Source organism: Stegodyphus dumicola, chromosome 3, assembly GCF_044657685.1.
Source record: "Stegodyphus dumicola isolate Sdum_Otavi_A_Nest chromosome 3, ASM4465768v1".
Taxonomy (NCBI): Eukaryota; Metazoa; Arthropoda; class Arachnida; order Araneae; family Eresidae; genus Stegodyphus; species Stegodyphus dumicola.
Window position 1 is genome coordinate 105,696,588 of NC_140770.1, and position 72,089 is coordinate 105,768,676.

Genomic DNA, 72,089 nt, shown 5'->3' on the forward strand with positions numbered 1-72,089 from the left:
CGGTCTAAAAGTTAATGTCGAAAAGTGCAAATTTGCAGCCCCTGAATTAAAATATTTAGGTTACAAAATATCTCAGAAGGGAATCGAGACAGACGAATCAAAAATAATCGCTGTACAGAAGTATCCGACTCCGAACACGGCGAAGAAGCTCTCTTCTTTTCTAGGACTTTGTTCATATTATAGGTCCTTTATAAAAAATTTTGCAGCTATTGCTGAGCCATTGTTAAAATTAAAAAGGAAAAAGGCAAGATTCTCGTGGAAGGCCGAAGCCAATAGTGCTTTCGAAAAATTAAAACAAGCATTAACGCAAGCCCCTGTGTTGAAATTTCCTGAAAAGGATGAGAATTTAGAGATTTCAGCGGATGCTTCGGATTATGCGGTAGGAGCGGTACTTTCGCAAAATCAGCAGCCCGTGGCATTTTTTAGCCGAACTTTAAATCAAACACAAAGAAACTATTCCGCGACCGAGAGAGAGGCACTTGCAGTTCTGTTAGCAGTGCAAAAGTTCCGAGTCTATTTTGGAAAGGCGCCAATAACAGTGTACTCTGATCATGCGGCAGTAACTAGATTGTACTCAGGGAAAAACTTATCCCCAAGGTTAATAAGATGGGCACTCAAGCTACAAGAATATAATCTGGTAATCAAGCATACCCCCGGAAAGGAAAATATCGTAGCAGATGCCCTATCCAGAATTAAAATAGATGAAGAAGGTAATACCGTAAAGGTGGCAATGCTCACAGTATGTACAATAAATTCCCGAGAAACTGTAATAACCGAACTGGGTAAGGATCCTGAGTTTGGAAGCATTTATGAGTATTTAAAGGATCCTGAAAATTTTAGCCACCAAGATATTGTGGCGATAAGAAATAGGGCGGCCCATTACGAACTAATAGATGGTCTATTATTTTATACAAAAATTACGAATTCCAACAACGAATTTCGACCTGTTATCCCAGCTAGTCTTAGATTAAATATCCTGCAGGAGCTCCATGACAGCCCTTTAGCTTCTCATGCTGGTATTCGAAAAACTATCCAACGCGTACGCGAGGCAGTCTATTTTCCTGAACTGCAAAAGTTAACAAGGGCGTATGTCCAGTCCTGCCCAACATGTCAAGCAGTTAATTATATTAATTTCCGCCCGGCCGGGTTTCTAAATAGTATTAAATCCGAATTTCCAAATGAAATAATTGGCATCGATTTATTGGGCCCTTTCCCAAAAAGTCAGTTAAATAAAAGTCGCTATCTCCTTGTTATGGTTGATCATTTTAGTAAGTGGACCGAAATTGTTCCCTTAAAACGAGCCTTCGCGAAATTAGTTACTGATTCTATTTTAAATAAATATATTTTAAAATACGGGGCGCCCCTAAAAGTTATATCGGATAATGGTCCTCAATTTGTAAGTAATGTATTTGAAGACATGTGCCAAAAACTGGGCATACGTCATTTAAAAATGGTCCCGTATCGGCCGCAATCAAATATAGCGGAACGGGTCAATAGAAATATAGTGAAAATTATCCGTAGTTATGTTAAAAATTTTCATAAAAGCTGGGAAAACTATGTCAATGAATTTGCTTTCGCCCTTAGGACCGCAAAACATGATACAACGGGCAAAACTCCTGCTGAGTTATTTTTAGGCAGAAAGATTATAACGCCGTTAGATAAATTATTTTATGTGCAACAAAGAGCCCCAGAATTTAAAATGGGTGATATAGAAAAACTAATTAAAGAAGCAAAAAAGTATACGGAAGTAGCACAGAGAAAACAAAAACTGTATTGCGACTTGAAACGACGGGGAGTAACTTATAAAGTAGGGGATGAAGTATTAAAAATTAAGCATTCACTTTCTTCAGTACCAGAAGATAAAACTGCCAAATTTTTTCCACGATTTGAAGGACCATATGTCATAGAAAAAATAACTCACGCTGTACTAGTGTTAAAAGCCAGAAATGGTGAAACCTGCTCCGCAAATATTGATCAAATCAAACCCTACTATGATCGTAATAAAATGCAAATTTTCAAAGATCTTTTGCAGGATCGGGCACGGCAGACACCGCAGGCACAAGCTCCAGAGGTGGAAAAACGACAAGTACAAGGGCAAGCCATTAAGAGGTAGGAGCAAGTGAAAAGAAAGTTTCCCCGCGGGAAAAGTGAAGGTAACAAGAAAAAGAAGCCGTTCCACCGTCCAGAAAAGAGAGCTCACGAACACCCCCAGAATGAAGAAGGTAGAAGGACGACGAATGCAAAGAAAGCCTGGAGAAATGACGGCAACTATAACCCGGCTCTAAAACGGAAGATCTACTCATCCGACAGGACTCTCCGCAGCAAATGTCGCCGAACTGCGGACGGGCCACCAGAGGCGGAGGAAAAGTTACAAGGAAAATTTGAACGGCCAGCAACGAGGTCCAAGCAGGAACACGAAAGAAGTTTCCCGGTTCCGCCAAGACCAGCTGCCATCAAACGGCCAAGACCACAGGCAGAGGCGAAAAAGAAGGTATTCAAGGGTGACCGAACTGGAAAAAAAAGAAAGCTTCTAGAGGAAGGCACTGAAGGGCGAGCCCGCACACGAAGGAGGATAAATCAAACAACAATCTACGCTACTTTCCACGACTGGGCTCAGAAAAGAATGTCCGAATATCACAAAGATAAGTAAAATTTTATGTTACTTTGCAAACTTAAGTTAATCTTTCATTCTTACTGCAAGTGGCAGATTTCAAGAAGTTTTACCTCATGCGAGGTCTACCTTTATCGCCAAAAGGGCGAGAAATGAGTTGTTACCGATTTTGGTATTATGTTTTTCAATTACTCGCGTGTAAAACTAAAGTTGATGTATAATAGCGATGTGTAAAGACTTAAATATTGTAAAAGTTATTGTATAAATTTTATTTAAAACTTTCTGGCAAGAAAGAAGTTTTAGTCTGAAAGACTTTTTGAAATGTAGTATTTCAATGTAGAAAAATTGGCACTTGCTTTGAAAAGAATAGAAGTTAACAATGTACTACTAATGTATGTTGTCAAATGCGTAAAATTAACGGCATGTTAATATGTTCTTATATACAATATGAACTGTTATTTCAAATGTTAAAAAATACCGTTATATGGTAAAAGTGAAAGTAATGTTAAATTTTTTTTTTATTCGTGTGACTGTAAAAAGACTAAATCATGGTGAATATGTGTTAAAGGTTGAATGAATGTAGTTAGGCTCTCTAACGCTACACTTCAGAATAGTACCTCAGGGTTTAGAGTTGAAGTTAGGGTATGTTACGAGGTCTTGGTATGTTGAATTTTTAACACGTTAGTGCTTTGATTGTAGGAGGAAGTGTTGAACATATAGACATAAACACATTCGTGTTTGGTGTTCTTTTACAACACATGTCAGAGAGCACGGGAAGAGATAATTAAAATAGTCATGAATGAAATAAGAATGTTAAGAGAAATATAATTATACATGTTACTTGCCATTTCATTGTGTAACATTTCATTAAACTAGTTTTCCTTCCAGATCTCTGGAAGGAACCAGGTTTGAATAAAAGCTCCTGTTTAGATGCAGTACAGATGAAAAAATTGCGTGTCCTGGGAGCTGCTATTGTAAAAACAAATTTCTTTCTTTTAAATTTCTAGTTTCTAGCGAAAAATGTTTGTAAAAGATTGGCCTCGCGTTAGATTCTAGAGCTAAAAGTTTTCAATAAGGTCGTTTTAGACCTCAGTTTCAAACTAATTAACTCTGGCGGGAAGTATGTAAGGATCTTAAGTTTTACTAACGTTTATTTTATTTTAAATCTTTACTATCACTTCTTATTTTCTACTTCCGGCCAGAATTATAAGCGTTAACTTATTTATGCAAAGTTTGTCTGGCGAACGCTAAGTATTTAAGTTGTGGCTTTTTGCCTAGGTAAAATAGGTAAATTTTTGCCAAGCGAGAGAGAGGAAGCAGTTAGTCGAAGCAGGCCGCTTACCTTAGAAGTTTTACTCAGTTGCTGGTTGCCTTCCAGGCCAGAGGTTTAATCCTCTTGATAATTTTAAACGTATTGTAGTGTTCACAGTTCTCTGTACTACATACGGCTTCCTGTTAATATAAGGCCAATCTTCCACGTTTATTATTTTAAAGTAAAATTAGAGTTTAGTTTTATTTTTATATTTTTACGTTTAGACCACAAGTAGTGGGTCTTTGTATTCCGAAGTACGGAAGTTATTGTAAATAGAGAAAAATAAAGGGTTTTGTATACCCTTCTTGTGTATCCTGTCTACTTCCCACAGTTATTGAACATAGCTTTAGTAAGCTCTCTGTTCCGAGTCAGGTCCTTGCATGTTCCCGAAGAAAGTAAGACGGAACATTGAACCTGATAACATAACAACTAATTCCGGTTTTGTATCCATCAGTTCCGTTTCCGAAGCGGTCGAGGTGCCCATAGTATCTTGTTCTTCATCACAAGGTATGCTCAAGTCGGGGTGATATGCTTATCCGGCGGGATGGCAGCGCAGGATCATGGGCTGAAGCCATAGGTAAGAAAGAGCAACCTTCACCCACAAAGGCTGAAGGCAGAATAAAAAAAAAAAAAAAAAAAAGCCCAAGGATGCTGTGCCCAAGGACAGAGGTACTCCACTGAGCCCCCCCCCCGAGCTATGCACTGTTAAGCACTTTTCTTAATCAAATACTCAAAACTGAACTGAACTGAACTAAAAAAGTTGTATTCTCAATAAATTTTAAAAAATACACCATTAGAGAACACAAGAAAAAATGAAACCCCTCTCAACTTCCTCACTTGAGACGATAAGGAAAGCAATGAATTCTTGAATCACAATGATGAAACTTTGAGTCCTATTTTTATTTTTAGTCATATTTTGTTATATTTTATTTTCATATGAAAAACATGTTCCAGAACTGAACTATCAGCCTATGGAATGGATGCACTCTAGATCTATAATTCAAATCAGAAGATAACTTGTGATATATTTTGGACCAATGAGTAATTTTGTCTAGGGAATTTTTGCTTCATGATAAAACGAGGAATTCAGAAATCTTTTGTGATAATATAAAACTTGTTATGAGCACTTCGAAACAAGAGGAATATATACTCACCACAAAATGAGCTTTACGATAATGCCAATGTCTAAGCACTATCATGAACTATTTAATGACGGTTTTCTGCCACATACTGCCACTCAAACTCTTATTAAGCCAAACAGTTTGGATAAAAACAAATGAATTATCCTTTAATACATTTGAAATCATCTCCTGCTGGACAATTATTTAACAGCAAGGAAATGAAAAGAAAAACATTAATTGAATGGACATGCAGCAAATTTCTCGGAGAAAGGGATATAAAATGTGTGCTACTTTATAACAGATATTTAAGTAATGTGGAGATTACACAGAATAAAAGTTTAAAAAGTACAGAACACAAGCGTGATATTTTTAAAAACCTCATATTTAGTTTTCTTCGCAGCTAACTGGAAACGTGCACTGAATGTATTACATATAAAACTGCTAGATGAAAAAACATGCATTTTTTTTAAAAGATAAATTTTCCAAATTTTCATTATCTTTTACTCACATCCATACACACACACACACACAAATTACTTACAAATATGAATACATCTGCAAAACTGGTTTTAATGAAACCCATTGAAAAAAAGGTTACCTCAAATTGTACACCAAAAATCAGAATATTAAATCAGAAATCACTTAAAATGCCCTCTAAAATTTCAATAAAAATGAAATCTTGTTCACAAAATTTTTAAAAACACTGAAGCCAGGAAATATTTTGTTACTGATTTATAATAATTTGGTTTGGAAAATTTTCCAAATTTTCATTATCTTTTACTCACATCCATACACACACACACACACAAATTACTTACAAATATGAATACATCTGCAAAACCGGTTTTAATGAAACCCATTGAAAAAAAGGTTACCTCAAATTGTACACCAAAAATCAGAATATTAAATCAGAAATCACTTAAAATGCCCTCTAAAATTTCAATAAAAATGAAATCTTGTCCACAAAATTTTTAAAAACACTGAAGCCAGGAAATATTTTGTTACTGATTTATAATAATTTGGTTTGGAAAATGATAAAAAAAAAGCATATAATTTTAGCCTAAAATTTTAAACATTAAAATTAGTGAAGATCATATCGCATTACAATTTTGTTATTTTACAGTTTCAAAGAAGGGAGGAATACATAGTTATAAATTACAAAGTTGTCCTGAACATGTCTGCATTCATATAACACTTAATATTATACAAAATTTAACTTCAAAACTTATAAAAATTCAGACCAACTAAGAATCTTAGTTGATAACAGGAAGTTCATTTGAAATTTATACACTTTTGCTTTAAACTCTGTTAAAATGGAATTAATTTTAAGATGCAACACAGTTTAAAACCATTAATTTTAAAATGGGAATTAATTTTAAGATGCAACACAGTTTAAAACCATTTTCTCCATAAATGGAATGCTGCATACAAACACAGGTAATTAAAATACAGTAAAAGCCTGACTGTTTGGCATTCAATTAGCCAGAAAGCTTAAGTAACCAGAATATTTATGGTTTGAGAAACTTTCTGCCCCCCCCCAAGCATACAGGAAAGCTTTCATAGCTACTACAGTCAAAAGTCATTAATTCGGACACCCATAATCCGGACCTCAAAGCTAAACACTTTCTGTGCATGCGCCGCGTTTACACATGCGCACAGGCGATTACGCGTGCGCGTAAGACCTTTACAACTGCGCATATTCGTGCGCGCAGGAGCAGAATACATTTTCGCGTGCGCGTTTTATGTATAACGGACGGTATAAGCTAAAATTATCTATTTCAATTAATGTTGATGATTGCGTTGTCCCTTAATCTTCGAGTTGGATCCGGCTTATTTTTTGCAGACTGTAAGAGCAATTTTATAAAAGTAAACTTGAACTTTCGATTATGTCAAATAGAATTTCCGATGCTGGAGCTCCCAAAGGATCTACAAAACGAAAGTATATTTCGATGTCCATCAAACAAAAAGTGGAATTGCTGCAAAAAATAGATAAAGACATGAAGAAGGTGACAGAGAGGTTGGTGAAAACGAAAAAATTTCGATTGACAATCGAAAAAATTTCGATTGGTATTCTCGGCACAGCAATTACGGGACTTGAACAGCAGAACTTTGTAACTGAACAAGAAATTATGTCTGCTTATAGAATTAAAGAGAAAGTATTATCACATAAAACGAAGCAACTTAAACAACTTACATTGAAAGAAATGTTTAATAAAATAAACAAATAAATATTAAGCTTTTTTTTTTTTTTTTTGTAAATTTTGATACCCTTCAGATCATAATTGTTCTTTATTTCATAAATTACGATTTCATATTTTTAATTTTAGAATTTCTGCATGCCATCTTACGAGATTTAAACTGATGATCTATAATCCGGAAAAATCGATAATCCGGAATTGCCGAAGTCCCGACGAGTCCGGATTAACGATTTTTGACTGTATACAGCATTTTTGGCAAACTGTGTGATTTAGTGTCAAAAATGGATCAGCATGATGTCACAATACAGTCATAATATCTTTGCCTTGGCTCTATGTGGACCCACTTAATTCTCGATAGATAGGTATAGTTTTGCAAAGAATGATATAAATTAATTGCTATTTATCTGTTTTCTTCTCACATTTTGGAAAAATTATTAAAATTTGAAACCCGCCTTCTATGGAACAACACATAGTGGAGTTTGTTTCAAAGATGTGGGATCCTCGCAACAAGAAAAGTTAGAGTTAATTGGTTTGATATGCGACTTTATTCAAAAATGTATAAACAATGGAGATGCAACATGAAAATTTATGATAAGAAATTTAAGTGCAATATCAGTAATTTGTATCTGCTAATTATCTAACTAAACAAAGAATTATCAGTTCCTTTACACTTCTATTGAAATAAACTGCAAGTTTAATGACACTGCTAGTAACTTTCGAGGTAGACAGGGTTTCATAATTGAGTAAGATGTTTATTAACCTACAATGTACAATGAATGGCTTTCGTGATTGAAATGGAATTTGTTTCAAAACTTATTTTAAATGTAGGTTTTTTTGCTCTTCAAAGTGATAACAAATACTATGATTTCTTTTATAACTTTAGACTAGGAACTTTTTTCATCTGTCTGGCTTCTCTAACAAGAACTGCACTTCTTGTATGTTCAATTATCCAAAATTTTAACATATTTTGCATTCAGGATTTCCTGAGCTTTCCAGATAGTGGAAATTCTACTGTATATCACTCAGTTCTCCTGAAAACTTCAAGCTGTCTATGAAATGACATCACTATGTAAAAGATAATACAATGACTAGTTCAAAGATATTCAACAAGTTTCCCTTATAAAAATGTTAAAACTCACTTTGAACTGCTAAAATACAAGCAGAAATAATTAATATAAGAGCATGTCATTGAATCAAATAAATAATCTAATTTGGGTCTATCCATTTTAATCCAATGTCTATTTTAGTCAATTTTATCCAATTTTAATCTTAGCAAATGTGATGCAGTGTTGAAATCTGATAACATAAACGGACACAAAAAGAAAGACACAAGGGATATATTGAACACTATATCACCATATTTTAGCAATTCAAAGAATTTGAATTATGTTGATGTACTTGTTAAAATTTTAATGCTACTTTCATTTCTTTAAGATTTTTAGTAACTACTTGATTTGAAACTTGAATTATTGAATATTCTTGAACACTAGTAAGAAGAATTTTCAGTAACCAGTTTAACACTGACTGATTGTTAACAGAGATTTACAAAAATCTTAGTCACACACTCAAAACTTTGTTGACATAAATTTAACTCTAGTAAGTAAAATTTATAATTCCTTAAAATATACATTTTGCAATGAGACTGCAATATGCAGACTAGATGAATACAGAGAACAATGAACATCATTTTTTAGCTATCTAAAATATGGCATATCTCCTTGAGGAGGCATCGCAATTGGATAAGGACAAGATGTAGTAGGATATGGTGCACCAAAGTTACTGGAATATGGTGGTGTGTTTATAGGACGAGCAGCATAATTACGGCTTGCTGCTCGAGCTTGATTCAAAAGTTCAGCCATTTTTTCAGCTTTCACTCTTCTTAAATGAGTTAATTTCCTTTTGTTTAAATAAGATTCTAAAAATGCATCAACCTGAATTTCACCAGACAAGAAATTCTCAGAGATTGCCTACACAGGAAAAAAAGAGAAAAAAATACAGTTAATTACAGGTAACAAAAAGTCATATAATTTATTAAATGCATTTTAACTAACTACATTTGCAATTACTATTTAGCAAGTTTATTCCATTTTGTAAAAGCTGTTAGCATGTTTTACAGTCATTGATTTCATTCCTGTAACCCTTATATCATTAGTGAAGGAATATTTAGAATACACATATCTATTATTTGACATCATATTGTAGATGTGGCAAAAATTTAAATTAATGAAGTATTTTAAGATTTATATCAAATTTTGGATGGCATAACTTACACCTATTTAAGCTGAAAATGGGTGAAAAATTTCAATATTAATTTCTGAATAATTCACACAATTTTCTCATAAAAGAAACAGAATCACATTTTATTGGGTTATAAAATAGGTTTCTCCTTAACTAAAAGATTTCTGCCTTTTTATTGCTTTTTATAATCATATAAATGAAAAGGAACATTGATATAGGTAAAATAATTTATATAAGAGCATGTCATTGAATCAAATAAATAATCTAATTTGGGTCTATCCATTTTAATCCAATGTCTATTTTAGTCAATTTTATCCAATTTTAATCTTAGCAAATGTGATGCAGTGTTGAAATCTGATAACATAAACGGACACAAAAAGAAAGACACAAGGGATATATTGAACACTATATCACCATATTTTAGCAATTCAAAGAATTTGAATTATGTTGATGTACTTGTTAAAATTTTAATGCTACTTTCATTTCTTTAAGATTTTTAGTAACTACTTGATTTGAAACTTGAATTATTGAATATTCTTGAACACTAGTAAGAAGAATTTTCAGTAACCAGTTTAACACTGACTGATTGTTAACAGAGATTTACAAAAATCTTAGTCACACACTCAAAACTTTATTGACATCTAAGTAGTAATAATAATAAGTAGTAATAATAAAGTAGAAATCTTAAAAGCAAGAAATGAATGATGGTATTACTAGTCAAAGTTGGCATAGCAACATATCTACAAACTAAATCAAAAGGCTAGTTTGAAAAAAATTACACATAAAAAATATGGAAGGTTTTAGCTTTTAAATTACATCAAAAGGGCATTTTTCTAATATTTTGTGTGTTGCCTTTATTTATTAAATATCATGTTCTTCACATTTAAAATATAAAATTCAGTTCAACAGCAATATCTCAAAATAATTTAAAATGAGCATATCTTTAGAATTTCCAATACAGAGTCTCACACACTGGAGACAAAAATGGTTTTTTTCCCATACAGTGTTGCCATTGCATGTTTTAAAACCGTTTAGTTTGTTAATCAAAAATTCGTTGAAGTGTTACAAAATATGAAATTGATAATAAAACAAATTTCAAATTCAAATTAGGACTTCCACATGGCCCTATTCTATGGAAGATTATTTTATTCAAATTTTGATGGCTCTAGGTACCATTGATTTAGCACAATGCGAGAAACATGCATACATTCATGCAGATTCTTTATTATTTAATTTATTTAAATATAATACAGGGCAATAATATTTAGTGGCCAAAATGAAATTTATAGTCCTTCTGGGCAAATTCAATTAAAATTTTTCACTTAGGAGTATTTCAAATATTAAACTTACTTCACTTTCTTCTTCAGATTCTGCAGCAGCAGCTTGCAGCAAAGCTAGTGTTGTGTCAAGGGACATCTGTCTTGTTAGGTCATCTGAAAACCAGCATATACTAATACATTTTCAGACATTAACGTACATTGTTTGAATAATTCTTAACATAATTATTAAAATTTGGAATAAATTTTCATGAATCTGAAAAGCAAACTGATTAGCCAAAATTGGTTTTAGAAAGGAATATACTTTTTAGTTGAAAACTCTCTTTGAATTTTCTCTGTAAAAACCGCTAAAACAGTTATTAAGATTTGACAGTTGGAGAGTACAAAACAAGAATTTTCTGAATTCTACATATTGTGATTTACATGCTATAGTTATTATAATAAATTAATTTTTTCAAACATTTAATTCATAATTTCAGTATTTAAAACCTTTCTTTAGTATTTTGATATAAGAAGCAGTTCAATGGAAACTAAATAGAACCATTATGTCACGAAATCTCTGCAGGAAGGAAGAAATCTATTTTATAGTAGATAATATGCCAAAGTTACGAATGGAATTTTTATGATCCTAAGGTGTAAATTTCCAGATCCAGTCAAGAAATGCCTAGCAAATTCAGTTCAATTGCACATACTTTAAAACTTGCAGTCAAAGTCATTTTCCATTTTCACTTGAGTGCATGCAACAGGATCAAGATAGACCCTGCAGAAGGTCCTGGTCTCTAGATCTTGAAGATCCAGGAAGAATATATGTATGGTATCACTTCTTCCATATATGACTAAATAAAATGAACCTATTAGTCCATAAATCATCCACCTAAGATTCAGGATTTTGTTCAGATAATATACACTGAAAACACATGGGATTACTTCCTTTCAGTCCAAACCCAACACTACGCTAACTTTCTTTAACTACAAAGGGAATAATATTATCAAAATCCTACTGTGATGCCATAATAAATATAAAATGTTACCTAAGCAAATGAGATAAAATTTTGCTTGTCATGGTTCGTTTTGTTGTTCAGCACTATAGGACCTGGTGTTTGGCACTAAACTCAATATTATTTTTCTCCTAGCTCTGTTTGAAACACAACTATCTTCTTCCCTCCCACAACGATAAGCCCTTTAAGTATCCTGATCATTTGTCATTCAGCTGTTTCATGTATTTTATTTATTTATTACAAAAAGGAACGAAAGCATTTGGCACTATCAGAAAACTAATGTACCACTAATAAAAAAAAATACCTAAGCAGCAGCAAATAACATAAAAAATTCAGAAAAACAAACATTAACAAACGAAATTTTATTTTAGGTCAATTAATGTGGAAGTCATAAAACTGATCATTTATTTATCACTAATTATTATTTTAAAAAATAACCATATAATTTTAAAATGCTATTGTAATTACTAAAATTTTCACATATGATCAAATTAGATAGTTAATTTAATTCACTAAGAAATATTCCATATCAATGTGTATTTTCTTACTTATTCACATTTTGCACAAGACTATTCATAAGTTTTCTCGAAAAGGAAAAAAAATTACAGTGTGCATATTTCCAAAACTTTGTCCACCTCTCAGAAACAACATTCTCCAAGATAATTCCCTATTTATTTTTGCAAATTAAAATTTAAAAAAAAAATTATATATGACTTTAAATGTGCCAATATGAAAAAAAAATCATTCAAGGAATTTCACAACACTTATTAACAAAATGAAAATAGTCTTTTATATAAGTCTCACCTATGCTTATGTTTGTAGCAACATTTGAAGTTCCATTACCTTACTTATACACATATACTGGCTGATAGTTTGAAATGAGAAATCAGATGAACAAATGGGCAGAGGCTTGTAATAACAACATAAATAATACTAATCTATAAGGTTTACCACATGCAATGCAACTATAAAAGATTTATATTAGTATTGTTTGCAGCACTGCACACAGTTTACAATGAATGTAATTAATATTGTATATATATTATATTGAATGTCCAATGGAATAATATAATGTGAAAAGTTAACTCACATGAAGAAAAGATGGACGGAAAAAATATATATATATATCAGGAAGTTACAAAAACATGGATTATAAATGTCAATATATAAAATGCCTATACATAAAAAATTAAAATTAAAATTGCCAATATATAATATGCCAATACATAAAAATTAAAATTTAAAAAAATAATAAATAAAATAACAAAAAGACACAAAAAGCATCAAAAACTAGCTACAAAAACAATAATTAAATAGCGGAAAAATGGTATATTAGCCCACTAGCACTCTCAGTTGGCTTTTCAAGGGAAAGAAAACTGATTTCGAAATAGGCTAAATACCATTAATAGAACATAATAGAATAAATTAGAAGAGAAAGTACACTCTCTAGCTACAATACTCTCTTTTTCCTTTAAATGGAAGAACTCTGCAATCTGATTTGCCATCAGATTCCATTTTAAGACCAAAAGCTCACATTATATCCTCATAATGTGAAAAATGCAAATTGATCAAAAAGAAATTTTTAGAAAGAAATATCTCACATATGCAGATGACATGTAAACTAAAACTATATCTTAAAAATGTATGTAAATAGTTACTTGTACGTAATTATGATGTATAAATTAAATAGGAATTTAAAGAATTATGAATTCAATTGAATAAAATTTTGAACCAGTGAGAGATTACACAAATGTCTTGCTGGTACGTTTTGATAAACATGGCACAACATAATTGTGCACCACAAAGCTAAATATGGAAACCTATTTATTTCATCTCACAAGTAGTTAGGCCATGGCCTCATTATGACTAAGAGGAAAAAATTAACATCGATCTCATAATTTTCTCTTTCATGTTTTGATTTTTTCCCCTACTGAAGAGCCCCCTTTCCTCCCTTTTTTTTGAGAATTAGTATGGATTATGCAATTTGACATCTGCCAAATGAAGAAGAGTAGTGATTAAATTCTTCCAAGACAAAAGTATCATTTGTACTAAAAGACTTCATTCGAAAAACCATACAATGAAATTATATTGTTACGTTTTTCTTTTCTGACACCAGTTGTTAAGTTATTTTCTTCCTTCACGTTCATATGGGGTTCGTGAGGATTTGGAGTGAACAAGGACAACAGCACTTGATGAAGTATCGAAACACACTTTATTTGCCAATATCAATAAGGCCAGCTCCAGAACATTTTTACAGTCATCGAAGATCTACAATAAACACACTAGAACAATCAGCGACACAGCCCTGCCACTGTCAGGCAATAACGGTGGAGAGAGCTTCACTGCAGAGCACCAGAGTACAGCTCCCGACTCTGCTTGGTTGCTCTCGGAACTCCACGTACTCTCGAGACTCTCCACGCTGCCACTCACGATGCACTCAACACACTCAACAGTGCAGCTCCTGACTCCTCGGTTCAGTCGTTTCCGGAGCTCAACACTCTCTCTCAACAATGCACTAACCCTGATGCACTAAGAGATTCCTTTGGTGCACTCGATGACCCACATGGCAGTCTCTGGTCGGCTGTCAACTCATTCGTCTCCGCACGAACTAAGTAGATGAGACACTCGCACTCTAGACGAGACACACTCACTCGCCCTCTCGACGAGGCACTCTAACTGACTGCAGACCAGCAGGGTTTATATAGCTTTCAGCGGTACTATTCGGTTTCAACGGCTGTAAAAAATTGCCAAACTATTGTTGATGCCAGTGATGCCAAAAGTAATTGTGACAACCCTAACGCAAGAGAGGAAAGATAATAGTAAATATCTATCTAAATATTGATGTTTTAATTTAGATGAAAGGTTAATTTCATGTAATATTTTGCTACCGAGTTATCGCTAAAGCATAATGTCATCTCGTTGGTTGTTCAAACATAATTTTCTATAATGAATGATGCCTTTTCTTTGAAAACATTTTCGGTAAAGTGCAGAATCGCCCACTTATTTCTTTGCCGCTTTTTAAAAGGGTAAAAACAATTGGAATTTTGTCAATTTTCTGTTACCTTTTAAGTCACTATAGGTTGATGTGTACATAGATAAAGTCAAGGGTGTGCGCAGTGACATTTTTGTGCAATTCTGGGATTTTTTTTAAGTGAAAATAAGTCGATGTGTACATGGATACCGAGTATGTGCAATTCTTAAAAACGTGTCAAGCAGTGGGTGATTCTGCACTTTACCCAAAATTCTATCGCAGACTTTTCATCATAGGCAATTCCCAAATTGTTAAATAGATAGGATATCTAAAAAGGAATTAAAAATTAAACTAGTACTTTAATGGCATCTTAAGAAATATATAACAATATAAACTTATGCAATCTGAAATCAGCGCGTACGCGAGATTTGGCACGCTGTTAAATGGGCGTGTTTGTTAGATTTGGCGCCTTCGCGCATACATTTTCGCTGCAATTTTTTTAACAACCCTCGAAACCGAATAGTACCCTTTCGGCTTGTGTTCGAGAACAATCTGGGCTAAACCGGTGAGAATTCGCTCCAGAACATTCTCCATCCATCCATGGTATATTGCCAATTTTTTCACCAAATCGGCGATTCCTCGCCAAATGTGGCAACCCTGCCTTCTCTTGCCATTTTATGGCAACCCTAAAACTGCTTTGTGGGTAAGCCATTTTACCGCACCTGTACATTTTGTAATAATATTTTATTATTACTAGAGCACTAAAATATTATGAAAAGATTATGTCACGAAATGAAAGGTTTACAAAGTGAATGCTAGTTTGAAGGTATACACATTCCTCTCCTGTTATTATAAGCTTGCATTAATAGAATTCTGCCTACTACAGCTGTTGAATGGAATAATTATATGTGTTTTTATTCAGGAATTTCTGTATTTACCATAGCTTTTTGTATTTATTTTGGATTTAATACAATAACATTCTTTTCATGAAATTGTATATAGTGTTAGGGTTTTTGTATTGATTTATTTACTTTGCTATTTTTAATGGAATTGTTATTAAATTGTTTCATTTCCCCATGTGATGCTGCACATGACTTATTTGAAGAGAAAGAAAACTATGCAGTTTAATACGCATGTTTAATAAAGAATTGTACGCTTTTGCTTTTCGGGATAAATCGAGAAAATATCAGACTGTGCTCATGTTGATTAAAAAGTTTATAAAAGTAGGAACAAAACCTCTCAATTCAGTTTGTTTGGAAAACTGTTGTTGTTGATGGTAGCGAATTTGCGGTGAAATTGGATTAGCTTTCTCTATTTTTAATTGGTTCTGTTGAACGTTTTTGGTAGTTATCTTTTAAACACAAAAAACCAATCCTGTAATTTTGAATGTGGAAACCTTAAAAGACGGGATACAGAAGTTGCTCTTTCACCTCCTATCAACCGGCATTATAGAAGAATCCCTCACTCTTTTACAATGTCTATACAGGATTGGTTTTTTAGCGCACACCCTTGACTTTATCTATGTGCACATCAACCTATAGTGACTTAAAAGGTAACAGAAAATTGACATGTACTGTGAGATATTGCAAAATTGTATGAATATCTGAGGGAATTTAAGCATTGTGTTTTTATTTGTAGTGATAAAAATAAATTTTATTCACTTTTCATCGGACTTGTGCATTCAATTTATTATGAACCCATATGCACGCAAAAATATCATCAGAGTTATCATTCCTATTTCTAGTTAGATTTTGAAGAAATATTTATGTTTTGACACTTGTAAATATGTTTTGACTTTGTAGCATCCTGTTAATAAAAAAAAAAATCTTGCTTCTTTCCTTGAATAAAAATAATATCTATTGTTGCTATCTGATATATCAAATCTGTACTATTGCCTAAAATTAAAACTGCACTAAATGTAAATTAACTTCAAAAACTCAGATATTGCTGCCTCTCATTTAAACATAAAAAGCACGTAACACCTTTCAGCTCAAAAATTTTTCCAAGAATTTACATTGCTTTTCTAAATTCGATTGATGGTAGCATGTCATCACTTTTTTCCGTATCATTTTTGCTGTCAGAGCTTGTAGTTCTTTCAACCTATTCACAGTCAGTTTTTATGCACTTTATCTCAATATTGTTGTTATTCTAAAAATGAATTCTTATAACTTCACTCACTGATATCTGAAACACTAGCTACAGTGTGCAATTCCTCTGGGCTTCTTCTACATAAAAACTAGATTTCTGAAAATAGTTTCTAACTGATCTTAGAAGATTAACATCTGCATTGACTATAATATTCAGCAGAAATATCAACTCACTTATCTCTTTCAAAGTGCTTGCATTTTCACAAAATTCAAATTTGTTCATTACATACCAAATATCTTTTCCACAATGACATTTGACAGCTTTTATAATATTTTAAAATTAAAAGCAGAATGTTAGACTTAATGGCATAAGTCCTTTGGCTTGCCATTCAATATGTTACAAGTTATACACAATACAAATTTTTAAAATGTTTCTTCTGGTGATTTATTCAAATTTCAAAATTTACATTTCTAGCCAGAAGAAAGATTGCTCTTTTCTGTTTAATTGATGTGCCATTTCATGATTACAAGCATGACCATTGCTTTTTCTTCAGTCCATAGTTAACTATCAATTCCTTTTATTCAAAGATTCTTAACGTACAGTAATGCTCAGAAGCGTTTATGAACTTTATTATGACTTGCTCAGAAGTGTTCATGAACTTTATTATGAACTCTCTGTAAACATAATGTGTGTATTCTAAAGGGCAATTTTGAATGTGGAAACCTTAAAAGACGGGATACAGAAGTTGCTCTTTCACCTCCTATCAACCGGCATTATAGAAGAATCCCTCACTCTTTTACAATGTCTATACAGGATTGGTTTTTTTTTTAACCTTGTGAAAATTCTGCCTTTCCGAAGTTCAGTTGCAGACTAAGAACTCTAAAAAAATGTCTTATAGATACAGGAATCAGGTGGTAGGAAAATTTTGATCAAACCCATTTTACTGAAGCACTGAATACCTGAACGATAAAGCCACAGTCCACAATACATTAAGTAGATGAGCTATGAAAAGCTCTGATAAGTAAGATATTCTGGTACTGAAGAATCAGTCTTTTGCCAATCTGACTTTAATAAGTTGCAAAGATGAGTTTAATAAACAGCAGTTTTCTATTAATTAATATGTAAATATTTTGATTCCCCGAAAACTGAATATAATAAGCTACTGAGTTTATTACATAATGAGTTTAAAAAGCAATACTTATTATATATTTTTATAGTATAGTAATTAAACTCCTTTACTTCATTCTGAAATTTTATTTAACAAAATGCTTGAGTATAAGAACCGGGTTTATGAATGAGATGAAACAGATATCTTTATCAGTCTTTGAAATGAGAAAGATTCAATACCCAGCGAGCTAGAAAACACCCTTCAATATCTAACATGTTGTAGAGACATTAGGTTAATTGGAAAAACCAGAGAGATGAAAAATTAGCAACCACCTTCTCTGGGAATTGAACGGACATCTGGAATACCGGCCCCAGTGCTTAAATTGAGCTGGAGCGCATCGGAGCCTTAAATAAGATGAGCTACTGTACTTCTTTTTATAAACTGAACTACAATTTCAAGGGGAATAAATTTAGAATTCCTAACATTTTAGTTTAACAATAAGCAGGCCTTGCAATAATCCATTTCCCTAGAAATAAGAACTCATGAGAACATGAGACGTTCAAGTAAAGTCCCCTGACTCAGATGCGGAAACCTTTCCCTTTAAGATGGGCAATAAATTTGGCAGAGTTTGTTTAGGAACGTGTAAATTTCTCGCCATGCCATCACATCTAGTGTATCGTTATCGACAGTTACAGTTAGTTATCCTCACAGGAAGGAAAATTTGTATTCTTAAATGTGCGTTAAGTGACAGTGAGTACAATAAGAGTGAAATACTGAGATAAACTACTCAAGCACATCCTACGCATCGTCTTCCCATAGTATCCACTAAAGTAACCAAATACGGGTGTCGAAAAGCGTAACCAGCAACTTTACATTCATCCTTGGAAGTCATATTCAGGACTCATTTTACCCCTGACAGACATCTGCTTGATGGCTACAATTATATCAGCGGAGAGCCACGGTGAAAGAGAACGTTCTCTCTCACAAAGATTCCTCTCATTTTTTGTTTTCACCCACTCATACCCTCAGGCCCTCATTCTGTTTTACCTGTTTTTAGCATTATCTGAATTTTCATCACCTATACTTTAAGTACATTTAATTTTTGTAATGATAAAAGAACTCTCCCTCCCCTACGATCAGAGCTTAAATTGGGCTGGAGCCTACCTGAGTACAACTCCGGTGCTTCTTGGTTTTTGTAATAAATCATAATTCCAGACAGAGCGCTCCGGAGCTCTGAATAAGAAGGCAGCGGCACTTCTTTTATGTAATTGAATAACAATTTCAGTAGAAATTTTATCTTGAAAATTTTATTTTAATAATAAAGTTATATTAAAAATCACTTATTAAATTTTAATTTATCTCTTAACATTTCATTTAATTTTAATTACATAATTACTTTAATCTTTAATTATTTCAATAAATAATAATTAATTATTCAACAATTATCAATTAAATTATAATTTATTAATTATATAATAATTATTGATTAAATAACAATTCATAAACATTAATTAAATAGCTATTAATTAATTTGATAATAATTAACTATTTTATTTTAAAATTATTATTGAGTTTAATAGTCATTTTATTTATTTAGTCTTTGTTGACGGTCTTCTATAGGGCTCTGACACTTCTAATTTTAGAAATTAAGCCCTGACTGGCCCACAGTACAGAGGCTCGCCAAGAAGGTGGGAGAAATACCTTATATACTCTCCCTTTTAAAAGGCAACTGGGGATTTTAGGGAACCCAATCGCCAAATCTTGGGTGAAGAGAATCATCATCCAACACTCTTTTAGCTTGGGTGCCACTTGTAGAGATATTAGGTATCTTTTGGAAAGAGGCAAGATGAAAAATGCGCAATCGCCTTCGCTGGGAATCAAACCACGGACCTCTGGAATACCAGCCCAGCATGCGGAATCACTACACCATGAAGGCACGCTAGGAAAGCGGGAGAAATACCTTATATACTCCCCTTTTTAAAGGGCGACAGAGGTTTTAGGAGACCGAATCGCCAAATCCTGGGTGAGGAGAATCATCATCCAACACCCTTTTATTTTGGGCACCACTGTAGAGACATTAGGTATAATTTGGAAGCACGAGAAATGAAAGATTTGCAATGCCTTCGCCGGGAATCAAACCACGAACCTGTGCAGTGTGCAAACCACCACACCACGAAGGCTCACCAATAAGGTGGGAGAAAAACTTTATAATATTATGTGACCATGCATTCGGCGAAGAAACGCATTTGTTTCAGTGTGTTTCATTACCCTTTAGAGTTTCTTCCACAGCTATGTAACACAATTCTGAATTTCAACTGAACTTTGGATTGTATATCTCAATATAAAAGTCATATAGAGAAAAAAAAAAATTACCCAATTTCTGCTTCTTTGCTTCTACACTTTCCTTAAGAGATTTCAGTTCCTCAGATTCTTCACAAATCTTACTTCTCAGCTCATTTAAAACAGGTTCTTTGGATAAATTATATTCAGCTAAACTCTTATTACTTGCTAATAACATTTCTCTTTCAGATTCTGCCTTTTTTACCTGTCAAAAGAATACAAAAATTAATACTAACTTGCATTGCTATTAGACATTATTAACCTGCAGTTACTATTAGACAGAATAATTATGTCTTGTTAAAAAATTAAGAGTAAAAGAAAAATAATATTCATCATGAATTGTATCTATAATTTCAAAAAATTAATTTAGATCACAATTAACTATCATCACGATACACTTGAGTACGATCATTTAGCGATCCTGTTATAAATATTTGCAAGTATAATTTAAAGTAACTTTTTATAATTTAAAAAGAGGAAAAATTCAAAATTATTTAATAAAATATAGTTAACTAAAACCTCAACATTATATATCTTTGAAAAATGTTTAAAAGAATATCTTTGATAAAAAAATTTAAACAATGAACAAGATGAAATGAAAAACTGTTACTATGAAAATGAAAATGAAAATGAAATGAAAAACTGTGCTATTTTTGTTATAATGGCAAGCCATCATTATGTATTAATTAATAGCCAAAGGCTATTAATACATAAAATACTATCTGAATTTCTAATAATAAATCATGCTACAGAATATAAATATTTCTATTAGAACAAAAATTATGATTAAAAAGAACAATACAATACTGACAAATCCATCCAGAACTAGTACATATTAGAGCATAAATCATTTTTTTATTCCTCTGGTATACAAAAAGAGTGAGTACTGAAAACTAAAATCAATCTTGGTACTTTTCGGTTATCGGGTCCGGATTCAGAAGTATGCGTGTATTCTAAATGTGTGTATGTGTACATGCATTCTATGCATGTATGTGTGCATGCATTCTATGCATGCATGTGTGCATGTATATCTTTCTGAATCCAGACCTGTAACAGAAAAGTACCCATATCCTTTTCCAGTTTTACTAAAGGTTTAAAATAAACTAGAATTTATATTTTGTGGGTGGGGAAGTGATCTCAATTTCCTAAAAAAGACATCTGTTTAATTTCTTTTTCAATAGAAAGCAGAAGCCCACACTGATATCTCTCCAAGAAAGACACCAAAAAAACTGTATAAAAATTAATAAACTTTGTACTTAAATAATAATCATTCACACGAGCGGATAATATTCTATGCCATATTTAACAAAGAATAATATAAATAAATCATACTTGTTGTAAATCTTTTATCATTGATTCAAGTCTCTCATCATCATTCAAAAGCTGCTTCAGTTCATCAGTTGTCATATGATGCAGCATGCCAGTAGCAGGATTGTAATCAGGATTTAATTCATGCATATAATATGGCATCCTGTAACAACCATGAATATACACAAATATATATATAATGCATACATAAATGTACATACTTGAATAAGCATAAAATTATGTGAATAATTTTTATGTACAAGTATAGGATTTTGATGTAAGTGCAGATTAGTAAAAAAAGGACAACGAAAATGTTTCCCGTTACTAATTACAGGACTCTGAAAATTTAAGATACATCACAGATATAGCAACTATTTCTGAAAATAAATTTTTCATCAAATAATTTTCAGCTGCATTTGACTTTTCGTATTTAAGTATTACACGAAAAACAAAACAAATACTGAGTACGAAATATTTTTTTATATAATGAATTCAATTTCGACACAACGAAACTAATAAATACATAAAATAAATATATATAATTACTTACTTTAATGCTCAAATAAACACTTTTCCACTTATTATTTACGTTTCCTTTTATTTACTTTTCCTGTTACCCACTATTAGCCAATCGGATCGTCGCTTGATTCATATCGATATCCGCAGGGAAAAAACATTAAATTCGCAGAAAATTTTTTTAAAAAAAAATCCTTAAATTGATCACAAATCAAAGTTAATTACTTAAATTATTTGATATTTCTAGCTGACAAAGCATGGAAACATTTCTGACTGGGGAAAAAGAATAACTGTGTAATATTACTTTACTATTAGGAAAATGGAAACAAAATAAAATATGGATAATATTAAAAGTATAAATAGGTAACTGAACTTTGTAAGCTATTATGGACTACTTTGTAAACTATTATAAAAAGTACAATAAATATGAACACATATGCAAGCGTTTCTTGTTCAAAAATTAATTCGTAGTACAACCATTCATCCAGTCTTATAAAGTATTCAATCATTATTTTTGCAATAAATAAGGAAGTCTTTCGCGTATTTAAAATATTTAATAATAAATATGATTTCCATAACGAAAGTGTGTTAAAGAAATAAATTGAAAAATATTGAGAAATAGAATAGACTAAACGCAAAAATAAAATTAATTAAAATAGCTATTAAATTATTCCTGAAATTTGTTTTTTTTTTTTTTATTATTTTGATTTTGGCACCAAAAGAGCTTGGAATTTGGGCATTTGGTATTGATTGCTTTATGCTCAGCGACATGAAAATGGAGAGACTGTAATGTAGAGTATTCACCATTAATACTCAATATTACACTATTTAGTTGGCAGCTTGGTGATCAGCTTTTCATGTAGGCTATGAAAATGGGCGACTTGAGGAGAGGGGACTCTTCGTATTCTCCAAAATCGAGCCCAAGGGGCTCTCGATCGCCAGTGGTTCCACGCCAGGATTCTACTGGTACTTTGAAAACTACAATATCATTAGGAAGAACTCCATCAATAGTTCACAGTGGACCTTTCTACCTCATGAAAGAACCTCCAAGTAAGATTCTTGATTGCGTAACATGAAACCAAAATAGTTACAAAGCAATGCCAGTGTTCAGTATATATAAAAGCTTAAAAAAATAACTTATTTGCCATGATATGAATTTTTTGCATATAAGCACTCTATTTTATTCTTTTAATTTATTTATTCTTTTGATTATCACATTCTTTGTTACCATATGTCCATGTTATAATATTCCATGTTCAGATCAAAAGTATATTATTTAGGTAGATGTATCGATTATCAGTAAAGTAAAACAAAATTTGTGCGTTGACCTCTCCATGAATTCTTAATGCAATCCTTCTCATAGTATGGATTCCATTTATATTGCAAACATTAATTTCATTTGCCTTTGTATTGCATACATAGTAGCATGAATTCCCTATGTATTGCAGGCATTTGAAATAATAAGCATTTCTGCTACCTTTCCATTCATAGCTGTGAATAAAAATGTATGTGATTGCAGCTCACATTTTTTTAACTGTTTAATAAAATTATCAGTTAGTGTTAATTAAAATAATTTGCACACATAACTTACTGCTTGTGATGATTATTTGTAATATGCAATTAAATTCATTGCCTTCAGAACGTAGAAAAATAAAAAGAATTCAGAAATGAGCAAAGGCACATTCAAAGAGGATTTACAGTATTATTTGGTAAACATTCTTGAATTGAATTTTTTAACTACTATCCAAAACATTTTTACGTGTGTACATTTTACGTGTCTTTACATTACTGAAGAAAATTTTAGAAAACCTTTAGTAATTCACTGAAAATTAAGTATCATGTGTGAGCATATAACTTGTGATTTTCAACTTGAAAGTAAAAGTGGAAGGTATAGCATTGCAATACTTTTATGTCAAAGAAAAGAAAGTTCTCTGAAAATAGAAAAAAAAGGGGTAAAGTGCAGAATCGCCCACTTATTTGTTTGGTGCTTTTTACAAGAGTAAGAGGAATTAGACTTTTGTCAATTTTCTTTGACTTTTTAAGTGAAATTAGGTCGATGTGTACATGGATAAAGTCAAAGGAGTACGCAATGCCATTTGTGTACATGGATAAATGTCAAGGGAGTGTGCAATGCCATGTTTTTGTGAGTGAAAATAGGTCGATGTGCACACGGATACAGAGTATGTGCAATTCTTCAAAATGCGCCAAGCAGTGGGTGATTTTGCACTTTTCCAAAAAAAGATTCTAATGTGTGAAAGGTTATTTATAAATATAATATCAAAGGTTCATAATTATTAAAACGTTAATTTTAGCTGATTTGGGAGGTCATAAATTTCCCTATCTTTCAGCCAGTCATGTATAAATCTATGTTTCTGTTTTTAATAGCTTCTAAAATAATCTTATTTTCTTCTACAGTTATTCCTAATTCCTTGTTTTTCTTATTCTATCAGCCTCTTTTAGTATCAAAGTTGAATTATTCTCTCTCCCCTTTGCAATGTTGTTATGTAATAACAAGGATTACGGTCATTTTTAGGTAATTAGATATAATATATTCAGTGGAAGATGTTTGCATACTCTTATATGTAAGCATCTGCAGCAACTTCACAGACATTTAGCTAGATACATTTTATTATAATACCTGAGATGATAAAAGAAAGCAAATTTATAATTTTGTTACTTTACATATTTTTTGGCCTTTTAACACTTAAATTTTTAAACGGTACTTTGGCATGAATATAACCACCAGAGTACAATTTGGTGGTTTTTTACAGGTGAAAAGGTAAAAGTTACTTATTAGATGCAAGTTCATAGTTTTTTAATTATTACCTGTTTGTTTTCTGAAAGATTTCTAAACTGTCAGTATTTATCGTAAGTTGGCAAACATTATCAACATATAAAAATAAAACGTACTGTACTGTTATTTTATCGGGACCAGATTCAGAAATGCATGGATGGATGGATGTGTTCATGTATGTATATATACACACGTAAGTATTTGCACACACACATGTATAGGCACATGCATACATAACTGGAGCCCGGGGCAAAATACCTTTTTGGCACCACCCCCCTCTCCCAAAAAAACACAGTGATATGATGAAAATCTTGTTTGGAGACCATTTGGCGCCATTCCGCGAGCGGCGCCCGGGGCATCGTACACCCCCCCTCGCTACGCCACTGCATACAGACATACATTTCTGAATCCAGTCCCAGTGACAGAAGAGTAACAATATACTTTAGCAATTTAAAATACAAATTTAATTATTAAATGAGAATTAGTTGATATATTAAGAAGTAAAACACAGTCTTCACTAAATCCGTATGTAATTTTTTTGTATTCTGAAAAAATCAGCGATCTGTTTTCACTTAGAAAAATATCAGAGAATTGCAGAAACTCGGCAATACTGGCTAGGTACCAAATGCATCTCCTTGTTGTTCCTAATAGAGATTTTGCAGCAAAATTAAATATGTATTTTAAAATTTTACTGCAGTTTCTTGCATCACTGGTAGGCACATACTTTAAAATTAAGGCCAAAAATATTGTGTATTTATAAAAGCTGTTGGAAAATAGTACAGCTCGCAGTGCTATTCCATTAAAGCGGCATCAGTAAAAAATGCACCACTTTTTGGGGGGGGCCTTAGTTCTTGCAAAGTATAAAATTACAAAATAATAATAATAGGGTTCAAAAGACTAAAAAAAATTAGTTCTGTAAAAAGTAAGTTTTTTTAATTTCTTAATTCTTAAGTTTTTTTTTTTTTTTTTTCAACCTAGAATATTTTACGCATAAATAAAAAATAGCTAAACAAAATTCAATCTAAACAAGTGGCATAAAATTACAAATATTCAATATTCCAGAAAAAATTTCAGTTTTTTTATATAACTGGCACCACATAAATTCTATCAAATATGACTGTAAATGGTGGCGAGTAGTGCTCCACTAATGCTTATTTTTCCATTTAGCACTGCCCTACAATCTCTCCACAGTTTGGGTATGGCAGCCAGTTTCGGGGTCTACAAAATTATAACTGTGATTCACAGTGAAACATTCATACCTAGTACTTCTTAATTCCTCTTTCTTATATCCTTTCTCAGCAGCTTGAAAATATAATGCTGCCATCCGCGATGTTTTCCTGAATGGCGGTCAACAATGTTGTAGCACAACAATCGGTAATGGCAACCAGAAAACATTGAAGAACTACTCTGATATGCGCTCTCAAGTCGCCAAATATTTTTGGCGAGAAACTTCATGCTGCCATATTACTATCTAAATTTTTTGTCTACATTTCGAACTTTAAGCCTAAAAAGTCTCCAAAAACACGGTTTTTGCACATGCAAAAACTACGTTTTGAACACACGATTTAAGCTAAAAATCCAAAACAAAAACAAAAAATTTAGATAGCAAAAATGTAAAGTTTCTAACCAAAAATATTTGACAAGAATCCATGTACACAGCGACATGTTTTAACTTAAAAAAACATCTACGAATGGCACACTGTAGGCAACGAACGAATCTACGAACTACGCACACCTCGCTTTAATAAATTAACATAACAACAATAAATTTCAAAGAATACCATGTACACAGCGTTCTGTTTCAACTTTAAAAAACATCTACGAATTGCACAATCTACACTAAAAACAAATCAAGAAAATAAACTAAAATAAATTTCAGACAATTCAAAAAACAACAATAAAAACAGAAATTCATACAAAAAACAATGAATATAACATTCTACAAAATAAAAACAATAAAATAAGATGCACTTACTATAATGAAAGCTTCTTTTAAAAGCAGAAATATCTTTCCCCCTATCTTCTCAGATACAGAGCATACAAAGTCCAAAATACATTCGTTAATAAAATTTCGCCAGTCACACAACGTCTGTGAAGAAAACTTCCACGATTTTGCTATATCACATGCCTTCCTACGATTCAAAATTTCGAAAGTAACAATAAAAACTTCCTCCAACGTTAACTTGCTACACGAAAACCAAGATCCAAACCTTAAACTCTGCTGACACCCACATACTTTATTAGCAACAATTTTACTGCAAACCCACACAAGTCTATCAGAAACACCATTTTTCGTCCGAGTTCTCATATCAGCTCCGCATTTCGGACACGTCAAACTCCGTTTTAAAAGTCCCGACTCCCACAGAAATTCCAAAAATACACTACGATCCCCATAAATACATCCGTGAACAAAAGACTCGTTAACAACTCCAACATCGTACCTTTTCATACTAAATTTACTCTGCACGCAATCTAAAATGTGCGGCTGAAACCTTCCCACCACGTCTTTCATCGCAACATAGGCCATTTCAAAAACACACGTGACACAAACCAACTAGCAATTAAACTACTCCACCAAAAGATTTTTCAACGGTGACATTGTTGCCATACAACACGTAATCGTGCCAAAAACCAGCCCAAAACACATCGCCACATTTGGTGAAATTAGGGCGTTTATCAGAGTTGTACCAACATTCTTTGCTTTCTTGACATAAATCCCCGGGTAGAGGTGACTTTAAGGTATCCCTTGTATTATCGCAAAGTTGTTTCATTTATCACCAAGTTGTTTCGTTTTTCGCCAAGTTGTTGTATCATTTATGGTAACCTGAGTAGTTGAACATTATAGAAACCTTATTATGACATAATCATTTGCATTATTCTGGGAAATTTTGAATCATGGGATGTTTTGCAAAGGCTTTTGTGTTGTGTGTTGCTTAGGAAATACATTGCTTGTTTCATTGTTTAGACGGTACAATGGCTGAATGTAGTAGAATTAATTTGAACGATTTGCAACGAAAGGGGAAAAGTGAATTAATTGTGTAAATGAAGGTTTACTTAGTAGCCATAATCCGCAAATACGTAGTATATTTTTTACTCTTATTTTTGTGAATTTCTGTGGCAACGCAGATATACGGATTGTAGTTCAGATAATTTTAGGAAGTTTTTGGATGCTGTTAAGGAATTTTGTGTGCCATAGACTGAAGACAAACGAATTTCTAAATAAGGTAAGGGGATTTTTACTTTGTGTAGTGCTAAAATACATAACAGGTTTTTTTCCTTTTTTGTGTTATTTTATTGTTTGATTTAAAATGTAGCTTACTGAGATTATGTATTTTTTGTTTGCCTCTGCTGTAGAATTGGGTGCTCCTTTGACTTTTTAAGTGAGAATATATCGATGTGTACATGGACAAACTCAAGGAAGTGCGTAAAGCATAGTTTGTGCAATTCAGGGATTTTTTTTAAGTGAAAATAGGTCGATGTGTACATGGATAAAGTCAAGGGAGTGCAGAGTGTCATTTTTGTAGCGGCAGTTTTTTTCGCCAAAAATCGCCTCTACACAGGCCAAAATAACAAGTCAAAGCATTGCACAAACTCGGTATCCATGTACCGCCAAAAATCACGAAGGGATACCCTAAAATATACTTTTACCAAATCCTCGAATACCCATTGTTCCGGAAGAACACGTCCAACATTGTTTATTCTTCTTATGAAAAGACTTCCATCTATTTCCACCATTTTTTTTACTCCACCAATTTTATTTCTTTTATGAGATATCAAACTATTTGCACATACCTCTCTCAAGTAGTTATTCCAATCTACTGTCGTATTATGGCTGATTTCTAACTGAAGTTGGCAAAATTCAGTTGACATCAGTTCTGACTCCACAGATAGATAAAACGAACGGTATTGAGAAAAGAAAAACTCGAGCCTCCAAACCACTCTTTGGTTCTCAATACTTTTTTCTCACAGCAGGAACAACCGTAATACCACCTTGCAGGAGCTTTTTGAGTCAAAAGTAAATTTCATCGGATGCTTTTGAGAACAAAGTCCATTGCTATGAACTATTTCTTTTTCCTGAAAAAATCTTATGGCAGCCTCTTCATCATTAAGTAATTGCTTAAGGCAAAATATGGCACAAAAAAAGTAACGATAATTCAAATGAAAACTAAAAATCATGAGTCATGATATTTCAGACGAAAATTACAAATCTCGAGCCATGATATTTCAGCTGTTAAATTCTTGAGCCAGGATGTTTGGCGTGGTTATTGGCACATTTTTAACTGATGCCACTCTAATGGAATTGTAACCAACTCAGTTATAATGAGTCCAGATTTATCAAGAGCCAGGATTTAATAAGGAAACCGAAAATATTTGGTTGGTGCAATGTTTAAACCTATGGAAGCATAACTCGCTTGTAATGAGCAAACCCTGGTTATAGCGAGCAATATTTTTTTATTCATAAAATTTCTACTGAGTTTTACCTCTCCAGCTGAGGCAATTATTCTTTTTTGGAAAAATTTCTCTAACATTCTGAAGAAAGTTATGAATCATAAATCCTGCAAACATGTGACAGCAGCATTTTTTATCTTGGCGAGTGATTAGCATTGAATTTTTACCACCGAATTCCTCAAGTGTTATTCAGCCTATGGACTAAGGGATCATCAGAAATTTTAAATCAAAGTTTTGGAAGCACTTGATTTTAATGTTTCTTGATAGAAGGAATAAAAAATAAGAAAAACCTCAAATGCTGATATAAACATACTCGAAGCGTTACATCAATATGCATTGCCAGTTGCTTCCATAAGGCTGGATTGGACATTTCTCAAGAGAGGCAAATTGCTGAGAAAGAAGTAGAAATCTGGGAAAATTTGAAGGGTAAAGTGCAGAATCGCCCACTTCTTTGTTTGGCACTTTTTACAAGAGCAAGAAGAATTTTATTTTTGACAATTTTCTTTGCTTTTTAAGTGAAAATAGGTTGATGTGTACATGGATAAAGTCAAGGGAGTGCAAAATGCCATTTTTGTGCAATTCTGGGATGTTTTATTAAGTGAAATTAGGTCGATGTACATGGATACTGAGTATGTGCAGTTCTTAAAAAAGCACCAAGCAGTGGGTGATTCTGCACTTTCCCTAATTTGAAAATGAGTAGAGAATAATTTGAAAATTATGTATCGGTTGCCACCAGCGTTACTACTTCCGAGATACCTACTGCCGTGGTATTTTGAAGCTGAAATTCAAGCTAAAGCAGAATAATGAAAGCTCTGATAATAAATGATGAATGGAAGAATTTCAAGGTGAACTGCCCCCAATATACTCATGGCTTTTGAGTTTACAGAGAAGTTCCAAAGCCAAGGGTACAAGTGACTGTGTTTTTTTAGCCATGAATCTTCTCCGAACAACAATAACACAAGAAAGAGACACTAAGGCAGTTCAAAGCAAATTAACCAACTTCTTTTGTACCGTACAGATATGTAAAATAAAGAAGTATTTAATAATTTTTCTGATCTTTTTCATGAAACCGTTTTTTGCGAGCACTCATTTATGACGAGCAAATATTGCAATCCCTTCACACTTGTTATAACAGAGTTCGAATGTATAACAAAATGCATATTAAAATGGCAAAATTGCTTGACTGAAGGACTCAATTTTCATATACAGTCAAAAGTCGTTAATCTGGACTTCGGCGATTCCGGATTATCGATTTTTCTGGATTATAGATCATCAGTTTAAATCTGGTAAGATGGCATGCAGAAATTATAAAATTAAAAATATGAAACTGTAATTTATGAAATAAAGAACAATTGTGATTTAAAGGGTATCAAAATTTACAAAAAAAAAAATAAATAAATAAAAGCTTCATATTTATTTGTTTACTTTATTAAACATTTCTTTCAATGTAAGTTGTTTAAGTTGCTTCATTTTATGTGATAATACTTTCTCTTTAATTCTATAAACAGACATAATTTCTTGCTCAGTTACAAAGTTCTGCTGTTCAAGTCCTATAATTGCTGTGTCGAGAATACCGACTAATTTGTCAATCGAAATTTTTTTGTTTTCAGTAACCTCTGTGTCACTTTCTTAAAAATCGGAAGCAAATTATAATGATGAGGAATTTGATTTAAATCATATCAAAGACGGAATACATCGAGATGAAATACTACATTTAGTAAGGAATTATAAGCCAAATAAAATGAAAACATCTGCCTTGAAGCTAAGTTAAAATTATCTAATTAGTGCTGACAGATCAACTTCCAATTCATTGCACGCCGCGGCGCCCCACCTCCCCCCCCCCCATTTCATCCTTTTTATCCCATGCCTTTATCCATTTTTTGCAGCAATTCCACTCCTTTTTTTTTTTTTTTTTCTTTTTTTTTTTATGGACATTTAAACGTGCTTTCGCTTTGTAGATCCTTTGACAGCTTCAGAATCAGAAATTCTTTTTGATATAATTGAAAGTTCAAGCTTACTTTTATAAAATTGTTCTAACAGTGTGCAAAAAATAATAAGCCGGATCCTATTCAAAGATTAAGAAACAACGCAATCTGCAACATTAACTGAATTAGATAATTTTAGCTTAGCTTATACCATCCGTTATACATTAAACGCGCATGCGTCAATGTATTTTGTGCATGCACACACGCATATTTGCAGCCGTAAAGGTATTATGCGCATGCGTCTCGACGCATGCGCAGAAAATTTGTAGCTTTGAGGTCCGGATTATGGGTGTCCGAATTAACGACTTTTGACTGTACAGCCCAGGATACATGTGGTCGCCAAATATGGCAATATTTTGTGTTGGATGGTTTAATTGAGATTTTGTTGCTGTGAAAACCCTTTTTTCGTGGAAACTTTTGTGGGGAATCTGGTTTTATTTCATTGTGCAGTGGTTTAATTGCTTGTTGGTTCATGTTGTGCGTGTTTTGAATGACGCAATGAGAGACTTGATGGCAAGTTTTCAGTTGCGTATTTTAGATTGTGTGCAAGGTAAATTTAGTATCAAAAGGTACAATGTTGAAGTTGTTAACAAGTCTTTTGTTCACGGGTGTGTTTATGCAGATAGAAGTGCATTTTTGGAATTTCTGTGGGAGTCAGAAGTTTTAAAACGGAGTTTGGCATGTCCGAAATGCGGAGCTGATATGAGAACTTGGACGAAGAATGGTGTTTCTGATTTTCTTGTGTGGGTTTGCAGTCAAATGGTTGCTGGTAAAGCATGTGGCTGTCAGCGGAGTTTAAGATTTGGATCAGGGTTTTCGTGTAGTAAGTTAACTTTGGAGGAAGTTTTTATCATTACTTTCGAAATGTTGAATCGCAGAAAGACATATGATATAGCAAAATCGTGTGGCTTTTTTGTTCACAGATGCTGTGTGACTGGCAAAATTTTATTCACGTATGTATTATGGAAAGTGCATTTTATTTTGCTTTTGTTTTGTAAAATGTTATATTCATTGTTTTTTTACTATGAATTTCTGTTATTATTTGAATTGTTTGTAATTTATTTTAGTTTATTTTGTTGATTTGTGCGCGTTGCCTAGATTGTGCAATTCGTAGATTTTTTTATAAGTTTAAACAGAATGCTGTGTACATAGTATTCTTTGATATTTATTGTTGTTATGTTAATTTATTAGAGCAAGGTGTGCATAGTTCATAGATTCTTTCGCTGCCTAGATTGTGCAATTCATAGATTTTTTTTTTTTTTTTAAGTTAAAACAAACCACTGTGTACATGGATTCTTGTCAAATGTTTTTGTTTTGGATTTTTAGCTTAAATTGTGTGTTCACTGCGAAAACCACGTTTTTGGAGACATTTTAGGCTTAAAGTTGGAAATATAGACAAAAAATTTAGATAGTTATATGGTACCGTGGAGTTTCTCGCCAAAAATATTTAACCAGAAATTTGGCGACCCGAGGGCGCACATAAGAATAGTTCCAATTTGCCATCTGTTTGGACCATGCTGAGTAACAATGCAAGGAATCTAGATTGAAAGCAAGAATAAATTTCGCAAAAATTGCTACGGGAAAAATTATTGAAATGGTCTCACAATGTTTTTCAAGATGTATTATTGCAGCAAACTAGTTATAAAATAAAAATGGCAATCCCCCAGAAAGAACTCTCTTAAGAGGGTTACGTTAGGCCAACATGATGTATCATCCCTCTTCCCCCCCCCCTTCCCAGAAAACTGCAGACACACAATGCAGAGTGCAGTGGTGTTCCGTGCTACTGAAAAATGCCGTCTGGTCCTAACACTGTCAGTAAATGTAATTAATCGATGTATTTATATAACCTCTGTCTGCTGTTGTTTGTTCGTGGAAGAGAAGTAGTCCTAAAATCTTGTCATGCATTTTATCCCACAACAAATTTTTACTTTTGGGCAGTTCTGCTTCAACTCTCGTGTGGCACGAGGATTTTTGGATCCACACATATTTACATTATGTGTATATTAAACCAAAATAAATCATTAGGAAAAGTTTTTTAAATGCATGTTATAATATGACAAAAATTTACAACACTACTACTTACAGAGGGCTCAAAATAATTAGATAAAGTTGTCGAGGAATTTTGTTAACACCCAGTATTTTGCAGAAACTTCTGTCATTTTCTTCAGATTTTCAATGTAATATGTTCTACAAGTGCATTTGTTCTTTCCAGTGGCTCACAATGTTTTCAAATTTTAATTATTTATATTTTTTTTATCAAAATATCTTTCAGAAATTTCCCATTAATATATTCTTAAAGCTACCTTTTTTTAAATATAAGACCACCGGTATCCAAATAGATAAGATTACTACGTTTGATAGTTTGTCAACAGTTCAGTTCCAAGTGGCTGAATGTATTTGCTTCATAAAATTTTTGTGGTGTTCTTCTGTATGTAATATGAATACAAGTAAGTTTCTCAAACTCTAGAAATATCATCATCTAAAGTAGATTACTGTTGAGTGATTTGCCATAATGAATTATATGCTTATTTTTTTAAAAAAAAACAGCATTGATGTGTTAAATATGTGTTGTATGAATTCGTTATTTTAGAGACTTTTATATATATATATATATATATATGTGTGTGTGATCTTATTTTGCAGAAAGTGAACTGACTGGTGCAACTAATTTGATGTCCTATTACAACTTGGAACATTCCTATAATAAATTTTGTGGCCGTAAAATGAAAGATCAACTAAGTGCATTTCTTCCAAACCTCCCTGGAAATATTGATGGTCCAGGAAACTTAGATAACAGGTAATTTATAAAACTCACACATTCTCAATTTTTTTGCAGCAATTAGTATTTAATAAGTGAGAGCAACGATTCCCAACAGAGTCAGTAGTGACCCCTGGGGGTTGATGAAATTTTAAAGGGTCAGTGATGATCAAGGGGTTGATAACTGAATATACACCGACAACTAATAGGCCTAATCAAGTTCGTTTAACATATCTCAAAAAAAAAAGATGCCTGATATTTGGACTGTTCTTTTTTTTTTTTTTTTTTTTTATTATTATTATTATTATTATTATTATTATTTTAACACATGCAGTATTTAGTTTTTAAAAATATTCAGGAAGAGCTTCATAGTGTTTTAAAGCTATGCATCAAAACAATAACTAAAAAGCTGAAGCTTCGTATGACTGTCATTTTGATTTTCACAGACTGACTGTAACTGTGTTGCCAGAGTGATGAAAGTTACAGCAGTTAGCTTCTTCACATAGATTTGCAGCAGATTTCTAAGTGTAAAATTTTGCAGCTTGTTATAGATGTATTTAATAACGTGATTGAAAAATTTGCTTGAATTTCCCAACCCTGTGATGACACAATTAATTAAAATTGAAAAATATATTGATATATACTCACTGTTTAACATCATGCCAAAAAAAAAGTCTGATGTGTACACCACATGACTTCCTTGTACGGAATATTAAATTATACGCATTTTTTCTTGAATTTCATTTAAACTTATTGGATTGAATTAAATCTACTTCGCCGACAGCGCATAAACCACAATGGAATAAATGCATTCTTTAAAATTCACTCTAGTATTTGCTTACCATAGCGACACTCTGGCGCTAGATTCACTAAACAGTATTAATAATTATATAACAGTTAACATATATAATAATTATATAATGGAAACTAAGTTAACTGTTATACAATCCATATTATATAACAGTTAACTTATGTATTTCATTCATATTATAACTCATAATGCACAAAATTTATATCATTTAAAGAATAGAATTATCTAATCGTTGCCACATGTTCTATTCAAATACTATAATAAAGCTAGAATGATGTATAAAAGAAATTAAGCAAACAAAACAAAAAAGAATTTTTTTTTCACAGACGATTGAGTATTTCTCATTTAATTAATTCAGTTCTCACTTCGTAAGAAGGCAAAAGTACATAAAAACTCAAAATATATATATTAGAAATTACGAATTAAATCTTAAACACTTATTTCCTCGAAAAAATTCCAGAAAGAATTAAGCATGATTTAATTGTCAATAATAAATAAATGTGTTATCTTTGTAGTTGTGAAGCTAAGTTTCTGTACATTGGCAACAAATCGACTAGTCTCCTGTTTCAAATGTAAACTCAATGGCCACCATAAAAAAAAGGCTTAGCGGCACAAAGGCATAAAAACCTTAACCGGAAGATAATACAATCATTTTTAAAGCAAAAAATTTTAAATTTACAAGCATATAAGAGTAAAGAAACTGAGATCACTGAGACAGGTAACAGAGTGGATATATATATATTTATATACGTTTGGTGCGGCCGATTGCAACCAAAATACGAGGTGCACATCTACATGTTATAGCAGTCCTATATACGAAATTTCAACGTTCTGAGGCTAATCGTTTTTAAGTTATACGAGATACGTACGTTCATACAGGTGCCACGAAAAATTCTCTTCAGACTTAATTTTAAAGCAGTTTTATAATTTTTTTGAAGGAAAAGAGTATTTTATTCTGTCCTTGTGTACAGATATCACCCAAAAACATCGTTAAATTGTATTCAATAGCGGTTAAAATGGATATTTTCGTTGAAATATGCTGCCTGAAACTTTTTGCGATTACAGTACTTCCTTTTTACTTCGTACAAGGAAGTAAAAAAAAAGGGAAGAGATATCAATCGTATTGAAGTTAGAATGATTACCTTCAGTTTTCATGTAAAAATTTATTTGCTTGCATCAGCAATGAATCAAAAAGAATTCTATTTCTTTGATTATTTAGTGCAATTGTCTATTACTGAAAAGGATTATATTTCATCTGAACATATATTGTTTTTTACAAGCTAAAAGAGGGGTTTTCGTATTTGCTTTCAAGACAATAATTTGAGCATAGCATGGCTCAACCACTGAACTGCAATATATCTGATCTTGACGTTATGTAGCAAAAAGACATGACTGAAGGTGGATATTTAATCAGAAGTGTCTTATTAAAAACACATAGGTGTGCTATGTTTTGGAATTTAACTATCCCAAAATAAAGCAGGCAGATATCCTAAAATAAAAATTATTACTGAACCAACATTGTTGACATTTCTCTCTTCATACCTAGTAAAAGCAGGCTTTAGTGAAGTCAGTAATTTATTATAAAGCATGGAAAAGATGTTGAGTGTTTTTGAATAACGTGATTTAAGAATTGAACGATTTTATGCCAAATATTAAAAATTTGCATCAATACATTAAGTGCAACATTAATCTGAATTAATTAAAAATGGATTTTTGTGCTATTAGAATTGTGATTTTATTCCTCAAAACTTGTTAAAATTTGCAAAATTAATGTAATAATAATACACAAAATAACAAATCTAACATAATTTTCATCTTTGTGTATGTGTAATTATTTGTATTATGATTATTGTATGCTGTATATTATAGAGAAAAATGTAAGGAGGTTGCTGAAAAAAAAAACTTTTCTTTTAAAAGGGGTTAATGGGAGAAAAACGTAGGGGAATCCCTAAGTTAGAGGCTTAAGAATAAACCTCTTCTCTGAGCTATTAATATTATTTAATATTTATCTTTTAATGCCTTGTTTATTTATTTGTAAAAGGGGGGTCAGACTGTTTTTCCCATTTGTAAAAGGGATATAAGTTTTAAAATCTTTCAAAAGACGTGAAACACTTCTTTTTTAAATTGATGGTAATTGAAGACTGAATTTTGCCCACTTTAAAATTAGATTATATGTACTTTATTTTATACATTTCAGTATAAGTCGATAGTTCTCAACAATTTTTATCCATGCAACCCTTTAACTATTTCTATATGAACATTAACCTTTCCCTTCCAAAATGCATAAAATACATATACATTTATTTAAATTTAGATTACTTTTTAAAATGTTTTATCAATTAAAAGGTATAGTAAATGTTGATAAATATCGAAACTTGATGTAAACTAAAACTAAATTCTTAACAGGTAAATAAAAGGCTGACAGCATTTCCCTCCTCCTGAAACTATGAAATTCCCTCTTGATATAAGTGTGAATATCTTAATCTTTTTCTAGCATTCCCCCCCCCTCTCCCCAGAATGTTAAATTTTTCATTTAGAGCAACAAAGCTGCTGCTGTGTGCCAACTTGGAGAAGAGACGGTTTTACTTTAAATATGTTACATATATACTATATAATTTAAGAGACTGACTTATCTTAAATTATATGATGAAGTAGTATTGATATATAATAATTTACACATCATTCGTCCCATAGTGATATTTTTTAAAGGAAAAAGTATTATAAAATGTTTAAAATATTAAATATTCTTTTTTACGATTTTATAGGTACACTGAAAAAAAATGGGATAGTTCTATATATTATGTTCTACTTGGCCAATTGACGGAAATTAATTTACATTTTTCATGTCTCAAAAGCCAAGTTAAGTTTTGTCAATTGGCCCAGTAGTATGGGAGATAAGAATTGCCCCCCTCTTTTATGTTTATAATATATGTTTGCTATATATATATATATGTACAGTACAAAGTCCATAATCCGGACTCATCGGGACTTCAGCGATTCCGAATTATAGATCATCAATTTAAATCTGGTAAGATGGCATGCAGAAATTATACAATTAAAAATATCAAACCGTAATTTATGAAATAAAGAGCAATTATGATTTAAAGGGTATCAAAATTTCCAAAAAAAAGCTTAATATTTATTTGTTTATTAAACATTTCTCTTTCAACGTAAGTTGTTTAAGTTGTTTCGTTTTTTGTGTTAAACGCGCGTGCGTAAACATTAAATGCGCATGCGTAACATTAAACGTGCATGCATGTAAAGCATACAATAAAACGTTTGTTGATTTAAGGTCCGGATTATAGAGCATTCTGGATAATGGACGTCCAGATTACGGATTTTGTGCTATATTCATTTACAGTGATGGCAATTTTCTGTTTGCTATGAAATGAAAGTGAAGGTATTGCATTTTCTCAATAAATGGGTATGTTACCCTTCACACGAATTGCGTTGAGAAAAAGGAAAAGTTAATACAGTACAAAGTCTGAGATCCTGACTCATCGGGACTTGGGCGATTGTGGATTTAGGATTTTTCTGATCAGTTTAAAGCTTGTAAGATACCATGTAGAAATTATAAAGTTAAAAATATTTTTCAATGTAAGTTGTGTTTTTTGTGCTAATATTTTCTCTTTAATTCTGTAGACAGACATAATTTCTTATTCAGTTACAAAGTTCCACTGTGCAAGTCCTGTAATTGCTGTGTGAAGAATTCCGACTAACTTGTCAGTCAAAATTTTTTCATTTCCAATAACCTGTCTGTCACTTTCTTCACTATCGATAGCGGTATTTTCTGGATCTAGAACCATACTACAGATTTCACCTTCCAGTAATTGATTGATAATTGAGGCAGTGTCGTCGCAACGAAAAATCTTCTGTTATATCATCTTCATTTATCACCACTGTTCCACATTTCTTTAAAAATTCCGTTAATTGGAAAATTTAACCTTTGGTTTGTGATATCCAAAAACCTTCACATTCGTGGCTATCATATTCATCAACCTCGCCACAAAATATGCTAGCTGGTCATAAATTATGCCAAGTATTTTTTAAAGTATCTGGAGACACATCCTCCCAAAAAGTAGATTTTACGCTAAAATGTTTAAAAAATTCTTGAATAGTCTTGCCATTACTCAAGAAATTTAACATGGATTTTAAAAATTCTACTTTACATTTCCATTTCAGTGCACGCACTTTTATGATATCCATAGGCTAAATGATTGAGGTACAATTTGGAGGAAAGAATGATACAGATACTTTATCTTTCAGTGAAGTATTAACCGAACAGTTGTCTACAATCAGGACAATTTTTGCGTCATCAGGTAAAACAACCGAATCCTGCCAAGCCTCGGGTGTGAAATGATTTTCAAACCAATCATTTGTTAATACTTGTGTCATCCATATTCTTTTATTTATACGACATATAATGGGAAATTCTTTACTTCTTTAAATGCCTGAGAACGTATATTTTTTCCGATTAAGAAAATTTTACACTTATGTGTTCCTGCCGCATTTGCGCATGCAAAAATTGCTGGTCTAGCTTTGGAATCTTCGACGCGAGTTGGAGCTTTTTCTATAGAATTTGCCAAGTTATTTTGTGTTACATATTGCCAGAAAAGACCAGTTTCATCAGCGTTGTAAATTTCTTCTGGAGATAACTTTTAACTATTGATAAATTCAATGAATTCATCTGCAAATATTTCAGCAGCTTTAGTATCAGCTGAAGCTTTTTTACCTGAAATTCTTAATTGCCTTATACCATGGCAATTTTTCAATTTGGTTAACCAACCTGTCGAATATGTGTGCTCAGTCTTTTAGTTCTTTTCTTATTGAAATATTTTAGCTTGACCCATCAATGCACGCCCTCGTTGCGACACTGTCTGATCTATTCAATTATCACTTTGTCATGATCTTCACTTTTAGCATAATGAATAAGTTTCCTCTGTTATTCATTGTGAGCGGGTTGTCAAAATATATACGGTAATTAAGCTGGATCAAATCAGAAAGTTAAAGAATAGCGCAATCTACTATGATTGGCTGAAATTCCTTGGAATCAGTAAAGCATAATTTTACCCTACCTTAATAGCATCTGCTATGTATCATGAGATTGATGATGAAAGACAAGTTGTTCCGTTAAATTTTATCTTGCTTCTATGTGCACTGAGACAATTAAGCCTGAATTGTATTAGTTATTTATTAAATTTACGTCTATTTCTTGTGCATGCTTAAGGTTTAGCTGGGTTCTGAATAAATTAATTGCCACATAAGGTCTGTTGAGGACAGGTGCTAAATATCTTACTACCTCATGCAGTCTCTGCAGGCCCTAAATTCTGCTACCACTCGCCTCCTTAAGTTCTAAATTTTGGATCCCAGTGCTTTCCTTAAATTCTAAAAATATTTTCATCCTTTAATTTTGTTGCTTGGTGCTTCTCTAAATTGAAAAAAAAAAATCTTGTTTTCCCTAAATTCTGTGCCCGCTTGGTGCTGCCATGTGATCTCTGGCACTGGTTCTGTCTTTATGTGAAAACCAAATCAGTTATTCTTAATTCAAATAGCATTAAATGTAATTTTTTAGCCTATGAGTATCATTAACAAAGTCTATTTTTAGTGTATGGTAAAAAATCTTTGTTAGAATTTTTACTCCTCAATGTTTGTAGTGCATTTAATTTTAATCTGTAATCATTGCCAAGAGTAGGAATATCAACATAAAAGTTACCATACTTCTTTTGTACTAATATTAAAAAAATTGTTTGGGTATTGCTGCATGAGTCATTATGCAGCTATGATCAAATTATTGATCACACAGATTTATGCTAAATTATTTGTTTCTTCAATAAGGAAGTATTTATTTAGTGCCAAAGGGAAATTAAGAATGGAGACTCTACACATGTTTTATCTACAAGGAGGGGGGAATCAAATGTGCATACATAAAGCATTTAAAAAAAGAAAGGTTTGAGATGTGGATTTTTTAGATAAAACTTCGGGTCAGATCTCGGACTTTGTACTGTAATTGTGCATTGCTCTTAAATTTGATTCCTCCTCCACACACACCTTTTTAAAGTCTAATATTTTACATAATCTTACTGAAAATAATTATATTAACCAGTTTCTTGTTGTATTATAAAATTTTGGTTATGTTAAACATTATTTTATTGCTATTACATATAATTTCTAAGTTATTTTTGTCTTATTGAGTTCTTTTGTGAAGCATTTTAATATATCTTTTTAGTGATTAATTTGAAAGCATATTATTAAATTTGTTCCATTATTTTGTAGAATTGTTGGTCTCTTTCATTGAGTTTTTTTTTTTTTTTTTTTTTTCCCCCCCCCAGTTCTTTGAAGTCTCTCATTGAAAAACCCCCTATTGGAGGCAAAGAACTATTGCCACTTACTGGATCCCAGTTATCAGGTTTTAGACTTCATCCAGGCCCTGTAAGTTTTATTTTGAGTATAATCTGAATTTTTCCCCATCGTTATACCCAGAGGGACTGTTGAAAGGTGGATTTAAATGAAGAATTTTCTATAATATCTTAAGTATTAAAATTGCGTGAAATGTTTTAATGCACATATGAAACCCTTCAGTGGCCAAATAGTAAAATTGCTAAACACAGCTCATTCCAGAGTGTTAAAATTCCGGCTGCATGAGTGTTATCGTGTTTTTCCTCATGTGTAATGTGTATATGAGCCACTTTCCCTTAGGAAATCCTCCATGAATGCATCCTTTCCTTTAAACAGATAGCCCTTGAGTGCTTTACCATAATCAAATAAATAAACCAAATCTGATGCGTATATAATTTATTTATTTATCTGATATTCTTGATTGCCTAAGAAAATATATGCAAAGAAGCTACAAAAAAACAAAAGGGAAAAAGTTAAAATGCTATCACCAAATTCACATCTATATTGTAGAGGGTTTACTCTGAAGTTATATATTAAGCTTAATAAATTATCTGCCATTTTTCTTAATATAATAATGTGAATAATCTAAAATTCAAGCATGTAAGAGCACAAAAAGCTATTTACTTATTGAAAATAAAGTTATTAATATTGTATTAAAAGTAATTTTTTTCATCCTGTTTTATTACATTAAAATGGAAAGTTTAATTACATTAAAATGGAAGGCTTCATTTAAATACTTAGATTTTGCATTTTTACTGGCTGGGAAAAAGTACAAAAAGTGAGTAAAAATTGTTTTGATACATTTTTAATTTTCATAGGGCTATTTGTTTAATGTTCTTCCTTTTGCATCAAAAATTAGAATTCCTATTAGTGGTAATTTGAAAGGGAGGAATCGGAAACACATGCTGACTTGTTATTCTATTTATCATTTTGTAGTATTTTGACTTTCTTATAAAGTATCTGTGTACAAATTTACATTTTTTTTTATGCAAAGGTAAACTGCATAAGTATTAAACTTTTCCAGTTGGTCTGTTCTATTATATTAATATAAATGCAGGCTAGTTGCCCTTAAAAGCTCTTCACAAAGACATATGTATTATTAGACATACAGCCTTTAATAATCCAGTTCAGAATGAATTTTATTGTTTGACTTAACACATTTTTATTCATTTATATATTCATAGTTTTTAAAAATGAACTAATAATCGGATCCAACTTAAAGTAGAAAATTTGATATAAACCATGTATTTTTAAGAGTTATGTTTTCAGTAGTTAAGGTAAGCACGGTTAAGCAATTTTTTTTTAATGATCTACACCCCTTTGTTGATCATTTTCTGTATTTCTTTAATTGCATGTATAAAATATCTTATATTTTGAGAGAAAGGTTTACAAAATCATTTGCAGCTGTTTGTTACACATTTAAAATGTATAGGTTTGAGATCTGAAAAGGTATAAATGGTATACTTTCTGAAAAGGTATACTTTCTGGTAAACAGTTTTGTAAATTGCGTACATGTAAGTCCGATGTAAAAAAATATTTAAGAATGTGGAGATTTTGTGCCCCAGCTTTCCCAACAAGCTATATGATGCAGTATAATTGTGTGACAAATCTCTTGATCATTTCTAAAAACATTTTAGATAATGTGAAAAAGTCTTCTTGTCTGTTACGGAGTATTCACTTATGTCTAAACTAAAAACTCAGCGGCACAAACAATCCTTAGAGAGCCATGGTCAGCAGTGCCCTTATATCTGCTTTCTAGACCTTAGGCTCCATGGTGCTTGTGCATTGCCTGGACAAGTGGTCGGCTTGTTGCAGGACCCTCAGTGTTTAATCCCCAAGTTATCTTACTCAAGGGATGAAAGTCAACCTTGCCTAGTCCAGGGATCGAACCCTGGACTTGTGGTGCTGCTGCACGATGTGCTAGACACTGTACCGCCAGGCCTCCTCACTTAATGTCTAGTTACCATTATTTTTTAAAGTCCTAAGGCATTACTTATGGAACAGGATTTAAGCTGTAACCAGTCAGAAGAGGTAAAGTTATGCATTTATGAATGTGCAACTGACTCTTCGAAATCATTGACTGAATGTCATTTCATGTTTGCTTTCACTGTGAGTTGTTGGTTTATATACCAGGTGAAAATAAAAGTTGGAACGTTTAGACAAAATCCTTTTTCAGTTGAGTTATAGCAACATCTGGTTGCCTAGCAGTGAAGTTTAACTTTGGCCACTCACAATCCTAAAGCCTGGTGTGGACACTCCATTAGGGCATATTGTAGCTTTATCATATTTTTCTGGTAGTTTTCATTTTAAAAAAATTTAGGTTGTTGCAGATAATTTGATATTGGATAAGCGCTAGTGACTAGTGAAGATACCAATTATGTTGCAGTCGCAAGGGGATTGAAGTTATGAGATCACTAAAATATCGATTACATAGTAGAAGACGTCAGGCATTTTTAAAGAATTACAGAATCACTTGATAATCCAAATATAATCTTTGTTACTTACTGTTTACTATATGGCATGGCACGTCAAAGTGGGGATAATCTGCACCCCATAATTATGATGATTACGCATTACATTTTTAATAGAAGCTACCAAGCAAGAGATGTTCTTTAGTTAGCAAGCAAAGGCAAAAAAAAAAAAAGAGAGAGAGAGAGAGAGAAGCCCTAGTTAGTTGCAGGTATATTTATCAGCTTGGAAATTCTTTGTTTTAATTCTGGACAGCTATTGAGCAAAAATTTGCAGCAATATAGATATTGCAGGGAAATTGCAAAAACATTAAAGGGATTGTGTTATAGTTGGAAATTAAGATTAAAGATCTATTGTCAATTTGTCAAAATAAGTTTTAATTTGGTAATGAATTTTTCTTCATGTTTTGATATCTTACATATATATTGCTATTTTTAATGATGCATTTACTTTTATAAACTGTTTTGCATGCATATTATAATTGTTTCATTATTTATTCCTACAGCTTCCAGAACAGTATCGCCTAATGAGTCAGCAGCCACAAAAGAAAAAACATAAACATAAAAAGCACAAACATAAAGCTGGTGATACCCCAACGCAAGAATCTCAACAAGGTAATATTTATTAAAATAATAGTTTACATATTTGTAACTTTTTTAAAGATTTATTGTAAATGTATTTTAAGACATCCTTCAGTGCAATGTAAATATGAAAAATGCCCATTTAATTTTTAAAAAAAGCACCGACGGATCATTATTAGCTATCTGTTTGATCTTAGGGCTTGGAAGTTTATCTTTATACTGATTATTATTTATGGATTATTTTCTATGTATCCTGATGAATAAAAATAATATTGATGCTCATTTGAATTTCAAGTTTGTTGTGTTTGTAAAATTCTTTTCTTTCACCCCATAGATAGTAATTTAGAAGGTCCACATGAAAAGAAACATAAAAAGCAAAAAAGGCATGATGAAGAAAAAGAGAAAAAAAAGAAAAAGAAAGAGAAGAAGAAGAAAAAGGTTATTTCTGATTAACGGTTTTAAGTCTTAAGTTTCTTCTCAACCAGATAATTCCAAAAGATTAAAAGTAACATTTTTGTATTCAAAATCTTTACAAATTTTAAATGCTATATCTGTATCGCTATACAGTAAAACTCCAATTATGTGGATTTCCCATAACCCAAACTACTTGTTCTTTCAAGAGCATTTTAAATGAGGCATGCTTCCTCTTCCCTGTAATGAAAAGTAAAAAAATGTGCAGATATACCCTGTTTTACACTACCTTACTTTTAAACATATATCAGTATTTTCTGAATTTATGAAAGAAATTGTAAGAAAACAGTTTTAAGGAAGAACATTAAAAATATGGTACAGTTTTTTATGCCAAATAATGAAACTGAAATTACTTAAAAAATTATAACTTTAGCTGAAAAAGATCATACAGGCTTAGGTAAATGTTATGCAAGATTTTGATTGCCTACAAAGTGTTAAGTCAGCACTCTTGCATGATGTCATATTCTAGACTTCCATATTGTTTAGAGTAAATGACAAATTTTGTATTTCGATATTAAAGCAAGTAGAGAAACTATAGACACAATGGCTTATTAAATGCAAATAATGATCTTCTTTCCTTCAGTGATTCTTCAGCTACCTAATTTTATACAGCTCAGTATGTTTATTGACTTTAGCTTTTGGAAGGTGAATGTGTACTCTTTCTGTTTATTTGGGCTGCATGCTTTTGATATTAAGCTATGTATAAAGTACTACAGCAGTTTACTTTCTGACATAGTGGTATACAAACTTGTAATGTTCTCCTCTCGTTCCTCCCCTCTCTTTTCTTCTTTTTTTTATATATATAATGTTGTAAAAACTGTTTCCATTCTCAAGGAAAATGCACATTCTTGAGCATAAAATCTAATATTTTGTATTTAGTCAATTCAGAAAGGAAAAGAAGTGCATTATTATGATAACACAAAAAAAAAAAAATCTTGTATTAATACATTCAGAAGTTGGTTGTGGTGTAGGGGCATCACTAGTTTTATATATAAAGAGAAAATTCAGAATGTGTTGTTAAATTAAACAACAATGATTTTAAAATGTGTATTGTTAATTTTATTATTTTATGTTAATAGAAGTATAAATGTGTATTTTACATTCCGTATAATTGAAACAAAAGTATTTTTTGATTGTATTGTTTTTGCTAAAATAAAGAGGAATTATACCTCTTTTTTTTTTTTTTTTTTTTTTTTTTCACTCACATTACAATAAGTTAGTGTTTAACCTACTGAAAGAAGACAGTCAAGATTTTCTGGTTATCTGGACTTACTGTAAATCCCAGTTAGATCATATAATTGGAGTTTTACTGTATATGTGCATGTGAATGTATTTGAACTTTATTATTATTAATAATTAAGAAGTTTTTTCCTTTTTGCAGTGCTTATTCATAATTTAGATTTCTGCTCTCCTTTCTTTTATTGATTATAGGATTTTGTCTGCTAACCTCTATACAGATATGATCAAATTATTAGATATTAACAAGAGTATTTTTAGAGCTATTTAATAATTAATATTGAAAAGTTTTGCTTTTCTGAGCATTTTAATGTGTTCAAGCATTGATTCCATTAAAGATTTGCAACAGGTGTTGTGCTTAAGTGAAAGTTGCGTTCTCTTGGCTATTCTGTTTTACTTCAGCTTGCTTTTTGCAGTGGACCACGATGTTTTTAATTGATTTCATATCCAGATTATTTCCTGGTGAAAGCAAAACTTTGTTAAATTTAGCTAAATTCAGAAACGTTTTTCTTATTGTCATGGTGTATGATTTGATAGTTTTTATTAGAAGACCAATATTTTATTGGAGGTACAAAACATGTTTTAAAAACGGTCATGCATTTTTCCCTTCTGATAATTCCTCTTGTAATAAATAATGTCGCCAGATTTTCAGTATTATTGCATTCCAGACCATTTTTGACATTAGATTCTTTACACTTTATCAAATATGTTCTTTCTTAAATATCAAATATGTTCTTTCTTTGGCACATGGGAACATATCATTGATGTTTTTTATTTAAGAGAGAAGATCCTTTCATCTGTAAAACATCTAAAAATTATTAATCTCATTTTTTACCAAGAAAATTTATCTTACATTAAAAAATAAGATTTTTTTAATAAAATTTAATAAAATGAAATTAAATAATATTCATTTATGTCTAGTAAAATATTGGTGAATATTTTATTTACTTCCAGTTCTGTAATATCTTATTCTTGAAGATTTTCAACATAAATATATTACATTGTAGCAACAACAGATTAATTTTGGTCTTTTTTCAGGGCTGTAAACTTTTAATCCGTTATTGAATAATGTTGTTCTCATTGCCTCAACAATTTCAAAACAACCGTATTAAGTTGCCTTTCTATTTAATAAGTATATTTTCTTCTTCAGCTTGGAGCTTTCACTGTTGAAAGTTGCATGAGCAGATGCATTAACTTGTCTACTGTTCGGCAGCGGACCTGCTGGGCATTAAAGCCCTTCATTGGAATGGTTGTAGAGGAGTCTAGGGTTTGACCACCGCTTCAACTCCAAAGCGGACATGACGAATTTTTTTTTGTGCACTCCGCTAAGCTCAGTGGAGAGGTGTGTTGGTTTTCTGGCTTTATGAGCACCATGCAGTTCACTGTTCCAATTTTTTCCATATCATTCACGTCAATTTAATTTTCTGTCACATTTTCCTTTTCAAGTTTAGGTATCGTGTGTGTGTTTAAATAAAGTTTTTATGAGGCTCCTGTATTTTTACTAATTGAATTTTTTGCAATTTCCCTTTGATTATTTTTGGTTATAGGAGTTCTGACAGGTTTTTGCAAGATTGATAACCCTTTTCTCAACCCACTGAAAAATATATGTGAAAAACTAGTACTTCCTTGTTAAAATGGTCACTACATAAACCTTTGCCAACATTTGAAATCTGCATATTATATAATGAATTTTAATAAAATGTAAAAAAGTAATAATTTTATATATATATATATATATATACACATAATAGATTCATGGTCTAATGCAATCAACTTGCATAGAAATTTGAAGAAAACAAAGTTGTGTTTTTTTTTTTTTTTTTTTTTTTTTTTTAAGGAGGAATGATAATGATGTCTCTCAAACATTGTTAAAGTAGCTGTTAGGTAATTGTTGCCATTATTAGATTAATACATTTGTTGCCAGTCACACACAGGCCCGTGTGCATGATGTAGTGCTATCTCCCAATAGCCAATCAACACTAGCACATGGAGAGGCATATACATATTAATAGTTCATTTTCGTGTTAGTTGGTTTCTAGGAAATTTTTATGTACATACCCTGGAAGTGAATGGTTAAGAAATGTAACCAAAAAAATTTATGTTTTCGTATAATTGTTGATTTAGACATAAAATAATAATTTTATCTCTTTCTTTTTTATTTATTTATTTTATAGCCTTGGGTAGCATTTAATGGCACACATACATTTATAAAATTAAAAGGTAAAATAAATTGGAACTTTTTATATAATATAGACCTTAGAAAAGCTATGTTCCCATTTTGAGAAATGAAGAAACTGCTTTTTGAAAACTCATAAATTTAAAACAGTTCTACTTTAAGCTTACACCAGACACTAAATATATTCTCAGTGCTATTTAAAATTCTAAGCTGGACATGTGTTCCTTGTATATAACTGTATATAATTTCATTTTAAGTGCTTGTTTTGGTATCTGTGATAAAATTTAAAACAATTTATATTGTTACTATGTTTTGTAATTATTTTCTACTCATTTTTGTTTATTATGATGTTATATATATGTATATATAATGACAAATAATATTTTATCAGTAGCAATTTAACCCTCCGAGTGGCACAAGTTTTTGGATCTGCTCATAAAGACCTGTGTTTAAACAGCATTTATTAGGCTAAATTTGTGTAATTTTCATCAACTTACATTCATTATGATGATATTTACATTATTATGGAAAGTAAGAAAGCAAAATATCTTAAATTATAAGCTAATGTGTACCACCAAGTGACAAAAAAAAAAAAAAAATCTCATGACTGGTTAGCTGCTCAGGGGGTTAATAGATGCTGTTTCAGTGAATATTCATTTTGAGGAACATTTCTGAATTATTAAGTTGTGGAGAAATTAATCATGAAACATATTAAGTTTTAGCATTAAGAACAAATGTGTAGTGTAGTCTTTCAATTTTTCATGTCATGTTGCATAACATTGTCTCACTGTCTAATAAAGTACATTATTTCTAGCATCATGTATTGTGTATTTTCTCTGTGAGATTTTATATATGAATATTTTATTTCAAATTCATGTCTTTTCAGTCCACAACTGATAACACATGTTAAAAAAAAAGATAAAATAAGAAAGAAATCTGGAAGCTTGGAAATTTATAACACTTTTTAGTGATCGTGGTCTGTGTCTTATATCTAGATTAGTGAAAAAGCTATGGTGATTATTGCTTTGCAGTGCATAATTTCTCTGTATGAAAATAATGAAGTGTACACTTAATAGTTTTGATTATTATAAATATAAGGATCAATAAAATGAAAGTGAACTAATTGAGTTAAATTTGTTTGTCGGAAATATTCATCTTCAGCCTGAAAACACTTGTCTCATTCGAGAACTAGATTAGTATATCTGTGACTCTTTTGTGCATCCATATCCAAAACAAATATACGACAATTTTTACTTTCTCTTTAGCTCATATAGATCACATGGCAAAAGATATGGTTCCATTCATGTGTTGCATGTTCAATGATTAAAATTCTTTATGATAAACAACAAAATATTTTCCTCAAAGATTACCATTTTGGCTTTCTTTGCCAAGATCCCTGATGCCTTCATTATAGGCTTTGATTTTATGTTTATAATTAATAACAGTGGCAACAATTCAGTGTAAAAACTCTTTATCTTCCCCGTGATGATACAGGAGATAAATGATTGCAGTATCTGATCTCTGATATACATTATCCTCAGTTAGAACCTTCAAAATGCGCAATGAAGCAGTTAATGTTTCATATCCTGGAGTAGTGTCCATCATATTGAAAGTAATGTTTGTTCACTTTTTAAGATGAAATCATCAGTACTGTAATTCAATCTATTTAGATAAAAGCACCAACTTGTGGAATTGTGTGCATTGTTATAGTGCAGTGGTTTTGTCCCAGTTGCAATCCATAGTTTCTTTGGAGTTTATTCATCCTCTTTGAAACATATGTAATTGTACACTCTTCTTGAAATGTACAGTTGATACATTTTCTTTGAAACATTTGCATCTTTGTTTTAGAATGGGCATTGAAATGTAAGGCCCACTAACAGGCATACAAAAATGATGTGTTATGTTTAGTGATATGTGTCATTTGTAGAAACTTTCAGTAGACAGAAGAGCAACTGCACAAAACTCTTTTTCCCTGGAACAATTATTGCAATGCAAAGCTTTGTTTAACATGCAGTAATGTAACTATAAATGTACAGTAAGACTACTACTACTACTACTGTAAAATAAGGCAATTCGGGGGTTATTGCATAAATTACATAGTTTTGAAATAACTTGGCAAAACCATTCAACCAAAGGAATAATTGGCTTATTGTTATTTGACACAATATAAGAATGTGTATTTCTGTAAATTGAACTAGCATATGCATTTGAGTGAAGCAAATTCTATGTTTTCTTAATGAATGAAATGTCAGCAGGGTTTATCTTTAAGTTAGGCAGGGAAAAAACTCATGAGATTTGTTATACTTCTTTATTTTATTGTTAATAATGTAAAACAAAAATTTTGAAACTTTTAATCGAGATTTTTTCTTGCAACTATCTTTATCCAGAAATTTTCCAATTGTCAGTATGCAATCAGTAAAAATGTTAAATTTGTCTTGTACATACTATGGCATTTTGCTCCCCTTCCCATATGTGATGGCTTTGTCATCATCTGAATTACAATTTTAGTCTTTTAATTTAATCTTTATATGAAGAGCTTGATGTATATACATAACTACAGTAACTGGTGTTTATAAGTAACAGTGAAACTACTGTCCTAATGGCAGACATTTGCTTAACAGAATTTGTTAATTTTGAGGAATATTGAAATGTTACTTAGTATTATTTATCAATATAGTAAATTGATGTAATATTTTATTTTCAAAATGCATTAAAAGTGCTGTTTCGTTGGCAAAAATCCGTCAGTTTCTTGTGCTACTTTATTATTATTACTATTCCTTCCAACAACCAAAAAAAAAAAAAAAAAAAGATAATTTTTTTTAGCTAATTGTTTTATAAAGGGAAAATAATTTTATATGCATGTTTCACAGTAACAAGAAAAATTCAAGTTTTGCATCAGTCAAAGCATTGCCAGTAAATTATTAAAATGTGAAATATTTCCATGTTACCTTGATTCTGACTGAATAATCAGTAGCATAATCTGTAAGTATGGTGTCGTGAAATACAATTTCACTTGGAACCATACCTAGGTTTAATAAATGCCATTCTAAAAAAAGATAGTCACATAAATGCATACATGTAAACAGAAGTAATTAAATAATATTTACCTTTTTTTTTTTTTTTTTTTTTTTTTTTATCTACATGTACATGTGCATCTATTTTAAGCTCTAGTAGTCCTAAGATTTGTCTTGAAATTCAGAGCATATAGGATATATCAAACTCTCATCTATTGTGTTCAACCGTTTATTTGTTGATAACGATCAGTGATTTTTAATATTAAAAAATACTTTGTATACCCTATTTTTTGAAACCATGGGTTAAAAATAATAAAAATTTGTTGTATGAACTACAATCATGTTCATAAAAATTGCTATCATCATAGATAATTAGTCACATTTCTTGATTTATAGATTAGATTGCCTAAAATGCGAAAAATTTGACTGAAAAGCTGTAGTATTTAAATAGTGAAACAGCAAGAGAGGATTTTTACATCTTAAGAAATTCTGAAAATAATTGATTTATTAATTCTGAATAGAAGGGAAAATATTTTTCCAAGCAAATGAATGCTCTGATATTTCCGAAAAAATGGGAAGTTTTTTTTTTTTTTTTTTTTTTTTTTTTTTTTTTTTTTTTTTTGGGGGGGGGGGTAATATTTCTCCTTAAATTCAACAGAACAAGAACCTTTCATTTACAATTTAATTTAATTAAACTTTTGTTTTCAGAAGCATTGTCCAGACCCTACCACTGGTTCATCCATTATTCCCACTCCTGGCACTCTGCCCCATCCAAACGGAACTCCGAAGCCTCTTTGAAAAATAAATTATCTATTGTGTTTGCATTCTGAATGTGTTTTATATCTTGTGTATATATGTTTTAACTTATGTATAGTATTGTATTTTATAAGTGTTTGAAATATAAACTAAATAAATGTGCATAAACAGAGCTTACAGATTTGCATTCTTGTGTGCAAAAGTTTATAAACTTCAGAATATATATAAAAATGAAAAATTTAAAACATCTTATATTAAATATTTTTTATCTTATTTTCTCTCATATAGTCAAATAATGTGGTATAATACCCAGATAATTAGTAATAGGTTGTAGTAAAATGTAGTTTTTATTCATAATGTTTTAACTATCATTTACTGTTTTCCATAATGTATTCATCTTTTGTTACAAACGTTTGTTTATATACATTTTATCCTATCCCATTTTTCTGTGTGCAGTTTGTTCCATGTGTTAATTGCAGATAAGCTATTCATTTTTGGTAAATGTGTTTTGAAAATCTAAATATCTTTTTTTTAATGTTTATTATCTGATTCAAATAAGAATTCAACAGCATTATTTAGTTGCATGTTCCTCTTTGTAAATATTTAAAATTCCAGTGCAGAATTTTAGTCGCATTTGAGGAAGTTTGCTCGATTAAGACTTTGTTGAGTAGTACATATATGAACAGGTGCTGTACCAAAAGTCAGTGATTTTAAAATCATATTTAATCGTATCATCTAATCTAATTTAATCTTCATAGTTTAATTAAAGGTTTTTCAGCCTTGTATAGATAGAGAGTATATAAGAGTTGATAACAAAGGGCTCAATTTTTAGCAAATTTGCCAGCCAAAATAAAAAAAAGTACTTTGGAAGTTTTATATTAAATATTTATATACGGAGGATGCTTATTTAAAGGCAATGAGACAAGGAGCCAATTAAAATATTTATTTACATATTTCAAGTATTCTTAAGACTCTTAGGTTTTTGCTGTTTAGTTTTCCCCTATAAAATAAACTTTTTTTTTCCCAGAGGTATAATTTTCATCATTATGTCTTATAACTGAAATATTAATTTGAAAGTTCTAATTGTAACTTTAAATTGTTATCACCTAATTAAATATGTTTGTTCCAGTTTATTGTCATAAATGTCACTAAAAGTAGTATAAAAAAATGCTAGTAACTTGGAATTATTACCTTTGTTACCCTCTTGTGTGAATTTACCCATATTTTTAGAAATTGAAGGGGAAAAAAAAATGTGGAGCATGTCTGTTGATGAACCAATCGCAGTATAATTTTAGCACTTTAGGTACTTGGACATGATCATCAATTCTTGCATCTGTATGTACACAAAGGAAAATATTTTAATTAAAAGAAAGTTTTGTTTTACATGTTTTAATGAAATATTTTATTTACTTTATTATTATGAAAGAAAAAGCAGTGTGTTCCTCTTCCCCCCCCCTACTTTCCATTTCCAATTAGATGCTGCAATTCGATGTATTTCTCTTGCATTTCAAATTTCATTGTCAGATTTACCTTTTTAGTTGTTACATTATTTATTAAAGTTATAATGAAGTCATTCCAATTTAATTTACTAGCTTTTTATAGTTAAAGAATATTCTTGCAGATTTCCTGTGTGTATATAAAATAATTCATAAAATTGCACACTTTAATTTTTTTTAACACTTTTGTTGTTCTTAATTACTGAAGCAGAAGTATTTATAGTGCATTTGAAATGACAGCTTGGTGTAGCTTATGAAACAATATTCAGTCTACTGAATTTGGTACATTTCAGAGATTTAGTATAAACTGATACAGGAAAAGAAAAGGATATCTATTTTTCATGTAAAGCATACTGTAACAATGCTTCCCATTAAAGTTTGGACTTGAAATGGGAGCCTGATCAAACTCTGATACTTTACAAAAGCATTTATTCTTTTATGTGCATTAAATGTTTGTTTCAAAAACATTTTATCATTCTTAATTTCATCTTCATAATCTTATTTTACTAGACCCTTTCTTTATTTAAAGTAAATTTACAATTTTTAAACTAATATGGAATCATTCTAGGTACTTTTTAAAAATCTAATTGATACATTTGGACAGAAGTAAGATGTTTTACTGAGGAGTAAATAGTGAATTTTGTCCGAAGTGACTTATATCTGGTACCTTGGTACATAAAGATGTATTGAAACAGTAGGAAAAGATTTTTATAATTGTTTGGCTGTATGAAATATTTGATACTAAGTGCTTGATTTTGATGTTTAGTGCTTGTATGTTCAAGAATATAAATAAATATTTATGGTAATTTTTGGAAAAAAAAAAGTGTATTTTAGATTTATTTGTGTATTTTCTTTTTTCAAAGGAGTTGGAAGTGATAACATGAAAAATAAGTGGATAAAGAATAGTAGCAAGAATGCTTTCAATAGCATGCTACTTTTACATGCTATTAGAGAGATAAAGCATAAAATTTGAGTAGTAATAGTCAAAGAACAGACAGGTAGTAATAGTTTTTTTTTATCCTGTATCTATAACAGGATAATTGGTCTTAACATGGGGCAGGAGTCTGTAATAAATGACAGTTCTAACTTAAGTAAAATATATAATCTTTCATTATGTTAACTCAGTAGTAATCAATAATCAAATGAAGATTTTAAATATGGAAACTATGCACACAATAATACTCATACTTGAATGGCTGTTAGTGTAAAATGACCTGAAAGCTGTCAAGTTATTATTTTTAATTTTTTCAATTAAAGTATTTATTTTTTATAAAAGCAATTACAGGTTATGGCCAAATATACCTGTTTTTAATTTTTTTCAGATGTTTATCAAACAATCATAGTAATTATTTAAATAAGTGCACAGTAACACATACAAATGAGTTATACCATTTAAAAGGAAACTGGTTCATGTTAATGGAACTCATGGAAGAAATTGTACAAACAGCTGTGTAACAGCCTACTTACTTGAATCTGAATTGGTTAAACTGCAAATATGTAATTTTCTTTCATATCCAGCAAAGTCAAGGTGTGTGGCGTATGTTGCTAATAGAACTGACACTTGGTGGTGAGAAAGGGCAGGGAAGATACCCTGATGCCAGTTTGGAACTTTTGATTCAGATGTAGGAACTTCATTGTAGAAAAAATTGAAATCATAAAATTGCACATATTGAATTCTATACATAAGTATATATTTGGGGATTTGTAACCTTATGCTAATTGTAAACATTAATTTTTAAAAGAGGAGAAAATACTATTAGAGGTGGATTATTTATTGATGAAGCAGTAAACTCAAAAGAACTAAGATCATTGGGTAAACCAGTGAGTAATTTTGATTTGTTTTCTTGAAATCTTACTATTGAAAATTTGTATGTCACAGCGATAACTGTCATAATAAAATAGTCATCAGAACTGGAGTCTCTGTAGAAAATACGTTTAAGTGGGAACCATTATATTATTGAACTGTAGTAATACTTGTGTGGGTAATTGATATAAGATAATGTTATATCAATTATCAAGCACATTTATTTAAGATAATGTTAACCAAATGTAATGTATAGAATATAAAAAAAAAAATTCAGGAATTTTCAGTACAATTTGAGAATACTTTTTATAACAATGAACATTTATCTAAAGTAGATCAGTATGATTAATGCAAAGCTTTCTTAAAAGGGCTAGCCTCAATTAGTATTCAAGGACTATTGATAGCAGAACATTCAGCATCCATTTGTCCTCACAGTCACAAGACTTAACATACTACTTTAATTGCTGCAGCTACTGTGCTTGCAGGATTATTTCTGTTGCATATTTGAGTACAGCATGAAACCATTCTCATGGCAACACTACAATTTCAAATGAGCTATGCTGAAAAAGTATTTGATGCACTTTATTATGAAAATACCACAGCTTCATATAACAGTAATTCAGAACACAAAAAAAGAATATCTAAAAGTATTTGCATTATTGAACATAATAAAGAAATTCAATCTGAACAATTATCACATCACAATAAAATGCCTTCTAGAATCGGTGATAAAATGGGATGCATATTTCTCTTTCTGGAGAATTCAATTAAGTATCAATGAAAAGAAATCTTGAAAATGAAATATATTTCAAGAAGAAGCAATTTATAGCATAAACAATAATATTGTTCATTCAAATATCTATGTTGACAGTATATTAATACTTTTTGCAATTATTAAAACATCTCCATTAATTCACAAGTTTCGGCATTAATTATGAAATAGCAAGATTCATCACAAAAGTTTTTGGTTGAAAGCTCATACTGGATCATCTGGCAATGAGTTTGCAGATCAATTGGCAAGAGGCCATCGAAAATTTTAATGCAGAATATATTCCCATTATCTGGCTTAGATCATATCTTAAAAAATATCCCTTAGCAATCTGTAGAAAATAGCTGAAAGAATAAAATATTTGTAAATGAGGCAGATGCACATTTAATTATCTACCAACAATTGGCCTGAATCACAAAATTTTGATACCGCATTTATCGAGATATGTACCTGGATATGGTTCCTTCGTAGCATTTAATATAAGCATGGATTTACCAATGCTGATCATTGTAACTACGGGGACAAAGGATCATCATACCATTATGTAATCGAATGCCTCTTAGCAAAGCAGTATCACGTTAAATTCAAATCCATATTTATTGGGAGCAGTTGTGAAAGTTTTTATAAAGAAGTACGAGTCTGAACGCAAAAAAAAAAAAAAAAAATGTCTTCTAGACAGTGGCTTGTACGTGAATGATAAAATAGATACAGATACATAAATGAAGCATCTGGAGAACATTACGAATGTACTTCGGAAAGGGGGTTTTAATATGAGAAAATGGATTGCCAATGAAACTACAGAGGATCGGTGAAGAGAATAAGAAGCATATTCATTGTGCAAATTGCAAAATTTAGGTTGCATCTGGAACAGAGAAAAGGATTTTCAGATTGACGTAAAAGAATTTACAGGAGAGTTCATGAAATTCTATGAAAAAATTTTAATTTATCAAGTGAGAAATTTGGAAAATTATCGGGTATTAATACGATCCTTTAGATCTTTTAAATCCGTTGTGTACAAGAGTATACATTCTATTGAGAAAAGTATGGAAATGTGAACTTCATTTGAATAAAATCTTACCTCATGAACTAACTACATGTAATTTAGGAAAATGGAAACAAGAATTATCACAAATGTAGAATGTAGAAATATCGAGACATTTATTTCAATAATTTTCAGAAGGAACAAATAAAAATATTTTAGATTCTCACAAGTAACAACTGTGCAAACCCAATTTGTAGTTTCAAAATCTTGAGCAACCCCACTTGAAATATTAACCTAGCCAAGACTATAACTTACAGTTGCATTAATTGTAGGCAGATCAGCAAAAGTAATATTGGAGAATTTGAAAGTGATAAATATTAACATCATATTATTTACTGACTCTATGATTGTGTTAAATTACGTGAAAGATTCTCCAAGAAAATGGAAGCCATTTGTTCCAAACAAGAAACATCTGAAACAGCAGCATGTGCATCAAAGAGAACGGAGTAGGCTTCATCACTAGAAATGAAACTATCTCGGATTTGAAGAATAAAAATAGTTAGTTGTTCGGACCCTTATGGTTAACGATGGCAGAAAATTGTTGGCCAAAATTATCCATAAATTGCAGTTCTGAAGAAATTCAAATTGAGAAAAAACTTTAAATATTTTTTTTTTTTTTTTTCATTTGGAGAAAATCAGGAATTTTTATAAAACTCTAAGAGGACAGGCTGGCTATAAAGATTAATTAGTCTAAGATGTGCATTGTTATAATAAGAGACCGTAAAACTAAAAACATTAGAAGAATGCGAAATAAATCTATCAGAGAATGTAGACCAGATATTTTAAGTTGTAGCTGGAAATTGAAGATTTAATTTCTGAATTAAAGGATCTCGATGTTAAAGTCGAAAATACTCTAGAATACAGAGAGCACATTGTTTGCGCTCAAAAACAAGAGGAAACAATCAGGTCTTCTAAGAACTGAAATATCTAAAACTACTACTGGATTAGAGACATTCAACAGTAATTCCCCCCCCCCGAAAATGCAGTTTGGGACTTTTCGGGAAAGCATCCTGCTGTTCTGGATAGGACAGTTATTTGGCAAAATTGCTGATAAAGGATAGTAACGAGAAACATATGGGTATAGAAATCACACTCACACACATAAGTAAAAAATTTTGTTTGTTAAAAGGAAGACAAATGCTGAAGAATATTTTGAGAAAATGCGTAATCTGTTAACAATTTAAATCAAGAGCAATGAATCAAGGTCCTGTAACGTTGCCACTAATCAGAATGAAGAAAACATTCCTGTTTGAAGTTACAGGAATAGTTTTTGGATTGTTATTTTACGAAGACTACCGACAAAGCTTATACTGTTTGTTTTCATGCGCGGTTACGCGTGCTCTACTTCTGTCGTTAATTTCCAGTCCTACTACTGAAATGTTCGTATTAGCTATTAGAAAATTCATTGCTCTGCAACCCGCAATGTCAAAACGTTTAAAGAAGCAGACTGAGAAGTTATAGAACACGATCGAAGAGTGCAAAAACATTTTGGCAAGCTAGCCTTTTGAGAACGACTTCTACATTCCATAAAATCGTGACTAAAAAAGATTTCGCTAGAGAATACTTAGATTATCTATTCAAGAATTAGAAATAAAACAATGCTGAGTATTAGACAGCTTAACTACCTGAAAGATGACTACCCGGTCCTCTTACGCCAGCAAATTTTCAGTAGGACGCCAACTGCTTGCATTACCAGTGAAAACATCAGCGAAAGAAGAGCTGATAGATGTTACAAACACATAAAAATAGTAAGTGAAAGGACATTTGGAGAAACTGACAACGGTCATATCTTCTGGAACTGAGATCTGTTCGTGGAGCAAAATCAGCAAATAATCCATTTAAGATTGCTGAACGCATGATAATTTTGATACTTGATGATAAAACACCCAGAATATTTTGGAAATTGGGAGAAATCCTGTAACTCCATGAAGGTCGTGACGGAAAGGAACGTTTCGAATGGAACTGAAACTTTCCCGAGAAAGGTGCTTATAGGTCATTATATTTGAAAATAAAATATAAAGGCCCTTATAGGTGCTTACTTTTTCTTTAAAGCCCTTGTTTTTTTTTTTTTTTTTTTTTAGTGCTTATTTTTTGCTTTTAGGGTTTTTTTTTAAATGAACGCTCAATTTTTCCCCTTACCAAAGCCGAAACTAAATAAACAACTTTTCTTCCTAATATGGAATGTCAGATGGTGAATCATACTCCCGGGAATAGCTTTTCTCCCTTTCTTTGCATTAACATAACCTTTGGTGTGCGCGGAGAGTACAGACAGGTGCCCGTCGTTCTGTTGGTCAAAGAATTGCGAAAGCAGTAGAAAATTCCGGTACATTCGGCATTCTTTTCCTCCCACCCGAATACTACACACGTTTGAATTTCTATCAAGATCTTAATAATTTGCATTCTCGTTCCGCTTGGTCAGTTCATATTAGTGTTTATTATGATCGTTATGCTTATATTATGAGTATATGTATGAATGTTTATAATAACATAGTTGCAGTAACTGCTGAAGTATAGTAAACTTCCAAAAATGGTTGTGTTTTAACACAGCTTTCTAAGGAATAATATTCGGAATGGCTTAAATAAAGGGAAAGTAATCAAATAGTCAAAATAATTTCATTTTTTTGGCCAATACATTATACAGTACGAAGGTTGGGAGGTTCTCCCCTTTCTTCGCAAAATCTCGAATATTGAAACTGTTACAGTTCGCTGCAAAACAAGCAACGGACCTTTTTTTTTTTTTTTCCCACTTTTCAATCTGGATTGAATAGGACTAAAAGTTCTGCGAACAGGGGCGTAGCTAGAGGGGGGAAAGGGGGGACATCTGTCCCCGGGCGCAGAATCCAAGGGGCGCCAAATTGATGTTAGGACATTTTAGAATTAAATGTTTTCCATCCTTCGCAAGCAGTAGGGGGCGCGAAATCTTCAGTTGCCCCTGGGCGCTGAAAACCCTACCTACGACTCTGTCTGCGAAGAATGATTCTATTCCGGAAATTTAACGCAGTCTGTTGAAAATTAAAATTAAAAACACCCCAGATTGGTAAGTATCTTTCTTTTCCTTTATTTAATTCTTTATTCTTTCAATACTGGCAGCTGTTGATTCCGATTGCGTAATATCATGTAGGGAAGCATTACGTCGCACGTATTCCGCAATAACGTTTGCGATATTTTGCAGAGATAATTAATTTTGATGTTCTGTCCGAGATTTGTTTATGAACACTTAAAAGAGTTTTACTGTGCTTGCTAAGCAGAATATTTTTCTGTTCCTTTGGTTTGTTTTAATATGATGCACATATCGAAATGTCAAAAGGATTTATTTAGCGGAAAAATCTAAAGAACGGCTACAGTCTATCCCCCCCCCTCCGCTCCTCTTTTTCAAGTTACGCTCGACTGTCCGAATATTCGCCAATTTTCAAGTATGCGGGTAGTTAAGCTTTTACTGTTAAAGGATGACTGCATGAAGCAAATTTCTGTCTTCTGATTTCAGATGTGTTCCTCTTTTTCAATTAAATTACTTTGCTTGCAATATCTGTTAAGAGAAAACTGATATACGATGAAAATTTAGAAAATGTTCAGAATTTAGATTTAAATTAGTTAAATATCAATAAGAGTGGAAAAATAAATTGTATTTATTATTAAGTTCCAAGCGAATAGAATAAATATGCCTTATTATTATTTATTTCCTCTATTTTGAACTGAAATTTCATCATTAAATCTTGTAATATAGTTTAGTTCTGCATAGTTTTTTTTTCTCTCATTGTAAACTAGTTCTGTAAATTGAACTGTTATTTAAAATTAAAAAAAAAAAAGTATGTAATTGTTTTCCATGGCTAAGTAATGCTCATTCTCTCTTAATAAATACTGAATTTCTCATATTTTAAATTACAAGTCTTATTTTTCTTTTAAGGTTATGCAGTTGTGTGTAATGTAATTAGACAGGTGCTTATTTTTTTTTTTTTTCTTAAAATGTGCTTATAGGTGCTTATTTTTTTTTTTTCTTAAAATGTGCTTATAGGTGCTTATTTTTTTAACTGAAATGTGGCTATGAACCCTGAGAGAGGAGGGCCAAGGAAGGTGCCCTAAATTAGTTTCTGAGTTTTTATTCAGATGGCGCAACAGACTTTATAGTAGAAAGAACTGGACACAAATGAAATCGTGAAGTCGCGCCATAAGGACGCACTGACATTTATTCTTCTATGTTAATGTGTATTTAAACATTTGTTACATTGTATGTGAATCGTAAATATTAGTTTATGAAACAGAAAATAAAAGAACTAAGAAGATCAATCGCTGGTATAAAGTTTGCAGTTCTGATATGAAATTTTCATTCCTTTCTTTTTTCGTTATAAATTCCTTAGCCACAAAAGGTTTACTTAATCGCAGTACATCGTTGATGGTACCGTATGTTCAAGTCGGTGTAAACTGTAAGTATGTGTCCTACAGGGATGTACTCAAGTTACACTTCCTCCACCCTTTTAGATGTGATCTGTGATACATCTAGATATGAAGAAAATCCTGTGAAGCATTGAACATAATATAATAAGTAAAAGGGTTTCTTTGCAGGGTAAATACCACCTTCTTCAGGTCATCATAAAATGTTAAATTCCTTGTTCACTTGTGTCACTTTACGTAACTACTTGACTGAACAATTGTGAGCATTTAACATATGTATGAATCTGTTGCTGCAAAAATATATGTACCGCAGTCTTTTCATATGGATACAATGAAGCATGCGGTCGAATATACTGAACTCATCACCAGAAATAGAATTGTGAGTAATGTCAGCTATGGTATCACTCATGGTTCTGTGGATAAGAGATGTAATAGGTGAGTCTGTATATTAATGACATACGGCCGGTTCTTTTGTTTTGTGTGGTCAGTGGTTTAAGTAACCTTGCTTTTCAGGTGATACGAAAACTTGAAATATATCACTGGTATTCAAACGTTGTGACATGAGCAGCCTGCAAACATACTACAAAAGTTAAGGAACTAACTGGAAAAAAATCAATTATTTTTTAAGACTGCTGAGAAGAAACATATACTAATTTAAATAAAATAAAAATTGTCACACTACAATTCCGAGGTTCCTTCAGTTATCTAGATAGCGTACCATGTATGTTAGTTTCGTTTTCAACGCTGCATCACTGATATCACAAGATGTCACTAAATACGATCATTTGTCTTTTGAGGACATTAGAAATATTTACATTGTCTCACTGTTTTCACCTTTCTTCGTTATGCTACGGAACATTAATCATTGATTCGGCCTGGCTAGCCATTCCATTTGAAAAGGGCATAAAATATTTTATTTGTCATCAATGTAGCCTAGTTAACTGCCACATCTCAGAAGTTCCATAATATTTTTCTTTTTCAAATTATACGGCTTTTAAAATTTTGCTTACTTAATTTTAAAAGCCGTATACTTACCTTTTAATTTCGGTGTTAGGAACTGCTTGTCCTAACATTAAAAGTGTAGTAATTGACTCAAGAGTTAATCAAATTATTTTGCAATTGATGTCTACATTCATGAGCTTATAAATAAAGCCTCTGTGCCAAACACGGTCAAATGCTCATGCAGTCGTGAAAGGCTTAATAATATCTCTAATAAATATAATTTATGATACGTCTGATTTGTGTGATTTATAGTATAAGAACGAGATGAGTTCAAATCCCAAGGAACAGAATAACTACACAGCCATTTGCATAGTTTTCCTCATGTGTAACATGAATAAAGGCCAAGTTCTCTTAAAACTTTCATGAAAATATTCCCTTTCTTAAGGTGATTTATTTGCATGCTTTGGCTCCGTCAGTGAACCGACCATTGACGAAAACATATGTTCTTAAGAGTGTCTTTAAGTCGGGATTGCAGATAACTTGGACTCCTGATGAATAGCAAATATAAGGTATACACATATAAGGTATAGTGGTGGTAATAATAATAATGATTATGATTATTACAAATTTCAGTAATACTATAATAGCTCAATATGTAGTATTTATAAAACAATATTATACATTAACAATACTATAATAGTAAAACAGTAAGTTATAGAAGTATTTTAATCCAGCTAAACAGAAATAAAATGTCTAGATAGGAAACAGAAAAAAAAAAAAAAAAAAACTTTTAAAATTTTTCATGGATTAAAGGCTAACTTACGCTGCAGCAATGTCTCTAGGATATTCTCAAAGCAAGAAAACAGGCTTAACAGACTGGAAGATCTAACAGAGATGATGTTGGAGCGTCAAAATGAAATTTGATTTTATTTTGTTGCTTGCACCATATGGAAAAAAATTAATTCGTCAATTATTTATTTAATTTTAAGGTATCCTTATGGACACCTTGGAAGCCGATTTATAAATAGCTCCTTCATAACCTAAGGACTGTTTATATACTTGAAGTGATAATTATGAAATGACTGAAATTACATGATTTTTTTAAAATATGCATTATATCTGTAATTAATAACGCTGATTTCTAATGCCTTATATTATGTACCTCGTTGCCCCGCCCAAAAGAAAAAATTACGCTTCACCCATTATTGAGATTTTAAACATTTTAAAGTTCTCTATCAAAGATTTTCAGCTAGTGTCATATTTAGGAAATAAATTTTCTTATATCCTTTATAAGACATTTGTATAATAATAATAATGTATCATAAAACAGTAGTATGATTATTCATTATAGAGCAAGTTATTGCACTGGAAAACTGAATTTGCACAATACTGAGACTATGATTGCAAAGGTGAGATTCAGAAAAGAGAGGGTATAATTTTTAGGCTATTAATATGTGACAGCTTTTAAGTGACATTTTTTTCTTGACATTTCATTTCAGTTATCTATGCGTTAATAAATATGTAATACGCATATTTAATCAAATAACTGCCTGCGATAAATTAATCATTGCTTAATAAATTATTAAAAAATAATGCAGCGGGAGAGTAATATAAAGGAATATTATGCTGCCAAAGCTTATTCATCTGTTAGCTGTCCGATATTCTAAGGATGGGTTATTTCGTCCGGAATTTGGTGTAAGTATAATCAAAATTTATATCAAGAATTTTTAATTTCAACTAAGTAAAGTCAAATGTCTGAACTTCTTTGATAGACATGAATGGATAAATCTAAGCTTATAAAACGAACATTAATGTCTGAAGTTAAAAACAGTACAGTCGTAAAACCTAGAAAGAAAAGTTAGGAAATGATGAACAGGAATTTTTCTCACATGAAAAATACGAATTATGGATGGTTACCACATTTCTGGGTTGTGGACTGTATGAAATGATATTTTCACTGTAAAACACGTTTCGCGGCAATGATCATGTTATTGCAGAAAAATCACCAAGCAGCAAAAGTACGGGGAACTCGTGTGCTTTGTATTTTTTAATTATTTACACTTAAATGAACTTGTTTGTTTCAAATTTCTGTTCCTAATTGTAAGATAGCTAAAAAAAATAATAAAGGCTATGATGCAATGACAGATTTCTATCTATTTCATGAACTGAAGAATAAAGCATTTGTTCATTTCTGGCTTAGAAAGTCTCTAGACAGTAGCGTCATCTAGTGAATAAAATGGCGTTCTTCCCATATTTTCTTTAGAAATTTTTAAATAAAAGAGCATTGTCTTCTTTCTTAAAAGAAAATAAAAATTTAACTTTAACCCTATTATCTAAATATCAAAATACTTTTCAACATTTTTGCCTTGAAAGCATGATATTTTTGAATTAAATATATGTCAAATTTGATTGGTAGTATTTAAAATTTACTTCCTTATTAATCTCAGATTTGTTTGGAGGCTTTCTAATATAGTTAACTGAGTAATATTTTTGAAGGTGACTACTTTTCATTAGCCCTTTTTAATTGTAGCATGTTTTGAGCGAGAATCAATGTGTTAAACAATGGCTAATTTATAAAATGAGGCATCCACCTCATCTGAGCATTTGGGGATCGCTCATCTTAGGATACAGGGTACGTTTGTTGTTTTTTAAAAATTAATTAATGGCTTGGGATCCTTTGAAATGCGGACCTCTGGCGACTGCGATAGGTACAAATTCATAAATTTGCCTCTTGTTAATATTATGAATATACTAAAGATATTCCCTGTAGCTTTAGAAAGGCACTGTTAATTAATAATGAACTGATGTTCCCTTCGTAACCATTTGTTTATTCGGAAAGAACTTAGATATAATACTTCTCTGCTTAGTTTTTTCAAATGCAGTGAATTGGTGTAATATAGTATTTTTTATTAAATACTGCTAAAACAATAGCTAGTCCTAATTTCTGGATTTAAATGCAGATATATTTTTGAGTGTATAAATTATCGTCTACTACTTGACAGTGTTGTTTACATGCAAAAATGAAAGGCTACATTTGTGCTCTTTCAGAAGAAAATTGTCGAAAAAAAAAGTCGGTGTTTCGAACGTTGCAAAGGTAAGATCTTTAATGTTAAAAGAAAATTCGGCAAATGAAATGACAGTTTCAAAATCATTAAAATGTTCAGTATCAACTGTAAACAAAGTAATTAATGCTTATTTGAAGCTTCAAAATGCGAAAACATATAATGTATATCGTCTTTCTCCACGTCATAACGTCGAACGCAGAAATCACTGCAGAATTCTGTATGATAAACATTTATCCAGACAAAAATGGAAACAGATCCATTTATTATCATCGAAAAGGAGAAAAAAATATTAAAACATGGCTCAAAGAATTTTTTAAAAATTTTTAAAAGGGATTTATGATTGTTGCTGGCCTTTTATAACGGCAAATTAAAAATAAAGTGAATAGAGAAAAGTGTTAAAATCAACCTCATATATTAAAAAAAAAAACATATTTTATAGAACATTTTCAAATATGAAATGCATTATCTTTACGCATAGTTCCATCATGCGATAGAACTGCATCAAGACCAAGCAAGCAGCCACACCTCAAAATCCACTCTTAATTTCTAGAAAAAAATGGGACAAGAAACTAGTATCAAGGCCACGCCCTTCATTCATATCCCTACCAAGTCCCCTGATGTATCAGCCATGGATTTTTGTGATTTTGGACTTTTAAAAAGAGGGTTGTCCAAACGTTAACCTGCAATTCTCCTTGGACGTTGGAAAGATGTTCAAGAGGAATTTGATAATATCTCTTCCAATATTACGAAAGGCTTCATTGGCTTGAAAATCACGGTATAGAAAGAGAGTGAAGAATAAGGGTTATCAAACAGAACATTTAAAATTATAAAATTTTTGGTAAAACATTTCTGATATACAATGAAGATCGTCTAAAAAGTGTGCGAGCACCTTCTTGTATACACATTTATATGTTTCTGAATAAATTGTACACAGCATATTTGTCAAATAGTTCTTAGTATATGACATTACGTAAAATGCTTCAGGTCAATAATATGGACGTTTTTATTAATCAGGTCAATAATATGAACGTTGTTATTAATCTAAAATTTCTTTAATTTTTAATTTAGTTACGAATGTTTCAACAGGAAAATTTTTAGAAAGAACCTTTTTGACAAATAATAGGTCTAGAGTAATGAGTTTTAATTTGATGAAATCTATAGTAATTTCATGAAGTGATATTATCCGTATGATACATTTTTGTTTCCTGAAACAATAAATTCGTCGAAAATTTTTCAAAAGCATATTTATGTTACTACGTATCTCTTCTAAAGTTAAGTTTTCATTTTTAAGGTAGCGGAGGGCACAGTGGCACAATGTTGGCTTTGTATCCAGATTTCTAATTTTTTGGGGGAGATATGGCTACCTTCATTGTCACCACTACTGAGAACACTCAAGAGATCCTACAAAGGATTTGATACAGAAAAAAACGGCTTGAGAGGCATTCTGACTATGCTATTCCTTGCTTACCACGGGGCTGAATTTGTGAAACCTATTCGAGACCCTTGAGCAAGGCTACTTTGCTTTTCAAACACCTAGAAGAAAACCTCTTTGAGGTGTTTAATTTTATTGCCTCACCGATTTCGTGTCCTGGCATAATAGAGAGTGTGTTGTCCTTTGAGAGAAATAGTTGATCCAAGCTTCGTGTGCAAACTGTATGTCTTGAATAATTACCTGTTTTTACTTTCTTCTACGAAGTAAAGGAAGTACTGTAACGGCAAAAATTTCGGGTATCATATTTCAACGAAAATATCCATTTTGTCCGTTCTCGAATCCATTTGAACTATGTTTCTGCGTGACATCTGTACGTACGGACAGAATAAAGGACTGTTTTTGCCAAAACGAATTGTAAAATGCATTCAGAATAGATTTTTTTTTCTTGATGTCTGTACGTACATATATATCTCGCATAACTCAAAGACGATTCGCCGTAGAGCATTGAAATTTGCATATGGGACTGCTGTAGCATGTAGCTGTGCACCTCCTTTTTCGTTGCAATCGGCCGCTATACCCCCTCTGTTGCCCGGCTGGGTGAGCTTAGTTTTTTATTCTAATGCGCTGATAAATAGTGCATTATTTGCTTTAAAAGTAATTGAATTATGTTGTTCTTATATTCCGTTTAAGGTGTTTATGACCTTAGTTAATCTGCATGTAGTAGTTGTAGAATTATCAACAGTTTAAAAGTAGCGAGTTAAGCGTAACGAGGCCCCATTTGTATACATTTGAAACTCTTAGAATAATAGTGAATTAAATGAGTTGACGCACCAATTTCAATGTCTTTTTGTCCAATGGGATCAAAAGTTAACTTTCAGTTTCGTGCACCGAAATTTTTTTCTTTCTTTCCGCAGGCCGAATTGCTTGTTTTTGCGCAGATTGATTGAATGAGAAAATATCTCTAAGTCGAGAAAATATGTTTAAATGAAGTGCAGCAAAAAATGTGTATAATTTAATAGGCCGCATAAGGAAGTCATGTGTTATCCACATCAGATATTTTGATCACGGAAATGCAAAAATCTACCCATGGTGCTAATTTTCTATTAAATAATTTCATAGCAATTTCCCCCTCCCCATTTTGTTATTTTGAACAACTTATTTTAAACATAACACTTAATGATCTTTATATAGTTTTTTATATATATATACTTATTTTATTATTTTTATTTTTATTCCTCGATTCTATGTCTTTTATTTGAGCATAAGATTTAATTTTCTACATCTTTAATTTATGGAAGATATCATAGATGCTTAAAAATTTCATCAAGTGTTAAAATATGTATGTCGAAATCAGATTGCATTTTCTTTTTAATCGTTGGATTTTTATATTTTTTAATTTTTCAATTTGTTTTTAACTTTTTGACGCTTCAGTAGTAAACTGTTGGAGGTGTTAGACCAGAGCCGTTCCTAGCGAGAGTGCAGCGCTTAAAAGTACGCGGGCGGCCGGACTCTCGCGATACCACGGCTAAATAGTTAAATTCATTAAATTCATTTTAAGTACTTATCATATGCAAGTACTTTTTATACAATTTGTCATATGTAAGTACTTATAATGAAATAAAAATTTTATTAACCATTGAACATTTTGTTTTTTAATTTGCGGCGGCAATCTTAGGAAAGTACGCTGGCAGCCAATGACCTAGGAACGGCCCTGTGTTAGACTAATCTAAAGTTTTTAGGTCTGCATTTTTAAATCTCTATTTTAAAATAAACACCATAATTTGAACTCACTTAGAAATTAGTATAGAGTAATTAAGTTACAAATAGTTTTTTTTTTTTTTTTTTTTTTTTTTTTTTTTTTTTTTTCAGTCTTAGAGATTTTAATGTTACGTTCATTCCAGTTCTTGGGAATTAATTTCCAATTTTCTATTTTACATATTTCTATTTTTAATAAAAATCATTTAACATAGAGAGAAGTGTAAGGAAAAAATTATGCTTAAATTAAGTTAATTCAAAATTTTTCTTATTAGGTAGTGATGGCGTTAGACACTGAATTCTGAAGTTTCAAATTTTATGTAAATAGTGGAATAAAATAAATTTTTACCAAAATTAAGATATCAATTTTCAAAGTTCAAGAGACTAGTGCTGCCCTCTGTCATTACAAGACTGAACTTAAATGCAATGCCCAGACAGAATTTTAAGTAGTGTATTATCACATAATTATCAGAAAATAACAAAGTTCTTTGCAATTCAGTATTCGACCTTGAATAGCGTTACGTCTACACTACATTGATTACAGGAGAGGGTGGGGTGAGGAGGAGGAAAAGCACCTTGAAATATATTTTTCAGAACAAACTTAGATTATTGTGAGGAATTGTGAATATTTAGTAAAATTTTATGGAAAAGCACCTAAAAGTTTTGAAATATATTTTTCAGAAAAAACTTAGATTATTATTGCTGAGGAATTGTAAATATTTTGTAAGATTTTTTTAAAGCGTAGTCTGTTACTTAACTACTTTAGTGAAACTTTATTTACTAAATATCAAAATATGTTAGTACTCGCTTTCCATATAAATAACTCAGAGCTATTCTTTAAAAAAAATTTCGGTTAGGACTAGCATATCGAGCAGTTTCAGTATAGTATTGCAGAATCTGGTGTTTTAAAATTCATTTAGCTCATTTATTTTACTTTATAAGCTGAAATATTTTTGCTTTTATTGAAATTATTATTCATCTATTCAAGATGATCCGAGAATGCATCATACATTACATAAAGGTCCAGGATACCGAAAACGCACAATTATCATTTTTAGTGACGCAGAAACTCAGAATTTTATCGTATTAGTTGCGTGTCAGGGTTATTATTAAATATTTTGGAAGAGGTGACTTGACAATCGCGGACTGAAAAAAAAAAAAAAAAAAAAAAGTAGGAAAAGCAGTTGTGTTTGGCTTCAAAGAACTGAAATATTGAAAAACATGGCAGAGGTTACAAAAAAAAAAAAAAAAAAAAAAAGAATAAAGAGCTTTTGTATGCTGAAAATGATTAACCTGTGACAATCTATGAGAGAAAATTGTCGATTTTTGTAAGAGAAACTTTATGTTAAAGGAATGAAAAATAACAAAAGAGGTTTTATGAAGGAAATGGGAATTTTCAAGACAAAGGATGCCTCGTTCAAAACTACTGACCACCATATTGTTGTGGGGAATAGGTTTAAACAATCTTACTTTTGGTTTCCGCTATCCATGATACCCCTCCTGTGGTGATGGAGGGTCAATGAATTACTTAGTAAAATTTCCTCGACCATGTGGAAGTGTTCTGTTATTCCGACAACTTAATGCTTATTGTGTCAGAATGCTTCGTGGAGAGGCTAGAGAAAAGATTTAAAGATACTGAAAATGTAACTAATAGTTGGAGAAAGGAACAGAAATTAGAATTTAAAAGTGTAAGGAAACCTTGTCTTTTTTATAGTGAAAACAAAATTGAACTAATTAAGGATTTGAAATTTTGGGAGGTATTTTTCAATAGTATAATGACTTTGTTGAACATTTTAAATATGTATGTAGAAACAATGAATTGATTCTGCTGTTTTATTAAAAAAAGTTTTCCCAGGTGAAATTCTGGCTCGCAAGAGCATCGAATTACGAAAGATCTTCAATAATGTGATTTTACAAATTATATTCTACGATACTGGGGTTTGGCGATATCGAGCATCGGAGGTGTAGTGGATTAGAACAAAATTAGATTCCATCCAGAGGAGCTAGCTAATGGCCATCACAAGACTTTTTAAAATTACTCCAACGGAGGTGACATGCGTGTTAGCTGCCATTCCGCCTTTCTCACTACAGTACGATTTTTACTTTTTTTTTTTTTTTTGGAAAGAGTGGTAGATTGGATATACACGTAATTGAAGACTCAATCATTACTAGTTGCGCTATTAAAACCCTAACTGGGAATTTAATTCATCCCAGGAATAGAATCTCATTGTTCTATTAGGCTGAGCCAAAAGAGAATGAGCTTGTTATTTGCACTGATAGGTCTGGGATTGGGGAGAAATTAGGAGGTGCTTTTATTGCTTATCATCAGAGCCGGATTTAGACTTGATGAGGCCTTAAGCTATTTGAGGTATGGAGCCCTTTATAAGTCTGTTTTACTATAGTTTAATACTATATTTAATATATATTTTAAGATTTTGGGGGCCCTTAAAGTATAGCTTGTTTAGCTTATACATAAATCCTGCACTGCTTGTTATTATGGTATTGAAATAGACAATTAGAAATTTCAACTGAAACGTTGTAACTCTAGTTTGCAAGCGGAATTTCTTGCAACTTTTAAAGCACTGCAGTAGGCACAAAAAAAAACGATAACCTATTAATAGGAAAATTACTATACATTCTGATTGTCTTTCAGTTTTACAAGCCCTCTCCAACCCGGACCAGACAGATATTTGGATTCAAACAGCCAAAGAACTAGACACAAGCCTTCTTAAAAAACATGAAATTAAACTTCAGTGGATTACAGCATGAAAGGGCGGATGTGCTTACTAAAGAAGCGTCTTTACAGCCTAATATTTCAAAATCAGAAACAAAGTTCAAGAAGAAAGGCGTTCGAATTATGCTAAATAATTTGTACAAGAATTGGGATATGCTATGATTATATAAAAAGCTGTATATATAGGATTATATAAAAAGCAAAAATTTTCTGCAAAATTTTAAAATTAAAAGGAATACTAAACCTTTCTTAAGCATAGATGTTAATCAAATTGTAAGCGTCCATGGATGACTTTCCTATTATTTTAATAGGTTTGTGCTTCAAGATAAAGATGTAAAAGGAGCAGACAAGGATTTTAAAACATTGAATTACAATAATGTAGCAGTGAAAAGGATTGCTGCGAAAATTATGGCAAGAATATATCAAAATAGAGAGAAAATAGGCATGATATGTTAATTTTTATGTTGGGTGCGTGTTTGTATTAATGTTTTTCTTTTATTTTAGTTTCTAGCGCTTTTTCCCCCTCTGCTTTCTTTTATCAGTGCGTGAAATATAAAAAACCAGAGTCCTAAGTATTAGTACTTTCTAATTGTATTTTATATTTTCTTTTGTTACGTTTTTCTAACTCTATATTCTACTCAACAGCTCCAGCATGCATATATATATATATATATATATA

At 31.5% G+C, this 72,089-nt stretch overlaps 2 protein-coding genes across 4 annotated transcripts; one reads left to right on the forward strand and one right to left on the reverse strand.

Annotated features, from left to right (window-relative positions):
• Nucleotides 1–8,828: 8,828 nt before the first annotated feature.
• On the reverse strand, nucleotides 8,829–22,276 carry LOC118188946 (vacuolar protein sorting-associated protein 37B-like). Its single transcript, XM_035359474.2, has 5 exons — nucleotides 22,121–22,276; nucleotides 21,595–21,733; nucleotides 20,296–20,467; nucleotides 10,831–10,913; nucleotides 8,829–9,209 (listed from the first exon to the last, which is right to left on the reverse strand). Exons 2-5 carry the CDS (start codon nucleotides 21,730–21,732, stop codon nucleotides 8,937–8,939), a joined length of 666 nt encoding a protein of 221 aa, XP_035215365.1. The 5' UTR covers nucleotide 21,733; nucleotides 22,121–22,276; the 3' UTR covers nucleotides 8,829–8,936.
• A 571-nt stretch (nucleotides 22,277–22,847) lies between these two features.
• On the forward strand, nucleotides 22,848–54,301 carry MED19 (mediator complex subunit 19). 3 transcript variants are annotated; one of them, XM_085813115.1, is made up of 6 exons: nucleotides 22,848–23,136; nucleotides 33,958–34,111; nucleotides 41,213–41,312; nucleotides 44,254–44,362; nucleotides 44,664–44,767; nucleotides 47,187–49,031. In XM_085813115.1, the coding sequence occupies exons 1-6, from the start codon at nucleotides 22,953–22,955 to the stop codon at nucleotides 47,307–47,309; spliced, it is 774 nt and encodes a 257-aa protein (XP_085669241.1). In that variant the 5' UTR covers nucleotides 22,848–22,952; the 3' UTR covers nucleotides 47,310–49,031. The 3 variants fall into 3 exon arrangements, 2 of the variants coding, with proteins under 2 accessions (XP_085669241.1, XP_035215364.1); XR_004758194.2 differs by lacking the exon at nucleotides 47,187–49,031 and adding an exon at nucleotides 51,935–54,301 and having other exon boundaries at nucleotides 22,853–23,136; nucleotides 44,664–44,834; XM_035359473.2 differs by lacking the exon at nucleotides 47,187–49,031 and adding an exon at nucleotides 51,935–54,301 and having other exon boundaries at nucleotides 22,853–23,136.
• The last annotated feature ends 17,788 nt before the right edge of the window (nucleotides 54,302–72,089 follow it).

Excerpts from the sequence above, each read along its gene's own strand:
- LOC118188946 (XM_035359474.2), bottom strand. The coding sequence starts at position 21,732 with ATGCCATATTATATGCATGAATTAAATCCTGATTACAATCCTGCTACT. Across the intron at positions 20,468-21,594 it reads TGATAAAAGATTTACAACAA|GTAAAAAAGGCAGAATCTGA; the intron begins GTATGATTTATT and ends TTCTTTTGACAG. Across the intron at positions 9,210-10,830 it reads AATCTGAAGAAGAAAGTGAA|GCAATCTCTGAGAATTTCTT; the intron begins GTAAGTTTAATA and ends TTTCCTGTGTAG.
- MED19 (XM_085813115.1), top strand. The coding sequence starts at position 22,953 with ATGAAAATGGGCGACTTGAGGAGAGGGGACTCTTCGTATTCTCCAAAA. Across the intron at positions 41,313-44,253 it reads TTAGACTTCATCCAGGCCCT|CTTCCAGAACAGTATCGCCT; the intron begins GTAAGTTTTATT and ends TTATTCCTACAG. Across the intron at positions 44,363-44,663 it reads AACGCAAGAATCTCAACAAG|ATAGTAATTTAGAAGGTCCA; the intron begins GTAATATTTATT and ends TTCACCCCATAG.